At 33.7% G+C, this 72089-nt stretch overlaps 3 protein-coding genes and 1 long non-coding RNA gene across 4 annotated transcripts; 3 read left to right on the top strand and 1 right to left on the bottom strand.

The window, feature by feature from the left end:
- The first annotated feature begins 16122 nt into the window (after window positions 1-16122).
- Window positions 16123-16645, top strand: LOC114756369 (TMV resistance protein N-like). Its single transcript, XM_028945312.1, has 2 exons — window positions 16123-16418; window positions 16561-16645. Exons 1-2 carry the CDS (start codon window positions 16123-16125, stop codon window positions 16643-16645), a joined length of 381 nt encoding a protein of 126 aa, XP_028801145.1.
- A 978-nt stretch (window positions 16646-17623) lies between these two features.
- On the top strand, window positions 17624-18479 carry LOC114756354 (uncharacterized). Its single transcript, XR_003741439.1, has 3 exons — window positions 17624-17648; window positions 17745-18047; window positions 18149-18479. It is a non-coding gene; the product is annotated as an uncharacterized LOC114756354 (long non-coding RNA).
- A 38083-nt stretch (window positions 18480-56562) lies between these two features.
- LOC114756368 (cysteine-rich receptor-like protein kinase 10) lies at window positions 56563-61255 on the bottom strand. Its single transcript, XM_028945311.1, has 9 exons — window positions 61134-61255; window positions 60326-60704; window positions 59560-59953; window positions 59124-59240; window positions 58851-59029; window positions 57866-58076; window positions 57458-57695; window positions 57190-57340; window positions 56563-56871 (listed from the first exon to the last, which is right to left on the bottom strand). Exons 1-9 carry the CDS (start codon window positions 61253-61255, stop codon window positions 56563-56565), a joined length of 2100 nt encoding a protein of 699 aa, XP_028801144.1.
- Window positions 61256-62433: 1178 nt separating this feature from the next.
- Window positions 62434-63192, top strand: LOC114756367 (uncharacterized). Its single transcript, XM_028945310.1, has one exon. The coding sequence runs from the start codon at window positions 62434-62436 to the stop codon at window positions 63190-63192; it is 759 nt and encodes a 252-aa protein (XP_028801143.1).
- Window positions 63193-72089: the final 8897 nt, after the last annotated feature.

The raw sequence follows: 72089 nt of genomic DNA, 5'->3' as shown, positions 1-72089 counted from the left end.
GTTTTTGAGTTGTTTTTGTGTGGTTTTCCTCTGTTCTGACGTTAGTTTAGTGGCAAAGGAAGAAAAAGATGAAGGTTAGTGAGGGTAGAAATCGTTAGCACGAAATGGGATTGTGTTGTCAATCAGGCTACGATTGTTGTCAATGTGTGCCACGACACTTGTTAATGTAACTCCTTAAGCTGTCAATGACAGTTGCGTGCTTCTTGATGTAGGTTTAAGTTACTGATAGCGAGTACGTCTGGAAAACATCTATTTTGCTTTGTTCACATAGAGGGAAAGTTTATAAATGATGGAGAAGATAATATGAGATATGTGGGAGGTAGTGTAAGAACAACCAATGTAAAGGAAGGCACAAGTTATGAAGAATTGAAGGAAATTATATCATCAATTGCTGGAAAAGAAAGCAACTCATTTCTTCTGAAATTCTTAGTTGTGTTTGGTAAAAAAAACTTTTGTGGAGTTGGTAGATGATGATGGGGTGGAACATTTGATAAAGTTCAATGAAGAAAGTGGTCATGTGTATGTCGAAGAAAATGAAAATGAGGACCACATAGAAGTAACAAGGGATAATACAATGGAGGAGCAAGATGTGTAAGTATAGTTTAACAAAACTGTTATTGTGATTTCTTAGTATGTCAGTTGTTACTGTATTACTACCAACTTGTCAATGCATGCACCCTCACTTGTCATTTTCTGTAGGATTGATCAATCATTTGGAGGTGTCAATGAATTGTCTATGTCTCCACCTACTTTATTTGATGTGATTGGAGAGCCACAATCAATTCCTTGTACTGTTAAAATGATCCCAACACCTACACCACAAATGGATTCCACAAAATGGAAGGATTTGATTATTGGAGAAGGACAAATATTTCCAAATGCCACTACTCTCCAAAAAACATTATACAAGTACAGCTTATACTAGAAGTTTTTGTATCTTTTCATTAAGAATAATCAGGAAAAGATCATTGTGAAGTGCAAGTTTGATGGTTGTCCATAGTATATGGGTGCATATTCAATGGGAGCACATCAAGATACTGAGTTTTTAACTATCAAAATGTACAAAAGTGAACACATTCATCATGCACATGATAACTTAATTATTTCTCACTCAGGAAGGTCAAATTTAGCTGCTTCAATTGTGATTGATGACTTGAGGTGCAATATTGACAAGAGTCCTAATGAAATGAGAAAGGACTTGTATAAAAAATATGGAGTGCAATTGAACTATACTCAAGCATATAGGGTTAGGAAGAGAGCACTTATGGAATTACATGGTCGAGTTGAAGATTGTTATAAGGTAATCTCTTGGATGTGTGAGAGACTAATGGAAACTGATCCTGACACAGTTGCAACACCGTCCACTAACAAGGGACAGAACATCTAGTGACAACTAACAAAGCATGTGGTGACAGGGGACAGAGCATCCAGTGACAATTAACAAAGCATCCAGTGACAACTACCAGAGCATGCGGTGACAAGGGACAGAGCATCCAATGACAACTAGCACAGCATCCAGTGACAACTACCAGAGCATATGGTGACAAGGGACAGAACATCCAGTGACAATTAACAAAGCATCCAGTGACAACTAATAGAGCATCTGGTGACAACTAACACAGCATCTAGTGACAACTAACAGGGCATCTAGTGGCAACTAATATATCATCCAGTGACAAGTAATAGATCATCCAGTGGCAACTAGCACAGCATCCAGTGACAACTACCAGAGCATACAATGACAACTATGCAGACTGCTAGTGACAATTATAATAGTCATTGACAAGTATAAAAGCTGTAAATAACTACTCACAGTTTGTGTTGCCATGAATTGTTTGGGGTTGAACTGCCCTTTATTTGTCCTCTTTTTCTTCTTCTTTGCGTCATGTTGTTGCTCACCCCTTTCTTCTTTGCTTCTTCTTCCTCGGCTTGTAATCTCATGAATGTGTTGCTACCAACCAACGAGTCAAGGGCGTGGAAGGTCATGGTCTTTGTCTCGAAAACATAACAAAACCAATGATCTTCAAATAGAGTAGGACCAAAAATAAAATCGCAATCCCCGATATTGTATCCAATATATTCAGGTAATATTTCTCTTTCATGGTCCTCCCATTTCCACCTTAAAGGATTCACCACCATTTTCTATATGAAATCTATAAAAAATATATGGCGGTTGACTCGGCCGTCTTTTTCCTTTTGATCTCTAACGAATGTCTTCACCACCATAGTCATAAACTGAAATTGCAAATACAAAGAAATTACAACTCCTTAGCATGAAATAACTCATTCTGATATTAACTATCTACGTGTGACTCATCCTGTCGTTTATCCATCTTCTACGTTGGAGACATTGCAACTCACCACGGGTTAGGAAGTATCCATACATCGATACAAAGCATCTAACACAAATGAAACAATTATCAAGTTAGTAAATTTAGTAAATTCTGTAACATAATACAAAATTAGTCACCAAAACATAATTCTTACTGCTCTTGCTCCTCTTCATTACACCTTATTGTACACATGTCAAATAAAGCTTGTCTGTCATCAATTGTTCTCTTTTTCCCAGCCTTGCTTTTAATTTCCAGAAATGGAGACCTAAGAGCTTTCCCCTTACTTATCACCCTTGTTGATTTCCTCACATGTTGTTCCCTTCCCCTTGGGTGGCCTCATCCACTTCTTTGTCCTCTTCATAAAGTTCTTCTCTTTTATTGTCTTCTTCATCTTCTTTGTCCTCATTTCCCTTCTCTTTGTCTTCTTCATGTAATTCTTGTCCACCCATCTCTTTTCTGACTGAGTTTCTTGCTCTTCTTCTTCATTTCTATCATCTTGTGATTCAGATTCTTCTTCATTTCTATCATCTTGTGATTCAAATTCTTCTTCTTCATTTCTGTTATCTTCTTCCTCATCCTCTGAATCACTTCCTTTCTCAACTTTTTCCTCTTTTTCCTCATCTTTCTCCTCTTCACTTACATTGCCACTACCCTCCCTTAGTCTTGACTGAAGGGCCATCATTTCCTCCCCCAACATAGACACTAATCGAGTATATGTCTTTTTGATCTCCTATACAAATAAAATTTAGAACAGTAAGCAAAGTAGAAAAAAAAAATCATTAAGCCTACAAGTCTACATACCAAGTGAGTTAAATTTTCAGGATCAAATTTGGTGGATTGCTTTGCTAGATGCAAGAGTCCTTGATTGCTTTCCTTCTCCTCTTTAACTCTTTGCTGTACTTTCTTTTCATCCCAATATGCAACAGCATGCTTTACATGTGCAGCTTTTGTTTCTCCTAGTGAAAAATTTTGTAGACAATATAACTGCATGTGACATGAATGATAAATTAACAGCAGCCATTGACAACATTCAGATCATCAAATGACAACAGAAATATACAAATTATTATAGCACTTACCATTAGGCAGTATAGACAACCTGGCACATTCTTCTTCTTCTTGGTCAACTTGCCTTTTTCCAATTGTTTCTTGTACACTCCAATCCCCTTATATAGTTCATACAACACATAAGATGACTAATCAAACTTACCCAATCTATCCTTTGTTGATAGTATTACCTTCAACAAATAATCACCGACACAAATACTTACATTAGGACATAACAACGTTCCCAATGCATACATGACAAATAACATCTCAAAATTTTCATCTTGGTTCTCCTCAGTCAACAATGATGCTATCTTCTTGTATGGAATATTGCCATACACAATCCTCCACTGCTTGAACACTTCATCTTCATTATTCACAACTACTTTAATCTCTTCTCCGTCAAATGGTAGCCCCAAAAATTCATGCACATCTTTTGCCCTCATTTCCCTTCTCTTCCCTCTTATCGAAATGTTTTTTGTTGCAAGATCAAATGCAGACATAAACTCTCCACACAATTCTCTTTGAATTGTGCGGCAACAGACTTCAACCAACTTGTCAAACCCTATTTTTTTCAGCCTATTCATCAATTCCTTCCTTTCTTTGATGTGCTTGCAAACTGCATGAATTGTTTTGGTGCACATCTTGTATAGAAAGGAACAATATACTTCTTGGACTTGGTGGGAGGTCTTTGTGCCTTAGGCCTTTGACAATATTCCTCTCTTTGTTGTTCTGATAATTTATCCCACGCCTTTCTCACTTGTGCATTCCCTGCTTCAAGTGATTTGTACTTTTTTGAGCTTTTCTTATAGAATTCCTCCGTAAACAAGGCATAACCGGAGAAATTACTGCTTCTTTGTGCATCCTTCCCCATCTTCTTATCTTGCAAACTACGACCAGTGCATTGAACTTCAATTCTTCTTAAATTCTAGTAAACTTTTGCAGAGATGCAGAGCTTCATAGATATAGAAAAGAAAATTGATTCAAAAGCAGTACGATAAATATACAAACTAATCCATTCAGACCACAACATTCATTTACTATGAGATTTATGATAAATATACAAACTTTCTGGCAATTCTGCTCAAATCCTCAACCCCAACTCTTTCAGACCACAGAAACTTCTCACACTAGTTCCATAAAGATATACCAAAAGAGGGGTTTTTCTAGGTTTCTCGGTATGTCAAGAAATGAAAGGCTTAATCAATAATAAAAAGATTCAATTTTTCACCAATAAATGAAAGGCTGCATCATGCATAATTCAAACGCAATCGTCAATATGATAATAGAAATCCCAAAAAGGGAAGTAATAGCTATTACAGACCAAACAATCTTGACAAATACTTCGAACTCCAATCAAGGCACATCAATTATTCAGCCTCATTTTTGTATCTTTAACGATCCCAGCAGACTTACTAATTGCTAAACTAATCTTCTCATGTTTTGCTAATACTAGATATTCCAAAATTTCTAGTTTTACTTTCATTATTATCATTAAATCATTATTAGCTTATGGTTAAGGAAAAAAAAACATTGGCCAAGCATAATCAAAAGCATCCCGCGGTATTTGATGTAAATATTGAGCAATGATCAAACGCAACAACAAACAAGCTCTGCTTTTCTGATTCATACACGTTTACCTTCTTCAATGTCGACAATGCCTCTGTCTACGAAAACAAATTGTGAGAATAAGAGCTCTGCTTCAAACGCCGATCAACGGAGCCACCAAGACGACTCGACTTCGCTTGAAACGCAAGTGAGCGTAGCCACAAGGACGACCTCCACTTCACTTCAGATGCCGATCAATGGAGCCACCAGGACGAGCTCGACTTCGCTTCAAATACAGATGAACGAAGCCACAACGATGACCTCCACTTCGCTTCAAATGCTGATGAACGGAGACACCAGGACGAGCTCCACTTCGCTTCAAACACTAGGACCAGCTCCACTTCGCTTCAAACACCGATGAACGAAGACGCCAGCACTTTGCTCCACTTCGCTTCAAACACCAGGACTTCGCTCCACTTCACTTTAAATGCCGATGAACAGAGCCACCATGACAAGCTTTCAAGGATTCGGTCACGATTTTCGGTGGGTTGTGAGTAGATTTCAAGTAGCACGATGGGTTGTGACTGGATTTTCAGCACGACGGATTTTGGAGAGGACGAAGGCGCCAGACGGTTTCTTGAGTCGAACAAGAAACAGGGTTCCAAATTTTCAATCTCTCAGTATTTTCGAATGGGAAATCATGAGTAAAGGCAAATAAGTCATTTGAAGATTTTAAAAATTGCATCCAAGTCCCTTTGGGACTTCAAAAATATTATGACATTTCAGGGGACCTATTTACTGTATTTTCAGTTCTGTGGGACCTCAATGTCATTTTCCCAAAAAGAAAATGTCTTTTGCAATCTTGAGAAACAAAAAAACAAAAAAACTTAAAATGTTCATTAAAAAGAACATCATGTTATTTGGCTTATATATATTTTTATATTATTATATTTTAAAACCAAATGATTTAATAAAAATATTGTTTTAAGTTAAAAATAAAAGGTGAATATTTTTTTAAATATAATAAAAGAAAATAAATATAGAAAGAGAAAACTCAAAAAGGCACAAGAGGAAGGACAACCACAGAAATCTTATTTTCACCAGCAAATCTCTCCATATATAGGGAGAAAATTTGAAGAGAAAATGAGACAAGAGGCCCACCTTATATTTTTCCTCACTTTTTCATTCTCGCACATTTTTTCTCCTATCCAAATAAAACAAAACTCATTTTTCCTTCTATTTTTCTTTCTAATTTTCTTTCCATTCAAGAGAAGCAATTCTTTTCAGAGACTAGGTCCAACTCTTGAACTAAATTGCCTCAGCCTCAATCCAAGATCAAATACAAATTAGGGGCCATACCTAGTCCATTCTTAGAGGATTGGGACCCTGGCCCCATTCAAATTGCAGTACAAATATGAATAGTAACAAGTATGTGTAAATATTTGTGCTGTACCTATTTTCATTTAAATTAATTACACTACTAGGGAGAAAAAAAAGATCTTTTAGATAAGATAATATGGGTATTTTACACCGGAATCACTTCCCAGTTTAAAATGATCGGTTTTACAAATCTCTTTTTTACACCAGCTCTATAACTGGTGCAGAAAAAGAAACTTTTATGACTGGTCTTATTGTCGATTGGTGTACCTATGAATTTTTATAAAAGAAGGTCCAATTAGACTAGGTGAAAATGGGAACCACCAAAGATAAGTTTATCATTGTATAAATATTCGAAGATATAATATATAATGTTTTAAAACCCTATGATGTAGAACGTACAATGTGCGAAAAGCAAACCAACGTTTTTTGTCCTTTAGATCACGGGTCATGTGAAATCTTCATTTCTAGGTGACTAATTGGTGCCATTTAGATAGAAGACCCCAAAAAAAAAAAAACCAACAAAAATAAAACAACACCGAGACACTAAAACAAACGGCTTATATTATCAACGAAATTAGTAACAAAAGTTATTCTATTGCTAATTTTCAGCAGAAATTTTGTCTCTAAATTTATTAATAAATTATTCTATATTTTAATAATATAATAGTTTGAAAAATTTAATTATAAAATAAATTGTTATATTTATGGAGTTGGTGTTAATAAAAGCATCATTTATTATTATCATTGATCTCATCATTAGATACTTAGTGAGACATATGACTGATTTGTTATCAAATTTATTTTATGTTTCATTAAATCCATTACTCTTAATCATTAATAATAATTAAACAAATAAAATAAGAGAATTTTCTATGGCATCAAGCTTAAAAGAAGCTCGTTGTTGATTAGCGGGAGCTAAGTTGCAGGGAGTAAGCCGGATGGTGGGGAAGGAAAAGTGGCAACCCCCACCTAAGGACAGAAATGTCATATCCCAAGAAATTTTACTTAGACATAGGAAATCAAAAATTGGGATGATGGCCAATGTAAAAATTAGACGGGGAGATGAATCAACTTTTGATGTGAAACCCCGATGAGGTCCGGGCTGGCATTTCTGTAATTATCGGTTTGGGAAGGGTAAAATAGAAAAATTTGGGAAATTTTCAGAAAATCTTTGAAAAATAGGAAAAGTGTACAGTACAGATTTTGAAAATTCGATTAAGGCCCGAAAGATAAAATTTCAGTGAAAATGATTTATTACGGAATTTCCCATAAACGGAGATTTTTCGAGAAAATATTAGAAAATCAGAGAAAAATAATTATTTTAATTAGTTAGAGGCTTCAATACATTTGGGAGATTGATGGAAAATTCATTTAAATATTTATTTGAATTTATAAAATTGGTTTTAGCCTTGGAAGCATAGGAATAAATTTTAGGGAATTTATTTTTCCGCAGTGACACTGATAGAGACCTAATCAGAGAAAATTCAAAATAAATATCCAGAGGTGGCAAAAAATTCTGAAAATTTTCAGATCATGCTCCCATATTAAAATGTGAATTATCATGAAGAGAAATAAATTTTTGGAGGTCTGAAAAAATTATTGAATGTTATTAGTGAATAGTAACCAATAAAGTTTCTAATTGGTTTGAGATAGTGATTTGGTTTGTGGGGCATCTTTTTAGACCAGCCCAAGCCTTTTGTGGGGGCCCACATTGAGCCCAATAAGGGTCCAATTTCATGCACCTTCCAGGTCCCTTCGTTTTTATTAAATAAAATGTGATATTAAGAGATATTTTTGTGGAAAAATCTAGGGAAAAGCCACATGGAGTGATCTGAATATTTTGGACACTTGATGGCTGCCACATACACCTTATTAGGTGTCCAATTTCATCCAATTGAAGAAGGGTGAGGGCAGATGGAATTTTTCTATAAATACCCCCTTAGAAAATACAAAAAAAATGTTGGAAAAATAGAAAAACGATGGGAGGTTCTACCATTTTGCTTCCAGCACCCTTCAACCAAAAATTCTAAGTGTTTTGGATAAGGGATCATTCAACATACACTAAGAAAACATTAAGGTATGCTTACGCCTTCCTAGTCCTAAATTTCAAGCTTGGTTAGTTGAAGTTTTTGGCTTAGAAAATTAGGGAAAATTCTACCAAAATTTTTCTGGACCTTGTGATGTTAGGGAAGGATAGAAACTTTAATAATCAAGTGGAATAAGGAAGATTAAGTGGTGTATAGATTGATTTTTGGATGAAATCAACGTTGGGGTTTAAGGGGAAGCAATTCGGTCTACCACTGTTCATACAGAAGCAATTTGATTTTTCTTGATTTAATGATTCTAATGGTTTTAAAACATGTTTTTGTGCAGGTATATGTTGTTGGAAAGTGTTTAAAATTATTAGAATCAAAAATAGAATTTTTGGAAATGAACAACCCCCTATTCGGCGAAGTGAACTTCATGGGGAAGGAGTATGAATTTCAAAAATCTGATTGCATCATTGGATTCCTTATAAAAAATTGTGAAGAGATGATCCATGAGATGATTGATTCTAAAGAAGGAATCATTTTGTTAAAAAAAAAAAAGAGAAAAAATTGTTAAGTTAATGTTAAAGTGTTGGAATCAAGTTGTTTAGTGATTAATGTAGCCTATGTTTATGCTTGATTTGATAGGCATTGTGAGGAGGAACCAAGGAGAAGCTTTGTCCCTTGAAGTAACCTAGTAGACAAGTGTTAAAAAGGTAGCTTTGAATTATAATTTGATTGTTAATCTTGTTTGTTTAATGTGATTTGTTGTTTGCTTCGATAGAGGAACTTGTGTTGTGGCATGGATTGGTTGAATAACATTAGTTTATGATTTGGTTGAATGCATTGGATTATGTCATTGTAGAAGTGTTGATGTTCCTCTTTTAGCATGGCATTAAGGATGATTTTATGGAGTTGATTATGCCTTGAGGTATCATAACATGTCACATGATAACTTGCTTGATTTGCATGATAATTGTAATTCAAATGCTACTGAGATTTTATGAAAATCTCATTCCTCCTATGTTAAATTATATCTCAAATAGGGAATGATACATCTAATGGCAAGGGCAAGGAAATGGTGTTGGGATAGAAGGGCTTTGTGAATGTCATAACATTTTGAAAAGTTATGTAATGTTTTATTGTGTTTGATGCTAATGTGTAATGGATTATGAGTGTTAATATGATGTAAATGATGTTTGTATGACATGCCCTAATATTGGAAAGCTGAATAGTGCAATGTTGAGAGAGTGTAGGAAAAAAGAAAATGGGAGATAAATTAAAAACAGTAGTATTAGGGGACAGAATCTCCCTAAAAGAGGCCAAACTTGTGGCACATAAAATAATGAGCAATTGTTGGAATTTGGACATGAAATTTTACAAGCTTATAGATTTTATTTTTAACTTTAAATCAAATAGTAAACCATCAAAATCAGAGTTTTGTGCTAAGAGTTATTCCCTTCCAAAGTTGGGAAAAAAATACTAGAAATTCAAAAATTGACCAAATAAATAGTACACTTTGTCGAATTTTCTGATATTTTTCTGGATGGAATTAAGTCCAATGAATATTTTTCTCCTATAGAAATCTTAGCAAGCTTCATGTGGAAATTGGAACCTCCTTGTTTCAATTTTTCTAAATTTAGTTATGAATTTTCAAAGTTAACCCATTTAGGATGAACAGTGTATGGACAAAATTAAAGTAACATTTTGAAGTTGAAATTTTTTGTCCAGAAACGCTGCGAAACATGTTATAATGATTCCAATTAATGTATAATGAGTTATAAAGAGAGGTGTGACGGGAAACAGGCCAGGCTCTGCTCTTAACAGGCTAGGCATTTTTTTGAACCTATTGGCTTGAGCCTGGCCTGTGGCCTGTTACAGACTTATTTTTCAACCTGAGCCTGGCCTGTACAAAGGTCTAGCCTAGCTGAAACCTATTAAAAAGCTTGCATTTTTAAAAAATTCAAATTACAATTATATTTTTTTAAAAAGCTAAGATTAAAAAAAGCTACATAATAATTAAGTTTTAGTCTTGTCTTTTATTTAAATTTTAGTATCATAAGTATTATTTTGAATCTTAATTACAATTTACAAGAATATTATTGAAAACTAGTTGTAATTATATGTTAAAATTTGGAACAAGACTACGTTTAAGTACACAAAAAAATTAAAATTAAGAGAAATAGATAAAGAGAAAAAACTAGGGAAAATTCCAGAAAAGGTCCCTCGAATATATGAAATCCCAGATTGGGTCCTGGAATTTCAAAAATGACAGAAAGGGTCAGTGACCCAATCTGTCATTTGTGAAATTAAGACCAATTGACAATTTTGCCCCTGACTAAGTGAGTAGTTATTCTCTACACAAATCTAGGTAACGCTTATACTGTTCTAGTGATTACAAGATTAGTTGTAGTTAATGATTACAAGATTAGTTGTAGTTAATAATAAGGTGCCTGACTATGAAAAAGTGAGTAGTTATTCTCTACACGAATCTAGGTAATATTTACATTGTTTTAGTGATTACAAAATTAGTTGTAGTTAATAACAAGACACCTGAATATGAAAAAACGAGTAGTTATTCGCTACATGAATCTAGGTAATGCTTAAACCCTTATAGTGATTTCTTAAATCATTGTAGTGAATGAATACAAATGAGGGCAAAATTGTTAATTCCTCTTGATTTGCCAAATGACAGATTGGGTCACTGACCCTTTCTGTCATTTTCGAAATTCCAGGACCCAATTTGGGATTTTATATATTCGAGGGGCTTTTTCTGGAATTTTCCCAAAAAACTACTAATTTTATAATGAATAAAGAGGGTATCATACTTTAATTAACACAATACACAAGTTAGTTAATTTATCATTACTGGAACAAAATTTTTCTTTCCTTTTTTTTATATTTTTAAGATTTAAAGATCACATTATTTATTAATATTATTATTTTAAATTATATTTTATCTTTACTTGTCAACTAAACTTCAAAATTTAAGAAAAGATTAAACTATTAACTATCTATTTAAATTAAAAGAGCATATTAACAATAATACCATTACCTAATTTTTTCATATATTGTAATTATAAACTTTTAACAAGCTTAGGCCAGCCTAACAGGCTTAGTAGGCTTTTTAGAAAGCCTAAGCCTGGCCTGTCTAGTTAAACAAGTCTTTAAATAGGCTTGAGTCTGTCTCTTTTGAAAAACAGGCCTGGTTAGGCTAAATGTGGGCCAGGCCATAGGCCCTTAACAGGCCGCCTGGCTTGTTTCTACCCCTACCCATATCCCAAGGATAGCGCTCACTCCTTTACTCCTCAGATATTCGGACTACTCGCTATAGAGCTTAAATTTTAATAAATTTTTTATACTTTAATCTTAAATATTTATATGTTCTCTCACTATATTAATTATTGATTATTTTTTATATACTCCCTCATTTCCTTTTTATAAGATCCTTTCAACCAAATCACGCAGTTTAAGAAGTTAGCTAAAATTAATTGAAAACAATAAATATGTAAAATATTAAACTTTTTTTCAAGTATGCTCTTATTTAATAAGAAAAAAAAAAATAAGAGAGCGAAATATTAGTCTTGAGATAAATGATGAAAGAAAACGTAGTATAAGGAAAAAAAATGAGAGAATAGATAATTAATTAGAAGTAAAATTAGTCAAAATACATTTAATGTCTAGACAATTCTATATAAAATATTGTAAAAAATTAAACCGGTTAAAATTTTAGGGTTTTATAAAAAAGAGCCTGATAGAGTACCTCTTGTTTTTGAACTTACTTTTTCTCTTATTTAATTCTCACTAGTTTCTTTCACTACATCTTCATGAAAAATCCTTGTTCAAATAGTATACCCTCTATGTCTCTTTAATATTAGCAAGTTGTCTTAAATTTTTGTAACAAAATTTTTATTTTGCCCATATTAAAGATTTATTTTAAAAGTTAATATATTTAGTTTTCCTAAAACATCATTTCCTCGATAATAAATGTTCTGAAAACTATATTTTATTATAATCTCTTTTTAACACACATTCTGGCTCTTTCATAATTCTTTTTATTATGATAATTTTTTATTCTCTTTCTTATACTTGTTAGGATTATAGTTTTGATGATAACAAAGTTAGATTAATTGGGTTAAGTATGTTGATCGATCATCTGATCGATCAATCGTTTATCGCTAAGTTTTCAGATAACTGTTCAGGTATAAATCAGTTTTATAGTAGATTGTTTGATCAAAGAGCTATCCGATAAGTTGTTGATCGATAAAATAATCGATCATCGCTAACATGAAAATCACATAAGGTTATAGTTAATTATCGATCACTTGATCGATAACATCAGTTAAACAAACAAGTAACAGATAAAGAGAACCAAATCTGAAGTGTATTTATCGATCACATGATCGATAAATCAGTTATCAATAACGACTTCGATAAGAGGTAACACACTCTACTTGTTCTGCACATTAATTCTGTTATCATTTATCGATCATATTTTCGATCATTTGTTTATTGATCACATGATCGAACATTATGCTCTAACTCTCTGAATGCAGGTAGTCATCTTAACTGCTGGATCGATAACCTTATCTATCACATGATCGATAATCAATGTTTTTATCTGCTCATATTTAGTTTTTCTGCAGCCAAATTATCGATAACATTATCGATAATTTAAACTTGTTTGCATAATATCTTTTCACATAACATGATCAATAAAGAGTCTAAGGTTTGCTATATTCGCATTAACTTATGTTGAACCATTTTCGATCACCTAATCGATCATTGACTTTTCGATAATATGATCGATCATCCGATTTCTTGAAACTCATGTTTTCACAAAACGTGATCGATAATCAGTTTCTTTACCTTACAGGATTAAATTTCCTTTTTCACTTTATCGATCACTTTTTCGAATATTCATTGATCGATCACCTGTTCGATCATTCCAGATAGTCTGTGTTTTTCACTGAATATATTCTTACTCATGGTTTATCGATAACCTTATCCATCATCCATTTATCGATAAGTTGTTCGATCATCAATAACTGAAGTTTCATTTCAATAACATTTGAATTATCAATAATCTGTTCGATCAACAAGTGTTCGATCACTTGTTCGATCATGGAACGATTTCCGATTACTATGATAACTCTTAAAATCAATGATCCAACACTTGATCAATAATATTGTTGAACTGATTCAAAAAGCTTTCACTCTGTTTATCGATAACCTGATCGATCAACAAGTAATCGATCACCACTTCGATTAAGCATGTCCAGGATCTCTTTCTGATCTTTTTACAGATAAATCATCTCATCTAGAATCCTTGTATAATCGATTTATTCTTCTTTCTTAGTTCATGACTAAAGCATACACCGCAAGACTCTTACTTGTTCAAAGTTTAAAATATGCAGATCATTAAGAAAGACTGCAACGGCTCTTCAACGGGATTACGTAAACTGCAATCTACAGTGTCAGAAGCTCAGACGCATTAATGGCGGAACCGTTGAAACCGGCGAAACACGCAAACGGAGTCACAACGGCTAGAAGCTCTTCCGTCTAACGGGTACTTAACGATCTCAACTATAAAAGGCGCGAAGAAGCATTAATGAAGGGATTGAATAGCGGAACTACCACCTGTGATTATTAAGCCTAGCATTCAATACTCTGTTTTTCTCAATACTACTGAGCGTCAGTGTTCATCATTAAACTCACTCTGTAAGAGAGTCGATAACTACTCTTCATTAATTACTGTTGAGTGATACTCAAGAGTGTGGACTCTTGAGAGGGCTTGTATCCTTACGGGAGTAAGGGGGAGTGATTGAGCGATTCAATTACTGTACCGAGGCACCAAGAGCCCTATCGATCTTGGAAGATAGTGAAATACTCAGAAGTGTTTTGAGGACTGGACGTAGGTCAAGTGGTTAAGACCGAACCAGTATAAATCTTGTGTCTTCCTTCCTCGGTGAAATCTCTCCTGACTCTGACTCTCTGTTTTCAATACTGTCTCGTTTTAATTTTTAAGTTTTTGTAACTCACCCAATTCACCCCCCCTCTTGGGTGAGATTGATTCTAACAATACTCTCTTCCCCATAAATAATAGTATTTTGCAGGAAAAATTCTAATTTTTATGCATTTATTGTCTTTAATTAATTTTAACTAATTTTTTAATCTAGATGATTTAGTCTAAGGTTGCTTATAAAAAAAGATGAAGGGAGTGTTGTTTATTGTATTCCAAAAAAATTAAGGGCCTGTTTAGTAGAAAGAATTGGTTGGAATAGAAAGGAATGAAACGAAAAACTTTTGAGTAATGGCATGTTTCATAAAAACTAAAATGAAAAATGAGTTGATGAAAAATTTTATATTTGATTGGATGAAATTATGAAGTTTCACCATGTTACTCTTAATAAAAGAACATAATATTTTTAAATAAAAATTCTTTTTAACATTACATAATAATGATATTTTATAAATCAATAATTCAAAAAAAATGAATGAGAATATATTAGGATTTAAATAAATATAAAATATTTAATATAAATATAAAAATGGCTATAGATATTGAATGATTAAAAATAATTAAATTATAATTAAATAAAAAATATAAATAAAATATAACAAAGAAGTTTGTACAAAGACTAAAAATAAATTCACAAAAATAAAAGGAAGAAAGTATAACCAAATAATCTATAAATCTAATGGATATAAAGAAACTTAATTAAAATATGAATTTTTAGGTGATATATTTTTTTTAATTTAAATTTAAATGGGTCAAATGATTTATCATTAAAAAAAATTTTGAAGTTTAGTTTTTAATGTAATAAAACCCATTTATAAACTCTTTATATTTTGAAATTTATTTTCAACATGATGAGCAAAAATGACAAATGTTTTCAAAAAATCACAATAATATTGCATAATTAAATTATTTAGATAGATGTCATTGAAAAACTTACTGAGTTGTGTTTATGTCAAACAAATTTTACTTTAAAAGTATTTATAGTTTGTGAGATATTATAGCAATGTTGAAAGGTCAAAGCTAAAACATTTATGACCTTTGTTCATAATTTTTATCATAGCATTATAAGTATAAAAAAAAATTAATGAGTTTTATTTCATTAGAAACTAGATTTAAATAACTATAAGGCATTTACCTAATTTAGATTTAGAGTAATAAAGTCATGTTTGATAAAATTTAAGCTTTAATATGACAAAAAAAAAAAAGCAAATTCAAATTTGAATTTGGTGCAGTAAATTCAACCTTTTTTATATCAAATTTGAATATACTCATTTCTTTCTCACAACTTAAAGTTTAGCCATGGGTTTATTAATGTAAATTAGCATTTGTATTAGCAAATTCCAATTTATGCATGATATATTCCAACTTTTTATACAAAATTTGAATTCATTACATGCCTATTCCACTCTATTTTTGACGCTTTGAATAGAGCAACATTTAATTGTATATAACTTTCTTAGTTTAAATTCAAATTGGGCAAACGACTTATCATTAAAAATGTCTCCGAATCCAGTTTTCAATGAACAAGACACACTTAAAAATACTTTGTAGTTTTCAAGTTATAATCGAAATAGTGAGCAATGGTCAAAAGTGTTTTTTCTTACCAAATTTTGAATCAAATTTGAAAAAACACATCTAGCATTTTTTTATTAAGGGTGCATGTTGTTAAAAAGCTTATTGAAATGAATGTTGATACTTGTTGGCCAATACGTATGTGTTGATTGAGTGACTTAATAGTGACAAAATATATAAACATATAGCAAAGATGAAGATTCAATATGTGTCAGGTGTTCAACCAACTTCACATGATTATGCTTCTTCAAAGTGGTGCTTGGAAGAGCTTGTCAAAATCATAGAACATAAGGAAGCTGGTCAGCAAATTGTAATTCCAATATTCTACCACGTTGATCCATCAGATGTCAGGCACCAAAAATACATTTATAAGGAGGCATTCACTCATCATGAACAAAAGCTCAAGGATAATATGCAAAATTTGCAAATTTGGAGATCTGTCTTGAAAAAAACTGTGAATTTATCTGGTTATCATCCATCAAATTTTCAGTAAGTTTGTTTTTATTATTCTTAGTTTCTTCTACTTTTTCTCGGTTTGCCAAAACAATCTAAATATAGTAAAATTTTGTCTAGCATTAATTATTTCTATAATGAGCAACTCTAATAATTTTATTTGTTTTTTATATGCTAGAGATGAATCTGAACTCATCAATGCAATAGTTGAAAATGTCTTAAGAAAATTGGAAGATAACATTCCAATTGTGCTGGGATCTTGACTCATTGGATTTCATCAAAATTTTACTAGTGTTAAATCATTAATGGAAAATGGTGAGTCACTAGAACTTTGAGGTCTTGGAATTTTGGGGCCCAGAAGAGATAGGCAAAACAACCCTTGCGTGTGCTATATTTGACAAATTCTCATCTAAATTTGAAATCGTTGTTTCTTAGAAAATGTGAGAGAAGAATCAACTGGTCTGAGTTCTTTGCTTCAAAAACTTTTTTCTAAGCTATTAGATAAAAATGATCACATAAAATGCGATCATGCGGTGATAAGACTAAAACAAAACAAAAAAGTGTTAATTGTACTTGATGACGTGGACAATCCAAAGCAACTAAAAGATCTCACTGGACAACAACTTTACTTGGGACGAGGCAGCAGAGTCATTGCAACAAGTAGAGACAAGCATGTTCTTAGGAGTGGAGGGGTCGTGAAAAATATATACATGAAGTCAAAGAATTGAGTTTAGAAGAATCACTTGAACTTTTCAGTATACATGCCTTCAATCAAAATCATCCCATTAAGGGATATGAAGAGCTATCAAATCTGACAATTGCCTTGGCTGGAGGCATTCCTTTAACTTTAGAAGTTCTGGGTTCCCATTTTCGTTCTAGAGATGAAGCATATTGGAAAGTGAGCTTAGCAAAGTCCAAAAGTATCCCCATCAGGATATTCAAAATATATTGAAGGTGAGTTATGATAGGTTAGATCCTATATAGATAGGGAAATATTTTTATACATTGCATTTTTTTTTGGTGAGAAAACCAAAAGATGAAATTGCTTATGTGTTAGAGTCTTGTGGTTTCCAAGCGGTTAGTGGAATACAAAATCTCATAGATAAAGCTCTCATAAAGTCAGACAGGTATCACCGTATTGTAATGCACGACTTGATGCGAGAAATGACTGAGCAAATAGTTTGTGAGGAATGTATCAAACGTCTTGAATTCAGCAGTCGATTAAATGATGCAGATGAAAGATGTGATGTGTTAAAAATTAACAAGGTAAGGGAAACATACTTCAATTTATTTCTTCTATTTTTTATTTTTTGATACTTTTTCTAAAATGTTTAATATTTATTTTATTTTATTTTTTTTTAGGAAAAAGATGAAATTGAAGGCATTTCATTGGATGTGTCTTAAATCAAATATTTACATTTGAGAGCAAATGCCTTCTCGAAGATGAAAAAATTGAGAATCCTCAAAGTTTTTAATAGGCAATGGTCTGAAACCCAGACATGTATAGAGCTTCCTTTTAGTCTTTACTCTTTTCCCAATACATTAAAATATTTTCAGTGGGATCATTACCCATGTGAGTCTTTGCCATTAGGCTTTTGTCCTGAAAACCTTGCTGAACTACGAATGACAGGAAACAATGTTACAAAGCTTTGGGACTGAGTACAGGTAATTGTATATGTACTAATCTGTATTTTATATAGGTTTAGTCAAATTTAATTTATTAAGGTTTTTGGAGTAATCTTTTTTTGTTTTCATTGTTATTACAGGATCTTGTGAATCTAAGGACAATTAATTTGAGTTGGTCATTTGAATTGATGGAATTGCCTGATTTTTCTATGGCACATAAGCTTGAAAATGTATGTCTCTATGATTGTGTAAGTTTGAGGAGGGTCCATCCATCCATTTTATCTCGCCACACTCTTGTTGAATTGGATGTATCTGGTTGCGGTAAATTAGAGAGTCTTGAAAGCGAGACTCTTTTAGAATCTCTCTCTGATCTCATGGTTGACTGTTGTGGCCTCAAGAAATTATGTTTGTCATCAAAGGAATTAAAACATATAGTTCTTACTGAAACTAGAATCGAAATATTGCATTTGCTAATTGGATGTTTCACAGAGCTTATACAACTTACAATTGCTGATAGTGAAAGAATGAGGAGTCTTCCAATAAAGGAGCTGTGTTGCTTGACAAATCTTGAGGTGTTTCATGTTAATAATTTCAAGCAAGAAATCACACAGAGGAGCTGCATTCCCTTTTTGATGCTTGGCGTAATTTAAGGGAGCTACTTTTGATCGGGTGGAGTTACTTGTCGGAAATCCCTGGCAATATCAAGTGCTTAACAAGGTTAGAATATTTATCATTGTCATATAGTGGCGTAGAGACATTGAGGCCAGCTTTCAAGCTTGACAAAAATTTTCCTGAGAGAGTGCAAAAGGCTTAAGTCAATACTTGAACTTCCTCCCATGCTTCAAGAATTAGATGCCACTGATTGCACTTTATTGGTGACTGTGTCCTCTGACTCTCTCATTTTCAGTCCGTGTCAGTTTTTCTTCACAAATTGTGTAAAGTTGAATGAGTGTTCGCTAGGCTTTATCGAGGAATTAACTCATTCCTCATACACTTATCCCCTGTTAGGAGTCGTCGGCGAGCTTGTTATGCAGGAAACACAGTTCCAAAGTGGATGAAATATAAGCAAATGACAGAGACTTCCAATACTATCCAGTTTACTTGCAATCTTGAATGAGCAAATCACCTATTGTTTTGCTGGGTTGCTCCTCATTGTCATCTCAGATCACTGGGACAGGGCTATTTTTATTTCACTTGTGATGGTGACGACATCGAATTCTATCCTTTTTATGCATGTTATCGGGAATTGGATTCGGACCATGTCATTGTGCATTGTGGGATTATCATGGAAAGAAGCATCCAACAACAAAGTCTCTGTTGAAGCATGTGGAGTACACGCAATATGTGACTCGGAGTCGGAGCCTGGGTCAGGTCAAAAAAGAAAGAGGGTTGCAGATATAGGTGTTGAAGATGGAGTTCCTCCCACGAAGCGACTCAACAATTCTTGGATCTCTCAACCTACTCCCCTGGGACTGGCGTTGCAGTTGGGGTTACTTCATCTGTCACCCTTTGCAACTCAAGTTAAATATAAATTCTGACATGGTATAGTTTTTATTAATATGCTCCAATCTCCTACTCTTCATTTTTTTTTTCTTTTCTCAAAAACAGATTCTGATTTTTCTTGGGGAGATGTTGCCATTAATCACTTGTATATTTCTTCTAAATTGTTCTTACCCTTTATTTTTGGTTTGCATCTTCGATTAGCTCCAGGGATGAGTACATTGGGCACAACCAGAGCAGAACTTGGTCTTTTGGTTTTACATTTGAACAAGGTTGAAGCCAGGGATGAAAATACGCAGCGCAAACGGTATGGTTTCAACTTTCTAAGTGTATGGCCAACCTGGTACTGTCCAGCATGTATAGTTATTCTGTTTTATCCTCAAATAATTACTTTACACATTTATTCAGTTATTTTAGTTTATTTAAATGGATTTTTTTAAAAAGTCTTCTTACTTATCTTCATCCTCTTAATTCCTTTTCTTTTGGGTCAAGTCTTGATTTATTTAAATGAAGAAAACCAGATACTTCTACCCGTGTGAATGTTACACTTTCTCTTCTGCTTAGAGAAAGTTTCAAAACAATTATTTCTCAAATTAGTGGTCTCTTCTTACACTTGAAGAGGAATTCTGACAAAGAAAAGAAGTTGCAAAATAATTGATGTTTTATTGTTCTTTAAAGCCACCAGTGCTTGTATCCTTCGTTAGGCAGTTTGCCAATGACTTGCATGCTCTGATAAGTTCAGCTCCACGTGGAGCTCCCTTTCCCTTAACTCAATTCCTCATTGTTGCCTTGTTATGCTTTTTCCAGCCCAAAAATGCATTGCTCTGTCAACTTTTTTTTGTTAATTTGTTTGTTTCTGGATCAATTTGTGCGGGTTGGAAGATCAGGCATCTGTTTTGCAGCAACCTCACTATCAACTTGCACTGACAAATGAGTCAAGCTCTTGAAAATTTTTCTTGTGTATTCACGTTAAGTAAGGCATATATATAACGTTGAAGTCCTTGGAGGATGGATGTTCTGTAAATTCAGTTTTTATAACTTGATTAACGTCATTTAACTCCTGACAACTTTTAATACATCAATTATATAATCTTCCTTTGTTGATGGTAAAATCATATTTATGGGGTTTCAGGGGATGCAAATCGCAGTTTACTCAGAAAATTGAATTCATGTTTTAGACAGATGCTTTCCTTGCACACTCTTGCAGACTTTATGTGATGATTCTGTTATTAATTTGTTGAGATTTAAGTTGGGAGTATTTCTCTTTTTTGCGTTGACATTTTATGCAATGCAGGTGCTTCCTACCTCAAGCTTGCAGGAGAGCTTTTTGCTGATCAATGAGTTGTCTTTGACATGTCCACCATATGTAGTACCAATATTGGGTTATGGCCATTTAAGGTTGACAAAGTAAAAATAATGCCCATTTACTTCTTAAGTTTCTTGGCCTTTAACATTATTGACGTGCATCCAAATGGATTTTTGGTTTGGTGAAGAAAATGACCAAGGACAAAAAAACCGAGATTGCAGGAAACGCGTGAATGGGAAATTGCTGATTAATGTTTTGTTCTGGAATGTAGTTGAAGAATAAAAATTTAACAATTTTAGGACACTGACAAAACATACTCCTTCTGGTTTTAAATACAAGCAATTTATAACTAATTTATATCTATTTTAACAATTTTAGGCAAGCAAAGTTTTCATCTATTCAAGGTCAAATTATTTATTCTTTTTGTTTTGCTTCTTTGAATAGTTTTCTCCATGCAGTGTATTTAAACAACAATTAGTTTTCTCAGGGTGTGGCAAATTGGCTGAGATGGGCCTGCCATTATTATGACTATGCTTCACGTTGGACATTCTGATTTCATCTTTCATTTTATCTTTTAGTTTTAAATGAAAATTTAAGGGTGTTCATAGGATGAGACAGGGTAGTTTTTTTTTTTTAAATTGAAAACTAACTATACATGACGTATAAAAATTTATAATAAAAACTACATAAAGAAAATGGATGAAAATTAAGGGAAAATAGCAATAATTAAAATTGGCAAAAAAATGTTTTTTGTAATCTTGAAAAACAAAAAACAAACAAACTTAAAATGTTCGTTAAAAAGAACATCATGTTATTTGGTTTATATAATTTTTTATATTATTATATTTTAAAATCAAATGACTTATTAAATATAATAAAAGAAAATAAATGTAGAGAGAGAACTCAGGAAGGCACAAGAAGAAGGACAGCAACGGAAATCTCGTTTTCATCACCAAATCTCTCCACATATAGGGAGAAAATTTGAAGGAAAACAATGAGGTATGAGGCCACCTTATATTCCCCTCACTTTTTCTTCCTCCTATATTTTTTCTCCTATCCAAGCAAAGCAAAACTCATTTCTCTTTCTATTTTTCTCCCTAATTTTCTCTCCATCCAAGACAGACAATTCTTTTTAGAGGCTAGGTCCAACTCTTGAACTAAACTGCCTTAGCCTCAATCCAAGATCGATACAAATTGGGGGCTATACCAAGTCCAGTCTTAGAGGATTGGGACGCTGTCCCTATTCAGTTGCGGTGCAAATATGAATAGTAGCAAGAATGGGTAAGTATTTGTGATGTAACTATTTTCATTTAAATTAATTACGCTACTAGAAAAAAAAAAGTCTTTTAAATAGGATAAAATAGGCATTTTACATCGGAATCACGTCCAGTTTAAAAATGATCAGTTTTAAAAATCTCTCTTTTACACGGGCTCTGTAAACGGTGTAGAGAAAGAAATGCTTTGGAGTGGTTTTATTGTCAATTGGTGTACCTATTAGCTTTTTTTTTATAAAAGAAGGTCCACTCAGACGGGGTGAAAATGGGAACCACCAAAGATAAGTTTATCACTGTATAAATATTCAAAGATATAATATAGGGTTAAGGTGCAATTTTAACAAAAAAGTTTACCGTAAGGAGCACTGGGCACCATAAAGTTTATTTGGGTGTAAAAATATACATGAAGTTGTCAAAAGGGAGCATCTGGCACCATGCCGTTAACGTCCGTCAGTTTACCGTTAGAGGGGCCCAGAAAGTCAGTTCTAAGGTGCATTTTTAACAGCAAAGTTTGCATCAAGGGGCATTAGGCACCATGAAATTTACTTGGGTGTAAAAATATAAATGAACTTTGTAAAAGGAAAAAAAAATAACAAAATTCTTCAACTTCCATAAACATCCATTAATTTTATTCTTTTTGGTCTCACCAAATGCTATATTTTCTCTCTATAAATTTCCACTTCCAAGTCGATCCATTCTCTCATCATAGTCAACACACACCCACACGCTCTCTGTCATGTCGTTTTTTGAGCCTCCAAGCCTTTTATATGTATTTAAGCAAAACACATCTTTCCCTTCTAAGATATGAGGTTCATTACTTGCACCCGAGTACTACCTCCAGTCCTTAATATAGGATACAATGGACTAATTTGAGGAGATTAAAATAAATAAATAAATTACTTTAAATATTATATTATTTATTTATTTGACACAATAACATATAGTACATGATCTCTCTAAAATATTTATATGTATCACTAATTATATATTAGTTTACAAGCCAAAAAATTAATTTGGAGAAAAAACAATAAATATAATATTTTAAAGTAATTTATTTATTTATTTTTAATCTCCTCAAATTAGTCCATTGCATCCTTGATAGGGATTTCATTCATATCGGGCTTTACTTGAACCAGTGCTCTATTAGTCCCTTTGTCAGAGCTTTTACCAGATCCTCTGTTCTATTTAAATACTTGCTAGAATCTTTGCTCTGATACCAAAATGAAATATCCTTACTTTCACCCCTCAAAGTATGTACTCGTAAGCATTATGGTTTAAGCGGATCATGACACGAGCCCGTGGATTTAAAATTTCAACATAATTACTTGAGTTACCATTCATTTAGTAAAATCTGGAACTTTTAGATTACATGCTTCAATTTTGAAAATTCGTATCTCCTTGGGTACACATCTAATTGAGGTGTTCTACCTATCATTTTAAAGCTTGTGATGTGTACAACATGCCTGCCAAACTTCATGGGTTAACTCTTTCATTTGATAGGTCAAACTGGAGCTAGAAATTAACTGTTTCCACACCTACGTTTTATTCATTAGACAATTCTTACTTTAATTCTCCCTTCATTTGAACATGCAACAACTAGCCTTATGGATTCCCATTCATTCATATACCTTTCCATTCATGCCATAAACATTCTAAACAAATACATTACATCATTGGCATTCATACACATAATTTACACAATAGGAGAATTATACATTAACCAATAGCTTCAATCATTAACATGAATGATTCTCCACTTTCTTCTCCTTCCTTCTCATGCTCTCCTTCATGCAATCATTGTCCATCATACTTGACCTAAATGGTGGATTAGAGAGGGGTGAGATTCGGGGGAATCTCAATCGCAAACAGTAACCACCCAAACATACATGGCAAGCTTGATATTTATAACATGCTTGCAACTTAACATCTTTATAACATAATGACATGTTTAGAAATCATCATGCATTTATCATAAAACACATAGGCCTACGGCATATTTCAAACACATTCACAATCACAACACATGAATTCATAAAATCATATAACATAGAAACATGTCATACATGCAAGCAAATACCAAGCATAAAAGAATAAGGTCAAGTCTGCCACTTTGTGTCTTTAAGCTTTCTTCTCACTCCCTTTTTGTTTCCAACCATTAAAGTTGCTTGCTCAACCACATCCAACCCTTCTCTTGGATGCCCCAAGGTCCTAATCACAACCACAAGGGTCATATTACTCATTAGGACCAAGAATTACACAATATGGAAGACTCATATCCTTAAACTTAATCTCTTTTTCCTTAATTTATAGTGTAGTGTTCTAACTTTGTAAAATTGTTCCCTTAGGCCAATCCTACACAATTTTGCTCAAAGAATCCAAATATGAGTTTAGATTCATCAAAATCCAACTCCTTCCCTTGGTTCTAGGCCTAAACTGAAATCTGCTACTTAATTTCCAGTTTTGATTCCAATATTTCCAACTTCATTCTTTCATCTTATACCAACACAGTTTTTCATTTTAAACACATTGAAAGCATCAAAATCATCAAAATCACATCCTAGACACAAAAACCAAGTCTGACCGAAATATTTTCTCAAGTTACACAATCATGAAATTCAACCAATTTTAGCATAAAATCACTTGATTCGTATTTCTTTCAAGCCTTTAAACATTATTCTAACATCAATTTCATTTTTCCTCACACTTAACAATTTCGTGCAGAACCTCCCCTAAGGGTTTCAAGCTCCCAAAAATCATTAAAATCCATAACTAGGCTCAACAACAACAAGAGTAGTGAAAACTACATCAAAAACAATGAACATACCTTGTTTTAGAGCCTAATCTTGTATAGGACCACTTGGCCTTTCTTTCTCCCTCTAAAAACTATTTTGCTAGAGCTTCACCAAGATTTCCATGAGCTTGGACGAAATGAGAGGGAGGGGAGGGGTATTTATAGAAAATAAGACTGAATTTGGACCGTTAATCTTAAAAATATGTGGCTTGATTTGGACCGTCGATTTTCTCTTTTAATCTTATGGTGACAAGTGTTCTATGACATCATGCTTACCTCATCATGATGACATCATGCTTACATCATCAATCCACATGCTTTTAATCCAACCATACACGTGTCTTGCATCCGATCGTACATGTGTATTGTATCCAGACGTACACATAATACCTTCTTTTCCCATCTAACTATACACTTGTCTCCTCTATATTCCTTCATCATTAAGGCATTATAATTGGGAGGAAATTAATATAACATTTGTGTAAAATACCACTATTAGGCATTCCTCCACCTATCTTGCCATTCTGCATCGTATAAGATACTTTTTCGGGCCTTGACTTACTCGAAACTACTGGACTTGCTTTGGTACTATTTTCTCACCTCAAATAAATTCACATGGCATTATATAACATGCCCAGAGAGAGACTGATGCTCTTCCCTTGTTCTTCCATTAAAATAATTAAAACAATTAATAATATTTATTTCGAAGTGATCTTGACCGAATTCTTTCTACCGGTCCACAACTCCGAGAATTTATCTCCAGGTACCAATACTATCTATTCATCACAAAGAATTCCTCTAATTTTTCTTAAGTCAAAAGTCAACCTCTAGACATTTGACTTTGACTTTCCACCAATAGTACGTAAATAGGCTTTAAATTCCATTAAAGCCAACCTTTTCGGTTTCTAGGGACGAAATTATTTTTAAAACCTGTGATAATTCCTCAAATATTTTCTACCATTTTCTTCCAATTATCTGAGGCCTCGCTATACTTTAAATAATTCATTTTTAATAATATTTTAATTCAGTCAAAACCTTGAGAAATCCACAAATTCCTTCTAAGGGCATTTTCATCATTTTTAGCCTCATATGGGCCTCTGAATCTTATTCCGAGTTTTTTAGAATTTTTCTGAGGTGTCCAGGCCTTAACCTATCATTTCCCATTTTCGGGAATTTTTTTAGGATTTCTGAGTATAATTTCTATTTTTTCCCTTATCAGCCCAAAACTTTGCAAAATTATGATTTTGCGCTTGATTTGGCTTAACCTTAAAATTCACCTCATTGAGGTCTCCAACAGAACCATTGGCCTAAATTCATCTCTATTTCTCATTCGTAGGCCTTGAGACTTCTTCTGACTCTAACTTTCTCTTTTCTCAGTCCTAGAAAACTTTCCCTTTGTAATTTAGTCCTAGGAATCCCTCTATCCTTCCAGGGAATCTCTGAGACTCCTACCATAAGGGGTTTGGTAGCCTTCCAATTCAAGTTAATTTCAGTACTTCTAGGCCCAAAATCTGGGATGTGATATAGATCTATCAGATGTTAGGCATCAAAAATGCACTTTTAAGGGTGCATTCACTCATCAAGAATAGAAGTCCAAGGATAAAATGGGCAATTTGGAAATTGAGAGATCAGTCTTGAAAAAAACCGTAGACTTATCTGGCTACCATTCATCAAATTTTAAGTAATTTTGTTTTTATTATTCTTCATTTCTTAAGCTTTTTGTTAGTTTGTCCAAAACAATTTAAATATAGTAAAATTATATACAAATTATGTCTAGCATTAGTTACTTCTATAATGCGTGACTAGAATAATTTTATTTGATTTTTATATGCCAGAAATGAATATGGGCTCATCAATGCCGTAGTTGAAAACCTCTTAAAAAAATTGGAAGACAATTTTGCTAGGATCTCAGCTCATTGGATTTGATTAAAATTTCATTAGTGTTGAATTATTAATGGAAATTGAGTTGCCAAAAAGTTGAACCTTGGAATTTGGGGCCCAGGAGCTTGTGCCATATTTGAGAAATTCTTGTTTAAATTTGAAAGTCATTGTTTCTTACAAAATGTGAGAGAAGAATCATTGGTGGTTTGAATTCTTTGCTTCAAAAACTTCTTTCTAAGCTATTAGATCAAAAAGACCACATAAGTATGAATCATGTAATGAGACGGCTGAAACAAAAAAAGGTCTTAATTCTACTTGATGATGTGGACAATCCAAAGCAACTAAAAGATCTGGCATGACCACAATTTTATTTGGGACGAGACAGTAGAGTCATTGCACAAGTAGAGACAAGCATGTTCTTAGGAGTTGAGGGATTCATGAAAAATATATACATGAAGTCAACAAATTGAGTTTAGAAGAATCACTTGAACTTTTTCAGTATCCATGCTTTCAATCAAAATCATCCCATCAAGGGATATGAACAGCTATCAAATTTGATAGTAGCCTTGGCTAAAGGCATTCCTTTAGTTTTAGAAGTTTTGGGTTCCCATTTTCATTCTAGAGATAAAGCATACTGGGAAAGTGAGTTTAACAAACTCCAAAAGTATCCCCATCAGCAAATTCAAGATATATTAAAGGTGAGTTATGATGGATTGGATCTTGTGGACAAGTCCAAGATACAGTGAAGATGAAGAGACAAACTCAATCTTATGACGCTTAAAATAATTATACAAGTTTGTACTAAACCAAATTATATAAGTTTGTAAGTTAATGTTTTTGGATCTGTGCAATGAGCTTTGAGCCGGCTACTGAGATGTCATTATAAATAGCAACAATTATTGTGCTGATTGAGATTTTTTTTAACATGTTCTGTTTGCAAATCAGTCAAGTACAAATATAAATTTGTGGCGTTCAGTAAATTCTTTGCTTATCATTTTTTTGGTTTTGGGTGTGAGATCTAACTTCTGTTGGTTCTTCCTTTTCAATTTCTTAAAAGAGTTTTCAACTTTTTAAAGGTTGTCAAGCCTTTTTCGGGTTTGGAGAATTTAAGGCCCTTTACGTAAGAAGAATCAATTATGATAAAAAAAGAAAAGGAAGGAACAAAAAAGGAGGGAAAATTTTTGCTTGCGCACTTTTGGCATGCCTTGTTAAAAAAAAAGTATAATATGTAAAAACTTATTCAAATGACCATATTACTCTTAATGAAGATTTATTAATTAAATTCATACTCTAACTTAAAAATAAATTTTTTTAAAAATTAGAAGTCAATTTGTTCAAAAAATAAAATGAATAGATTCAAAGGTCGGCTCATTATATCTAGAAAATTTGAGCAAATCCCAAATTACCTAAATAATCAGGCCGGCCCATCACAACAAAGACAGAAATCCATCAACACAAACTGCAACGGAAAAAACTAACAACAAATCACTAAAATGCCAAAGGTCCGCATGCAATGAGGCTCTTTGCAAACGCTTGCCTTCCTTGAGTAAGCTTGATCAATTTGTTGAAGAGACGAACTGGTGTAATCCTCGTTCAAAATATATGAAACGAAAAGCAATTCCCCAAGAAGAGCTTCATGTAGGAGTTAAGAAAAAGTTGCTATGGAAGCAACCAAACCAGTAGCCAAAGCTTTTGATCATACCAAGAAGGAAGTTTCGTCGATCAAAGACCTTCTAAAGATGAAGGATTAGTTGGAACCATCGAGACACGTCACTATGAGATCTTAGAAAAACCAAAGCCTCATGGCTTATATAGCACACGTCACCCATAAAAACCAAAAGGAAGATACTGATAATAAATATAAATATAAACATCACTAACAATAAATGATTAAAAATAATTAAAATAAAATAAAAATAAATGAAATAAAATAAATCTCTAAAGTTTGATTATCAAATCACATTTGAATTTGAGGGACGCATGAGTAGGTAGGTCGAGAGAAGAAAGTACCTAAGGTAAGGGAATTCAAATTTATTATAAAATTCAAATATTGGAAGCACCATTCCGCAAGGTTAACCAAATTAGAATTTGATACGCGAGATGACAAGATTTACGCATTCAAATATGTTTAGAAAATTTCAATTAGCGCCTCTCTTCATCCCTACAATTGAACAAAGAAACTTACAAACTTGAATAAACATACACAGAATTAATTTAAAGACTAATTTTCAGTGAACATACCCTTTTCAATTTACATTTAAATTGGGCGAATGACATATTATTGGAAGGCTCTAAGAGTCTTTATATTTTGAGCGATATGATTGAATTACAAAGATTTTGGCTTTGCTCTCTGTTTTGATAATATCTTTCAAAATGCAAAGAGTTTTTAAATCAAGGAAAAATTACACTTAGGTTCCACAAAGCACAATTAATATAAAAAAGGTCCCTTGAAATCGCGAAATGATTCTGAAGTCCCCAGGTACCTGTGTGTAATTAATTCTAATTGTGAAATTACCTACCTATCCTTGTCAATTTTATTGCAGCAATTCATTTACAATCTCAACAGTGGCTGTTAACAACCCGAGAAGACGTGATTGACAATCTCGGCAATGCTCATAACAACTCACTCTGTGGAATGCCAAGGGCGTTGTTGAGGTTGTTAACTACCTCTTCTCGGGTTGTTAATAGCCACTGTTGAGGTTGTAAATAGGTTCTAATTTTATTGCAGCAGTTCATTTACAATCTCAACAGTGGCTGTTAACAACCCGAGAAGATGTGATTGACAACCTCGGTAGTGCTCATGACAACTCACTCTGTGAAATGCCAGGAGCGTTGTTGAGGGTGTTGACCACCTCTTCTCGGGTTGTTAACAGCCACTGTTGAGGTTGTAAATAGGTTCAAATTAACAGGGGGTAAGTAGGTAATTTCACAATTAAAATTAATTACACACAGGTCCCTGGGGACTTCAGAATCATTTCGCGATTTCGAGGGACCTTTTTGATATTAATTGTGCTCTGTGGGACCTGAGTGTAATTTTTCCTTTTTAAAATATGTGTTGGTACATTAGCAAGGAATAAAAAACCGGACCGGACACTAAACCGGTCAAGATACTGGTTCAAGGGTTAATGGGTTAGATCGGGATCAGACTGGGGTCAGACCGGTAATAATTAAAATAATTTAATTTAATTAAAATTAGTAAAATATTTATATTCTAATTATTAAAATAATATTTATGTATATAAAAACTTTTCTTTTTTATTTTTTTCCTTTTTTTTCTTTTCCTTTTCTCTATCTTCTCTCTCCCACGTGCCATGCCACTTTTCTCCTTCTGCCACACATCACGAAGCAATGTCTATCTCATATGACATTGAACAAGCAGAGTAGACTAGAGTAGACTTGGGTGGTAGCACTGTAGCAGCATATTTTGCCTCCTTCAGCACGCATCACCAGCTCTTCCACATCTTTCTCAAATTACTTCCCGCCGTCCTCAGCGATCAGTTCTATTTCTTCCTCAAATGGAATGGAGAAATGGAGAAATAGCAAAGGGTCAGTACTATTTTTCTTCTCTACATTTTGTTCATCCATCTGATACTCTCTCTTATCTTTCTCCTTCTCGTCTTCTACGGATATACCTCAAAGCGACACAAACAAGGATTTCTTTTCCTCAGCCTCCATTATCTCCTCTGCTTCTACTACCTGTCTTTGCAGTGTCCATGGTTTTCGGCAGACAATAAGACGTCTATTCCTTCTCTGGCGAATGGTGAGAGCAGTTTTGGGAAGGGAAAAAAAAAAAAACCGGCCAACCCAGTCCACCCAGCGGTTTTTTCGGTTTTTACCGGTTTAGTCCGGTCTATTCCGATTCATCCCAGGTTGATTGGGGGCCGGTTTTTGGACTAAACCAGACCGGACCTCAGACCGGTTCACCGGTTTTCCGGTTGAATCGGCCGGTCCGGTCCGGTTTTTTCTTCCTTGTACATTAGAAAGTAGGCTCAAAGTTTTCTAATAATGGGCTATTTCCCCAACTTTTAAATTTAAATTAATTGAGTTATGTCGACTTAAAATTTGGTAATCATATCCCTTCCTCTCATTAGTTTCGAGGCTTCACAAATTTAAATTTAGATTTTACATTCGAATGTACGCATTCTCCTTAAACTTTTACTGGTAAACAAATTCAAATCCAAATATTATATTCAAATTTGGGCAGTCCTCTTAAGCATCTTCATGTTAACAAAGTCATCCACTGGCATTGCCACCACCGAGGATAGTTTTAGTGAGATATATGTGCATAACATATGTGAGAAGCTTGAACAATTGAACCATTATCACCAATAGGGGTAACTTTGTTTCTATTTTTTCTAAATGTTGTTCACACTAAGCACATGCAGTGATGCATCTCTTTGAAGTTTATTACTTTCATTTTTTTTATTGTTTTTAATGTAATAAACTGAGGAACCAGTCTTCTAGTTTTATGGGATTTTCCTGCAACTTCTTGTCTTTATAATGGGGTTCACTTATATTAGTTAACTTTTTGCTATCTTCTAATAAAGTTTATTCTTAAGGTATGTTATCTTGTTAGTCTATATTTTTTGTTCTATTATGATAATTCGAGAATGAGTAATAAATTTCAATACCTGAGTAGTAAATTTTGTTACTTAAGTAGTAAATAGTCTTATTTGGTTTGTGGTGAAATAACAACACCTGGGATGTGAATGACTATATTTGTGTTGATATTTTTCTATAAAGCCAAGAAAGTTGACCTGTTATTGAAATTGAATTCATTTGGTAGTAGAACTTACCGGATTTGTTATGTTAATGACTATATTATTGTGAAGCAAATTAAGATGAGTGGGTTATGGAATTTACTATGCTTCTTAATAGAATTGACCACATTTCTTTCGATAATAACTAGATTGTTGTGAAGGAAATATAGCATAGTGAATGACTATGAGATTGTGTTTTCTGCAGGAAGGAAAAATAGCATTAAAAAGAGAGCCAAGAGAAGAAGTAAAGAATGGATACATGTTGTTTTGAACAGAATTTCTTATGTTGGGAAAGAAGTCTAAGAATAGCTTTGGTATAGCTAAATGCATTATTAAACTAGTATTATGATATTTAACTACATTTATAGATGAAATTTGTTTACAAAAACATATTGAATCAATTGATAACATGTGCTAATTATGTTTACCATTGGGCATCATATAACAAAGGTAGCTTTTGTCAGTATTTACTAAGTGATTCATAACTTTTGAAATGAATATAAGAATTTCCATTATGTGTTTTGCAGCCTCTTTATTTGTAATCATTTCTAAACCATTTGCACAAAATTTTACTAAACATGTAATGAAAATAACAACTTGCAAAATAAAAGCGACTATTTTCATGAAGAGTTTGCAACCTATTTTAAGCCCTTTGCAGACAATTTTATAAAATAAGTAATGTGAATGATAACTTGAGTAATAAAAGTTACCATTTGCATTAGCGGATTTACAACTTGTTTATTTGCAACAATTTTTAATCATTTTGTACACAATTTTACTAAATATGTAATAGGAATAATAATTTGTGAAAAAAAAAGACTATATGTGTGACAAGTTTTGCAATTTATTTTAAACCATTTGCAGACAATTTTACAAAAAAGTAATAAGAATGAATCCTTAGATAATGAAATTTACTGTTTGTGTTAGGACCTTTGCAACTTATTTATTTACAATCATTTTTAATCCTTCTGCACATAATTTTACTAAACATGTACTAAGAATAACAACTTATAAAATGAAAGTGACTATTTGCACAATGAGTTTTGCAACTTACTTTAGTTAATATGTCGGTATGTGAAAACCCTTGCCTACTTGTTTCTTTTCGCTTTAGGGGTATTTTAGTTATTCTTCCAAAACTTCAAATCTCAAATTTATACATCATATCCATCTAGTCATTTTATTTATTTGGATGATATTTTTGTCTTTTTTAATTTCAATAAGTATTTTTTAGTCATTTCTCCATTTTTATTTCCTCGTTTTGCTTCTCAATTTATTTTACTTTTTTTTTTGGTTTAAAGTACGTGGAAATTTCAACATTCTTTCGTTGACACCTGGGATAGATGTCTCAAAAAGTATGTCCCAGCTTTTATCTGGTTTAAATTAATTAAAAATTTCCAGTTCCAAGTGGGGGAAAAACAGTGAGTAGAAATTAATTAAAAATTTCAGGAAGTCTATGTCCAACGAAAAAGAAAGCTTCTTTTTTGTATCTGGTTTAAATTATTTAAAATTTCCTGTACCAAGTAAAAAAAAAACAGTGAGTAGAAAATTTCCCCGGTGTAATGAAGTTCTGTCTTTATTAACTCTTCTTGACCTATTAAAAAAAAAAAACCTTTTTACTTTTCTTTTTTTTCGGTTTAAGGTGTTGCACGAAGCTGCATGGAAGTTGCTTGGTGAAAACACTTTTTTTTCCGCTTCAATAAAGAAAAACACTTTTTGACTTCAAGTCTAAAATATTTTATTTTGGTTTTATTTTAAGAAGTTTTATTTATCTTCAAGAATTCTTTACTGTTATCAAATACCTTAATTATGTTTATTAAAAAACTGTTAAAGACAATAAACACATATAAAAACATATTTTATTTTTAGAAAATATACTTATTCACGGAGATAGTGAGTGAGTGTGAGAGAAAGTGAATAGAAAAAATGTGAAAAGTAATTAATGTAGTAATAGTAACATATAATTAATGAGGAACAAGATATAAAAATTTTGTTAAAATTTCAAACATACTTTAATAATGTATCTTATAAATAGGATCAAGATTCAAGAAACCCTAAAAGTTGTATTTTATACATAAAATGAGACGGAAAAGTTAATAAATGTTGAGAATAATTATTATATCTTACAATTCAATGACTAAGTTTTTTGTTAACCACACAGGATTAATTAAAGTGAGATATGTGATTTATATTTCTTATTTACATTTATTTTTTTCGTTTATTTATGTGGAAATATTTTATGTAGTAACTTTTGTCAATGCAGAAAATCTGATTGAAAGTTGGCCTAAACTTCCACCAAATAATAATGAAAAATTTTCAAGCCTACCAACGCCTTCTTTTAATATTGTTTAAAGAATAAGAATTTTCAGTGAAGCCATGAAAATACTTCTTTTTAAGAATTTTCGCTTGAAGTACGCAGAACTTTTTTGAAATGACTGCACAATCACATGCTTCCTTACCCATTCATTTTCTAAAACGGTTCATGCATATTAATCCAATTCAAATAATTAAAATGATTACTTTGATATAATCAACACATTTTTTTTATAAATAATTAATTTAAATTAATTATTTGTCTCCTATTTGTGAAATCAGAAAAATTAATGAATAAGTACGGAAAATCAGTAATAAAATTACTGACAGGGGAATGAAGTTTCTATCTGATTCACGGGATTGTCTGCGTTCTTCTTTTTTTTTTTTTAACCTTTCATTTACGTGGAAATATTTTGTGTAGTAGCTTTGTTAATATAAAGAATCTCATTGAAATTATAAAAGTATAAAAATAAAAAAAATTGCGCGTGTCGTTATTTTTTTAAAATAATTGAAATATTAAATACTCGTAAGTAGAAGATGGCAGTTCAATCTACTATAAAAAGGTGCATGTGATGACTTATAACATTTTTTATTTGCATTTATATTTTTTCCTTTTCAATTATGTCAAAACTTTATACCCAATAATTTTTAGAGAAAATTAATTTATTAGTCCCTATAATTTCCAACTTGTTATAAATAAAGAAGAAGAAAAGAGAAGAAAAGAATATCAATAAGAGAGAGTATTTCTCATTTTATTCAAGGGTACTCAATACATTATACATGACCTCTATTTATAGGCACGACTTTACATCTTTGATAGAATCTACAGATATAATAATAAAAGATAACTGCAGATAATGGAGATAATGGGGGATATTAAAGATACTGGAAGATAAGGGAGATAATGATAGATACATAGACATCCATAGAGATATTATATTCATAACACTCCCCCTTGGATGTCCATAACTAAATATGTGCCTCATTAAAAAACTTCTACCAAGAAAACCCTATGGGACAAAACTTTGTAGAAAAAAAAGAGTGCAACATTTATTGATATATATTTCATAGTGCTGCCTTGTTAAAAACCTTGCTAAGAAAACCCAATGGAAAAAACCATAGACAAGGAAAAAAGAGTACAACATACATTTACTCCCCATCTTGACAATGTCAATTGATATCTCTGAGTCTACGAAGCCTAATGTCATGAACAAGTCTCTCGAACATGGTGGCTAGAAGTGATTTGGTGAATAAGTCTGCTAAATTTTCACTGGAACGAATTTGTTGGATATTGACTTCACTATCCTTTTGAAGGTCACGAGTAAAGAAGAATTTTGGAGAGATATACTTTGTTCTATCTCCTTTGATGTACCCTTCTTTTAGTTGGGTAATACATGCAGTATTATCTTTGTATAATATTGTTGGGATCATTTTACCAGAAGACAAACTACAAGTAGTTCGTATGTGATGTATTAAGGACTTTAACCATATACATTCCCAACTTGCTTCATGCATTGCTAGAATCTCCGCATGGTTAGATGATGTGGCTAATATGGTTTGTTTCATAGATTGCCATGAAATGGTTGTACCACCACATGTGAATAGATAGCCAGTTTGTGATTTACTGACATGTGGGTCAGACTGAAATCCAGCATCTGCATAGCCAACAAGATCGGTCTTGAATAAAATAATCCCATGTGCATTGTACCCTTAAGATAACGAAGGATGTGTTTAACTCCATTCCAACGCCTTTGTGTTGGTGAAGAACTATATCTTGCTAGTAAGTTGACTGCAAATGATATATCAAGTCGCGTATGATTAGCAAGATACATTAGTGCCCCAGTCGCACTAAGATATGGTACTTCTGGACCAAGTAGCTCTTCATCACCTTTTTTCCTGATTTCTCGAGGTCTAAAAAGGTCCTTATCTACCTCCAAAGATCTTACAACCATTAAAATACATAATGGATGTGATTTATCCATATAAAAATGTTCTATGATCTTTTTTGTATAAGTTTCTTGATATACAAAAATTCCATTTTTCAAATACTCAATTTGCAATCCAAGGCAAAATTTTGTTCTTCCTAGATCCTTCATTTCAAATTCTTTCTTTAGGCAATTCACTGCCTTTTCAAGCTCTTCAGGAGTTCCAATAATATTTATGTCATTAACATACACAGCGATTATATCAAAATCATTTCATGATCTTTTCACAAAATGCATGGGCATATTGCATCATTTTTATATTCTTCCCTCAATAGATACTCACTAAGCCCGTTATACCACATTCGCCCTGATTACTTTAATCCATATAGAGATTTGTTTAATTTAATTGAGTATCATTCTTAAGAGTTTGAATTGTATGCTTCTGGCAATTTCAGCCCTTTAGGGAGTCTCATATAAATGTCATTGTCAAGTGAGCCATACAGATAGGCTATAACAACATCCATTAGATGTAAATTGAACCTTTTACTTACTGCGAGGCTAATCAAGTATCGAAAAGCAGTTGCAGCCATTACTGGTAATAAGTTTCTTTAAAATTGATACCAGGTCTTTGTGTAAATCCTTGGGCAACAAGTCGTGCCTTGTATCTTATGATTTCACCCTTTTCATTTCTCTTTCACACAAAAACCCATTTATATCCAACCAGTTTTACATCTTCAGGTGTAAGGACTACTGGTCCAAAAACTTTTCGGTGTTCTAGCGATTTTAATTCTGCCTTAATTGCATCATTTCATTTTGGCCAATCCTTTCTTTGTTACATTCACTAACTAATTTTGATTCATGATCCTCATTATCATTCATCACATTGAGCGCTACATTATAAGAGAAAATATCATCGATGTCGACTTCACTTCAGTCCCATCGTATCCTATTCATAACATAATTAATTGAGATCTCATCATTTTCATATATTTCATGTACCTGACTTTCATTGAGGATTGGGATGTTAGTGTTGTCGAACGAATCTTCTAGAGTTGCTAACTTTTATAAATTATTCTCAATTAGGCCATCTATACTTTTAGCTCCTTTTTTCTTTCAAGGATTTTTATTTTTGGAGTCGATGGGCCTGCCATGCTTCATGCGTGGTTTAGAATCATTCACAATTGTTGTCCATAGGGACATCAATTTTAATAGGAGCATTAATAGCTGGAATATGTGATTTTGTTACTCTTTTCAGGTCAGTCAATGCATATGGTAATTGATTTGCTAAACTTTGTAAATTGACTATCTTTTGAACTTCCAATTCACATTCTTTTGTGCAAAGGATCAAGATGAGATAGTGATAATTCTTTTTAGCTAATGTCCTTTTCCAACTTCTTATTTTCTCCCCTCATTGTTGGAAAAATTGACTTATCAAAATGACAATCGGCAAATCGAGCCGTGAACAAATCTCCTGTTGACGGTTTTAGATATTTTATTATAGCCAAAGGTTCATATCCAATACATATTCCCATCCTTCTTTGAGGCCCCATCTTGGTACATTGTGGGGGAGCAATTGAAACATATACAACACATCCAAAGGTTTTTAAATGGGAAATATTGGGTTCCTGACCAAAAACTACTTGTAAAGAGGAGGACTTGAAATAACTTGTTGGCTTGATGCGAATTAACATTGCTACATGCAAAATTGCATGTCCCCAGGCAGAAATTGGGAGATTTGATCTTATAAGTAATGGTCTTGCAATTAACTGTAAACGTTTGATCAATGATTCTGCAAGTCCATTTTATGTGTACACATGAGCCATAGGATGTTCAACATCAATCCCAAGAGACATACAATAATAATTGAAAGCTTGTAAAGTAAATTCACCAGCATTATCAAGACGTATTTTCTTAATAGGAAAATCAGGGAAATGTCCTCTTAATCTAATTAATTGAGCCAATAATCTTGTGAATGCCAGGTTACACGAAGATAATAAACAGAAATTCGACCATCTTGTTGATGCATCAATTAGAACCATAAAATATCAAAATGGTCCGCATGGTAGGTGTATCAATCCACAAATATCTCCTTGTATGCGTTCTAGAAAAGTGAGAGGCTCACTTTTTAGTTTTCCTAGTGATGGCCGAACAATTAACTTTCCCTTGGAACATGCATTACATGAGAAAACATTGGACTGTGGTATTTGTTGACTTTTCAATGAATGTCCACATGAATTCTCAATTATTTTTCGCATCATAATTGTCTTGGGATGGCTTAACCGGTCAGGCCAAACATTAAATTTGTTATCATTTATAAATTGCTGGTTTATAATGATGTGTACTTCAATTGTACTTATAATTGTGTAGTACAAGCCAGAAGAAAATGCAGGCAATCTTCTAGTGTGCATTTTTTATCTAAGGTTGACTTTGTAATAGCAAGATATTTTTGATTTTCCTCAATTGTTGTTTCGATATGGTATCTATTTTTGCAGATATCCTTAAAACTCAATAAATTTCTTTTAGACTTAGTTGAGTAAAATGCACTATCAACGTATAATATTGTTCCTCCAGGTAACAATATATTAGCTCCTCCAGAGCCTTCAATCAGTTTTGCACTTCCAGATATAGTCTGAACGTTGGCTTCTTGTATTACCAAAGAAGAGAAATACTTTTTATTTCTAAGTATTGTATGAGTTGTTGCACTGTCAACAAGATATAAATCTTCATGATTGACTTCAATAGGAACCATTCTTTGTTAGAGCCTTCATGCTGATAACATGTTATAAATAAAGAAGAAGAACAGAGAAGAAAAGAATATCAATAAAAGAGAGTATTTCTCATTCTATTCAGGGGTCCTCAATACATTATACATGGTCTCTATTTATAGGCACGGCTTTACTTCTTTGATAGAATCTACAGATATAATAATAAAAGATAATTACAAATAATAGGGATAATGGGAGGTATTAAAGATACTGGGAGATAAGGGAGATAATGATAAATACATGGATATCCATAGAGATATTATATTCATAACACAACCAACCTTTTCCAGCGTCTCATAATCCACCTTTTCTTGGTATCGTAAAATTACTTGAAGAAACCAATCCAACACCCAAAAAAAGTGAGTAAAAACACACAAAAAAAATATAAGAAGTAATTAATAATTAATATAGTGATATAACATAAAAATTATTAAGATTAAAATACCTATCTGAAATTGTGAACTGAAATTTAGGGAACTTATATAAAATTTAGGACAAATTACAATTAGGTCCCACCCAAAAGAATTAAATAGAAAAAGATTCCTTGAAATAATCAAATCATCAAATTTTTAATTTAATAATATATATTAGCAAATTAAAGTGTCAAACTACTGTCTAAATAACCAATAATAAAGCAAATCAAATTACTCTAAAATCATGTTTTTTTTTTCAAAAGCCTAGTGCGTATTCCATGTGCTTTTTGAGATATCTCACGCGCCATTAAAGTATGTGGGCCATTCTAGAAAGTATGAAATGAATGGGTAAGGAAGCATGTGATTGACTAGAGCTGCACATGGGCAGGGCTGGGTAGGGCAAACCCCTTGCCCGATGTCCAGCCTGAAAGATGAGTGGGCTACATTTTGCAGCCCGTTGCCCGATACTGCCTAGTGAAAGCCCTAACCATTTTTGGCTTTACAAGGATAGGTTGGGTAGTGCGGGCTTTTCTATCTAATTTAATGACACCTTGTCCATAGCATATGCAAAAAAAAAATAAAAATCCAATTATCATGTTTTGAGACAAGTGAGCGGAAAAAAATTTATTACGAATGACTCAATCACTCATATATATATATATATATATATATATAAGGCTTATGTAGTCCTATTCTTTAGCTTTTCATTTCTTATAGGAGGTAAAAAGATATTTAATAATTAAAACATTTAATAATTGAGCTAATTCTATAGTTCAATTCTTTAGTTCATTTATATAGTTGGTGGATTCTTATAGTCATGTGAAAGCACGAGATTTGAAAGGTGGTTTTATTTTATTTTTTGTTTTAAAAAATTGGAGGTAAGAGGAAAAGAAGGAAATTTTACTTAGAGTAATTTAGCATATTTAATCTTATATTTTGATATTTGGTTCTTTTATATAATTATAATTTTTATGTTCCTTTCTTTTTGTTTTTCTTAATTTTACCTAATTTTTTTAGCCAAAATAAATGAATAATTGCTTCAAATAATATTATATTATATATAATTATATTTTTTTTTTTGGGCAGGGCCAAATGGACAGGAGCATACCCTGCCTTGCCCGTGAATCAACCCAGGCCGAAAATATTTATTTTTGTTTGGACAGCTTTTTGTTAGATTGGGCTGGGCGTTTTTATTGCGGGCTCTGACGGGTTTACTGGGCATATGGACCTCTATGATTGACACGGGAGCAAGACAACATTAAAGCTGGGACAAGATTTTTGAGATATCTCACGGGCAAACGAAGCAACATCGAAATTTCGTTGTTGAAATATTCTCTATGTACTTTTTAAACCAAGATAAAATTAGAAAAGAAGTTCATAATGGAAGAAATTTCTGGCTTTGTGGAAATTTCTAATTCCTTAAACAATAAAAAGAAACACTCGTTGTGGACTTGAAAATTTTGGGCCTACTTTGGATTAGAGCTAAATTGATAACAAGTTACTACATACTCCTCCAATCTTTAATATAGGACCTAATTATTAAGTTAATTTTGATCCTAACTATAAGATCTATTTCTCATACTTATCAATTTTTTTCTAAATTATCCCCATAGATACTCTCTCAACTATAATCAAGTAGAAGAGAAAGAGATGATAATAAGAAAGATGATTATGGTATTTTAGGAAAAATATGTCACATTTTTTATAATTAACTAACTTATCTTACTTACTTAATCTAATCAAATTAGTTAAATAGGTCTCATATTAAGAATCGGAGAAGTATAATATTTTCGCATAAATGAAAGGTAAAAAATGAAGGTAAATAAGACATTTAAATCACATGTCCCCCCTTTAATTCTGTGTGGTTAACTTTGTTGTTGTAATTTAGACTTGGGTCTTACAAAAAAATTTAGTTATGGAATTGTGAGATATAATAAATATTTTCAACACAGCTATTAACTCCTTGCCCACATTCTCCTTGTTCTTTTTTTGGCGGCAAAACTCACATTCTATTTTATATTTATTATGGTGTCTTGATGCTATTTATAGGACACATTATCAAAGCATGTTTAATATTTTAACCAATTCCTTTTTTGCTAAAACAAAGTTTTTATATTTTATCCCTCATTAATTATATGTTGTATTAATGCATTAACTATTTTTCGCATTTTTTCTATTCATTTTCACTTACATTCACTCACTCTCCCCCTATAAATAGATGCGTTTTATAAAAATAATATATATATATTTATAAATATATTATCTCTAACAATTTTTAAATAACATAATTAAAGTTTTTATAATAGTAAAGAATCCTTGAAGATAAATAAAACTTCTTAAAAGAAAATAAAAAAATATTTATGGCTTGAAGTCAAAAAGTGCTTTCAGGAAACAATTTGCACTGCAGCTTCGTGAAACATTGTAAACTATGGGGGGGGGGGGGAGGGTATTCTTGAATAAGTCAAAAAGAGTTAATAAAGACCCAACCTCATTGTGTCGTGGAAATTTCTACTCACTGTTTTTTTTTTTAAAAAAAACCTGATGCAAGAAATTCTTAATTAATTTACAATAAAGAAGCATTTTTTTTTCCTTTGGACACAAAATTCGTATTATTGACAAGAAAATAGAAAGATTCATATTTTGGGTGCTCCCACTAAAGTATTAATACGATCATTATGATTTTCTGCATTCAATATTGTTTTGATTTTTTTTTTCATTCTGACCATATATAAAATTTTAGTTTAGTCCCTTAATTTTTTAAAGTATTTTTTTGCAGTTCTCTAAAATTAATAACATACATTAAAAGAAATATTGATATTAAAATTTTAAATATTACAAAAATTCTGACATATTGATAAAAAGTTATTACTTTAAACAAGGAAGAAAACAAAATCATACCTGAAGAAATTTCATGGCTTTGTGAAAATTTCTAATTTTTAAACAATAAAAACCCAAAAAAAAAAATGTCGACTTAGAGTGAAAAAGAGCTGTGGACAAAAGTTTTCATTATTTCGTAAAAACGTCCATCGACAGCTTTTAAGAGTTTTAGAATCAATTCACTACAAATTGTTATAATAAGCTTGTTGTTTCATGATTAACGAAGATGTTTTTTCCATTTTAGTCCGGTTGTTCTTCCACAGGTAACCAAATGAAAGGCTTATATTTGAGGGATTTTCAAGACTTCAGAGAAAAATATTTTGATGAAAATGAAAAACCAACACAATATGAAAACGCTTTTAATTACTTTATTGCAAACCGACACAACGTGAATAAAATCACTTAGTGGAAACTTTTAATCACTTTAGACAATAAAAGCTCAAAAAAGAAAGTAAAAAAAAGTTTGATGACCACACTTTTTCATTATCTCGTCAAAATTTTTACCTCATTTAAATAAGAGGTGTCTACTGGCACAATGTGAATACTCAAATAATCCACACAAACAAACTCGCCAAATTAACTTTAAGTGTTTTCAAGCTAATGTTTGATTTTTAGTCGGTACTTGGATTAATTCTTTTAAGTGATTTTACTAATAAATAATCTTTCATCCCAAATACGTAATTAGACACTCTCACAAGGTGTTAATAAAATCCTTACTTCCCATTAACTAAATTACGCGGTTTAAGAAACAGCTAAAATTAGTTAAAAGTAATAAATATGTAAAAATTAAACTTTTTTCCTCAAGTATATTCTTATTTAATGAGGGAGCAAATAAGAGACAGAAATATCAGTTATGAGATAAAGGATAAAAAGAATAAAAAAATTAATTATGGACAAAATTGGCAAAAATAATTTAATGTTTAAACAATCCTTAGTAAGATCTTACAAAATAAATATATGAAAGAAATTTTGTCTCAACCTATGTAAAAGTTCGGAAGTTAGTCAAAACACCTCAAAAAAAAAAACTTAGTAAATATATATTTTCACTATTTTGTTGAAATTTCTGCTTACCTTTCTTCTTTCTCCTTTGTTTGGACAAAATTTTTTTTATTACGTTGAACCAGAAACAACAACGGAGCATTTTTATTTGGACATTGAGTTCATATTATTGATAAGAAGAAAAAGGTTTTTCATTTGAAGGATTTTCAAGACTTTAGACAAAAACAGTTTGATAAAAATAAAAATTCAACACAATAAAAATAAAATCACTTAGAGGAAACTGTTAATTACTTTAGACAATAAAAAAAAAAAAAAGCGTTTCTGACCAAGAAAAACATTCTCTTTTTGCCATATAAATAGAAATAGAGAAATATATTATTGAATTAATCATCTTTCACATTTTTTCTATGCATTATCTCTCTCATTTGCTCACCCTCTCCTATGAATAAGTGTATTTTATAAAAAAAAATAAAATATATATTTTTACATCTTTATTGTCTTTTAAAATTTTTTTAGTATTTGATGACGGTAAAGAATCCTTGAAGATGAATAAAACTTTTTAAAATAAAACCAAAAGAAAATATTCATTACTTGGAGTCAAAGAGTGTTTTCAAAAAGCAACTTTCACTGTAGCTTCGTGAGACACTAAAAACCAAAATGTTCACTCATGGTTTTAAAAAAAAAAAAAACTCAACACATTGCTAAATTATAATTTCAACCTAAGCTAATATTTGATTTTGGATATTCCCACTTAGGTATTAATATGATAATTATAATTTTTTACATACAATATTATTTTGATTTTTTTTTTATATTTCAACTTTATATTAGGTTTAAGTTTAGTCTTTTAATTTTATAAAGTATTTTTCTCAATTCTCCAACATTAATAACATAGATTAAAAGATGATTTAAAAAAATATATTTTCAAATGTTGACATATTAATGAAAAATTATACTTTAAACGCGAAAAAAACTAACTTCCACATAAGTTCCTAAGTACTTTTTTTTTTTTTTGGGTTGGCTTATTTTATTCTATAGGTAATTTTTACGTTCTTTGAACAATTCTACACAGTAATATTTTGGCACAAATTTCGGGGGGAAAAGTTAGAAAAAACCCGTTTAAATTATTATTTTCAAAAACATATCTAAGATAGTGAAATAAAAAGCGAAAGAATAATTTATTTTACTAGCATGGTAAAATATAATATAGTTCATCTTTTCTTTGAAAAAAAGTATTTTTAAAACAGAAAACTAAACACGCTGGATTTTTTATTAGCTCTGTTGAAGCTTTGATTGGGAACCCTAGCGTAAAATGAATTGTTAAAGAAGCATGGGATTGTGCAGTCATTTTCGCAGGGCATGAGATTTATGGCATGATCAAGAAAAAATAAAAGTTTTTACAGGTTTGATATTTCTGTTCAAATTTCTACGTACTTTCAATCAAGGAGAATCCCCAAAAAAAAAAAAATCTTTTGGATTTCAACATCCCAAAGCAAGAATTATTATAAAAATGTGTTGTTATTTACTTTTTAGGTATAGTAAATTGTTATTAAAGTATAACAAATAAGACTGATTTAAAATTTTAAAATTGAAGAAGTATTTTTTTTTTGAAATTTTGCCTATTTACTTTCATTTACATGTTTGGATTGATAAAAAAATTATTACTTTAAATAGGGAAAAAAAGCCTAACTTCCATAAAAGTTTCTAAGTACATTTTTTTCTGGGTTGGTATGGAAAATTTCTACATACCGTAAATCAGAAATAAAATAAGGGGAAAAAATCGTACCGGAAGAACTTTCATGGCTTCCTGAAATTTTCTAATTTTTAAACAATTAAGACCCCAATTTAAAAAAAAAAAAAAGCATTGTTGACTTGGAGTCAAAAAGAGGTACTGACACAAGTTTTCATTATTTAGTGGAAATTTCAGACTACTTTGAGGAAGAAATTTCCACTGGCAGCTTCTTAGTTGATTGTTAACTCTTGAAAGCAAACAATGGCTTAACATGCTTATTATTCCTTGGTGCCGATCGAATTCCCAACACAAGCGAACTCACCAAATCAACTTCCAGTCTTCAACCTCAGATTTGATCTAGCGACCCCCACCAAGAAGGTATTAATATGGTCTTTCTCCCTCATTCTCTAACAACTTAAACGCTATTCTTTTGTTCTTTTTAAGAAGGAATCAACAACTTATAAAACATTATATATATATTTTTTCTTTTTGTCTGCAAGCAATGGTTGCTCCTGCTTCTACTTCTTCTTTCCAAGTTTCCTCTATAAATTATGAACATGAAGTCTTTATTAGCTTTAGAGGATCAGACGTCAGATTTGGTTTCCTCAGCCATTTGAAAAACGAGTTGTTTCGAAAGGAAGTAGATGTCTATGTGGATGACAGGCTTAAAAGAGAAGAAGAAATATCACCAGCACTTGTAGAAGCAATAGAAGGATCCATGATGGCATTAGTGATATTCTCAAAAGATTATGCTTCTTCAAAGTGATGCTTGGAAGAGCTTGTCAAAATCATAGAATGCAAGGAAGCTGGTCAGCAGATTGTGATAGCAATTTTCTACCATGTAGATCCATCAGATGTCAGGCACCAAAAAGGCACTTATGAGGAGGCATTCACTCATCATGAGCGGAAGCTCAAAGATAACGTGCAAAAGTTACAAATTTGGAGATATGTCCTGGAAAAAAACTGCAAACTTATCTGGTTATCATTCATCACATTTTCAGTAAGTTTATTTTTATTATTCTTAATTTCTCCAGCTTCCTTAATTTGCTAAAAACAATTTAAATATTGTAAAAGTATATTAAAATTATGTCTGGCATTAAGTATTTCTTTAATGAGTAACTATAATAATATTAGTTGTTTTTCATATGCTAGAGATGAATATGAACTCGTCAATGCAATAGTTGAAAATGTCTTGAGAAAAGTGGAACATAACTATCCAATTGTGCCAAAATCTGAACTCATTGGATTTCATTAATTTTCATTAGTGTTGAATCATTAATGGAAATTGAGTCGCCAGAAGTTCGAATTCTTGGAATTTGGGGCCCAGGAGGAATAGGTAAAACAATCCTTGCATTGGCTATATTTGGCAAATTCTCGTCTAAATTTCAAAGTGATTGCTTCTTAGAAAATGTGAGAGAAGAATCAACAAAGATTGGTGGTTTGAGTTCTTTGCATAAAAAACTTCTTTCAAAGCTTTTAGATCAAAAAGATGACATAAATATGATCTGAGCAGTGAGAAGGCTGAAACAAAAAAAAAAAGGTGCTAATTGTACTTGATGATGTGGACAATCCAAAGCAACTAAAAGATCTGGTTGGACAACAAGTTTACTTGGGATAGGGCAACAGAGTCATTGCAACAAGTAGAAACGAACATGTTCTTAGGCGTGGAGGGATTCATAAAGAATATATACATGAAGTCAAAGAATTGAGTTTAGAAGAATCACTTGAACTTTTCAGTATGCACGCCTTCAATCAAAATCATCCCATCAAGGGATATGAACAGCTGTCAAATTTGATGGTTGCCTTGGCTAAAGGCATTCCTTTAGCTTTAGAAGTTTTGGATTCCCATTTTCATTCTAGGGATAAACCATATTGGGAAAGTGAACTTAGCAAACTCAAAAAGTATCCCCATCAACAAATTCAAAATATATTGAAGGTGAGCTTTGACGGATTGGATCCTATGGATAAGGAAATATTTTTAGACATTGCATTTTTTTTGTGGGAAAACAAAACGATGAAATTGCTTATGTGCTAGAGGCTTGTGGTTTCAAAGCGATTAGTGGAATACGAAATCTTATAAATAAAGCTCTCATAAAGTCAGACAGGTATCACTCTATTGTAATGCATGACTTGATGTGAGAAGTGGCTGAGCAAATAGTTCATAAGGAATATGTGAAACATCCTAAATTCTGTAGTCGATTAAATGATGCAGATGAAATATGTGATGCGTTAGAAAATAACAAGGTAAGGGAAAGATACTTCAATTTATTTCTTCCATTTTTTATTTCTTTTGATACTTTTCTAAAAAGTCTAATATTTATTTTATTTTATTTTTGTTTAGGAAAAATATGAAATTGAAGGCATTTCACTGGATGTGTCTCAAATCAAATATTTACATTTGGAAGCAAACGCCTTCTTGAAGATGAAAAATTTGAGAATCCTCAAAGTTTTTAATGGGCAATGCTCTGAAACCAAGACATGTATAAAGCTTCCTTTTGGTCTTGACTCTTTTTCTAATAAATTAAGAATTTTTCATTGGGATTATTATCCATTGGAGTCTTTGCCATTAGGCTTTCATCTTGAAAACCTTGTTGAACTTCAAATGGAAAATAGCAATGTTATGAAGCTTTGGGATGGAGTATAGGTAAACTTATATACTAGTAATTTATATTTTATATGTCTTTCATATAACTAAATTTATTAGGGCCTTTTTTCGGTAATTTTTTTTTTCCGTTTTCATTGTCATCACAGGAACTTGCGAATCTAAAGAGAATTAACTTGGGTTGGTCCTGTAAATTGAAGGAATTGCCTGATTTTTCTATGGCATATAATAAGCTTAAAAATGTAAATCTCAGTTATTGTTCAAGTTTGAGGACTGTTCATCTATCCATTTTATCTCTCCACACTCTTGTTGAATTGGATGTATCTAGTTGCTTTAAATTAGAGAGTTTTGAAAGTGAGACTCATTTAGAATCTCTCTCTATTCTCACAGCTCACTATTGTGGCCTCAAGAAATTATGTTTGTCATCAAAGATATTGACATGTATATTTCTTCAACAAACAAAACTTGAAACATTGCATTTGCGAATCATACGTTTCACACAGGTTAGAGAACTTGTAATTTCTCATGGTGAAAGATTGAGGAGTCTTTTAATAAATGAGCTCTGTTGCTTGACAAATCTTGAGGTGTTTCATGTTTGGGATTTCAAGCAAGAAATTCACACAGAGGAGCTGCACTCCCTTTTTATGCTTGGAGTAATTTAAGAAAACCATATTTGATAAGTTGGAGTTACTTGTCAGAAATACTTGGCAATATAAAGTGCTTAACAAGGTTACAAGAATTATTATTGGATGAGAGAGGTATAGAGACATTGCCAGCCTGCGTCAGAAAGCTTTCAATATTGACATCCATATACCTGAGAAGGTGCAAAAGGCTTAAGTCGATACTTGGACTTCCTCCCATGCTTCAACTATTAGATGCCAAAGATTGCACTTCATTGGAGACTGTATTCTCTGACTCTCTATTTTTCAATTGGTGTAACTTTTACTTCAATAATTGTGTAAAGTTGGATGAGTGTTCGCTTCGCTTTATTGAGGAATTAACTCATTTCTCAATGACTTCAGAGGGTGATGCTTTTGGTGGAGCTTGTTACCCAGGAAACAGAGTTCCAAAGTGGATGAAATGTAAACAAATGACAGAGGTTTCCAATACTATCCAGTTTACTTGCAATCTTGAACGAGCAAAGCACCTATTGTTTTGCTGTGTTGCTCCTCATTGTCATCTCAGATCTCTGGGACAGGGCCTTTTTTGTGTTGCTTCTTATTTCACTTGTGATGACGACAACGTCGAATCCTGTCCTTTTTATGAACGTCATTCAGAATTGGATTTCAGTCCACGTCACTGTGGGGCACATGAGAGTTCCATATCATGCTAGAAAAGGTGCTGATGTTAAGATTTCATGTGAATCCTTTCCGGAATGGCGGGATGATGGAACGATATGTTCGGATCATAGAAGTATGTATTCCGGCCACAAAGTCCCTCTTGAAGCATGTGGAGTACACGTAATTTATGACTCGGAGTCGGAGGCTGGGTCGAGTCAAAAAAGAAAGAGGGCTGCACATACAGGTGTTGAAGATGGAGTCCCTCCCACGAAGCAACTCAACAATTCTGGGATCTCTCAACCTACTCCTCTGGGACTGGAGTTGCAGTTGGGGTTAGCTGCTACTAAATCCAAGAAATCTCATGATAACTTCATGTGTCAACCACTGCAACTCAAATTTATGCCCAAGAAGAAACAAGAGGACCCTCTGCAACTCAAGTTAAATATAAATTCTGACATGGTATAGTTTTTATTAATATGCTCTAATTAATCGCCTACTGTTCATTTTTTTCCCTCAAAATTGTTTTTGGAATAAATTTATATTCTGAGGGCAGTTGATTATTTGCTATTTAACCATATATGTGCATATTGATGCAAATTGCAAAGATTATCATGAACTGAGCAGAATATGTTGAGCTCAAACTTCTGCCATCATTTAACACTATAATTGTGCTTTATTTTTGCTCTGCATCTTTCATTAGCATAAAGGATGAGTACATTGGAAGCAACCAGAGCGAAAGTTGGTCTTTTGGTCTTATATTTGAACAAGGCTCAAGCTAGGTATGGTTCCAACTTTCTAAGTGTGACTATAGCTAGCCTGGTACAGTGGTACTGCTCAGAATGTTAAGTTACTCTGTTTCATCCTGAAATAACTATTCTACACATTTATTTATTCCTTTTGCTTAGCTTCTTTGAATAGTTCAATCCTTTTTAGTTTATTTAAATGGATTTTTTTTTAGAAGTCTTCTTACTCACCTTCATCCTTTTAATTCCTTCTTCTTCTGGGTCAAGTCTCGATTTATTTAAATGAAGAAAACCAGATATCTCTACCGGTGTGGATATTACTCTTTTCTTCTGCTTAGAGAAAGTTTCAAAACAATAATTTCTGAAATTACTGGTCTCTTGTTACACTTGAAGAGGAATTCCCGCATAGAAAAGAAGTTGGGAATGAATTGATATTTTGGTGCTCTTTAGAGCCATCACTGCTTGTATCGTTTACAATGCAGTTTGTCAATGACCAGGTGGAGCTCTCTTTCCCTTAATTCAATTCCTCATTTTGGCCTTGTTATGCTTTATTCCAGTCCAAAAATGCATGCTCTGTCAACTTTTTTGTTTCCGGATCAATTTGTGTGGGTTGGACGATCAGGCATCTATCAGTTTGGCATAAAATTGCTTTTTCGTTTGACAGGTTCCTCAGTATGTTGCAACTTGGTAGAGGTTTGTGGCTAATTCCCTTATTCTCTCCCTATAATTTTACTGTGTATAAATCAACAATGGCCTCCTTCCTCTCTGCTATTAACATCTTCATGGTTTGCTCTATCAGTTTGGGGAGCTTGGAAGACTCTTTGCATCAATGAAGAAGCATGAGAACGAATTGAAGAACAGTTATAAGTATGCATCAATGAAGAACAGTTTGGGGAGCAGCGACAGGGTTTCGTTGTTAATTATGCCTTTAATTAACCCCATTTTCCATGATTGCAGAATGAATAATGCTAATGTCATGGACGGATGTAGTTGATGAAGCAGTTGGACTGCTCATTTGGTCATTGGAACCTTTGGATTTGTCATCACTTCCCTAATATGTTGCTATCAGGTGCCTGCCATTGTGAATATACTTCACTCATTTTATGCTTTTCTATTGCTTGGACATTCTGATTTCATTGAAACTTTGCAACCTCTCTAGTAACTTGCACTAACAAATAAGTCAAGCTGGATAATTTTTCTTGTGTATTAACATTGAAGTAGGCTGTAAATGTAACATTGAAGTCCTTGGCAGATGCATGTGCTGTCAATTTAGTCTTTAAATTAACTAACATCCTACAAGCACTTAGGTCTAATTTTTGGGATGTTACAACTTGCACTAATAAATAAGTTAAGCTCTTGATAATTTTTCGTGTGCATTAACATTGAAGTGTTCGGAATATGCGTTTTCTGTCAAGTTAGTCTTTAGAAACTGATCAACATCCTAACTTCAAACAACTTTAAATCCAATAGTATGTAATCTTCCTGCAAGTTTCATTGACCTTCAACTTTGTTGATGGTAAAATCAAGTTCATGGGGTTTCAGGGGATGCATATATGGCAATTTACTCAGAAAATTGAATTCAAGTTTTAAACAGATATAAATAAAAAGGGTTTGTGTGATGATTCTGCTATTAATTTGTTGAGATTTAAGAATGGAGTATTTTCCTCTTTTGCATTGACAAGGATATTATTTAGTCTGTGCAATGCAGTTGCTTCCTGCCTCAAGCTTGGGCAAAGTATAGCAAAGATGAAAAAAGCATTCTTACCGAAGTAATAACGAATCTGTATGTTGATGTTGTTGGATGTGAGCGGAGAGCTTTTTGCTGATCAATGAGGCGTCTTAGAATTGTTAATCATATGTAGTACAATTACTGTGTTATGTTATGTTCCCTGATAGCAAAAACACAATTGTCCCTTGCCAAATGGAGTCATAGCTAAATTAGATTTCACATTTTGCTTCAAGTTACTAGTCACGTCATCATCCCTTTTGGGCTTGTCAATTTACTCTGCCTTGATCTAGATAAATCAGTGAATATAGAATTTATCTAACGAACATGTTTTTGGAGTAAATTTATATTCTGAAGGTGGTTGATTATTTGCATTCAACAATATATGTGCATGTTGATGCAAATTGCCAAGATTATCATGCTTACGTGACTTAAGGTTTTGTCGTCCTTGCATTAAGTGAATTAGGATCTCTTGAGCTAAAACTTCTGTCACCATCTAACACTAATTGTGGCTTATTTTCGCTCTGCATCTTTGATTAGCGGAAAGGATGAGTACATTGGAGGCAACCAGAGCAGAATTGGTCCTTTGGTTTTATATTTGAACAAGGCTGAAGCTAGGTATGGTTCCAGCTTTCTAGGTGTATATATGGCCAACCTACTACTGCTTAGAATGTTAAGTTACTCTGTTTTATCCTAAAATAATTACTCTACACATTTATTTATTCCTTTTGTTTTGCTTCTTTAAATAGATTAATCCTTTTAGTTTATTCATATGGATTTTTTCTAAAAATCTTCGTACTGATCTTCATCCTCTTAATTCCTTTTTCTTCTGGGCCAAGTCCTGATTTATTTAAATGAAGAAAACCAGGTATTTCTACCGATGTGGATATTACTCTTTTCTTCAGCTTAGAAAAAGTTTCAAGACAATTAACTATTTCTCAAATTATTGGTCTGTTCTTCCACCTGAAGAGGGATTCTGACATAGAAAGGAAGTTGCAAATTAATTGATATTTTGATGTTCTCTAGAGCCATCACTGCTTGTATCTTTTACAATGCAGTTTATCAATGACCACGTGGAACTCCTTTTCCTTAATTCCCGTTCCTCATTGTGGCCCTGTAATGCTTTATTCCAGTCCCAAAATGCATTGCTCTGTTAACTTTTTGGTTTCCTGATTAATTTGCGCGGGTTGGGAGATCAGGCATCTATGAGGTAGAAATCAAAATTTTTCCCTTATCTTTTAATTTTTTTCCTTGGATTATTCTTGTATGTATGAATATATTGAGTTGATTGGCCGAATATTGCTTTTTCGTTGGACAGATTCCTCAGCATGTAGCAACTCGGCAGAGGTTTGTGGCTAACTCCCTTGTTCTTTCCCTATGGTTTTACTGTGTATAATTCAACAATGGCCTCCTTCCTCTCTGCCATTAACATCTTTGTGGTTTGCCCTCTCAGCTTGGGGAGCTTGGAAGACTCGTTGCATCAATGAAGAAGTGTGAGAAGGAACTCAAGAAACAGTAACAAGTATGATGTGTATGTTGTCCATAGTTTCTTTTTCTTTTCGATGTTAATTATACATTTAATTAACCCCATTTTCCATGATTGCGGAACGAACAATACTAATACCATGGATGGATGTAGTTGATGAAGCAGTTGGACTGCTCAGTTGGTGATTGGAGCCTTTGGATTTGTCGTCACGTTCCTAACATGTTGCTATTTACGTTCATTTTTCCCTTACAATCGTGCGGAAAGATTATATGTAGCAACTTTTGTCAATGTGAAAAATCTTGTTTTCTTTGCCAATATAAATAATCTCATCGAAACATTCTAAAGTCACAAGATGAAAGATAAAATACAATAAATCTCAAAAGATGTTATTTCAAAAAGAGAAAATTAATTAATATGCAATGGCATGCCAAATTTCAGAATTTAATTGGTCCAATAACATAGTCAAAACATAGCTCCCAGTCAATATCTTAGTAGGGTTACAGCATCTATGCATACATTGTTATATATTGTCAAAAGACAAGTGGTTTCATAATTTATACATGATTCATTTTTGAATTTTCTTTTTCTTCTTGGATGGTTCAGCCCCTAGAATATTGAATTACATTCAAAAGAAATGAGATTTCATTGAAATCCCAATAGCAGGATAAATCAACCATAACATCAAACATGCATCATCATTAAGCATTTCAACATTAGCTATCATTAGAGAAATAATTCTCTCATAATTAGGCAATCTCTAACATACAATACCCAAGGCAATATAATGGAAGGAGTAGCCACATCACAATCATCATAGTTCAACAACATAATAGCAATAATCCATGCATTGATAATTAATGCAATGTCAATATTAAAAGTTAATTAAATCTTGCTACGTTGATCCAATTGCTTCTTTGATCTTTCTTCTTGCTCCTTCCCTCCACAAATATCAAAGCCTAAATATCACATTGCAAAAAAGGGCAACCACATTACAACTTTAAACCACACAAGACTCAAAAGCAACACTTAAGTAACCCCTTAACCCTTAATTCTTTGAATTTTAGAGCTTTGTTTTCTTTAATCTAAGAATTACCCTCTTAGGACAATCCTACATAATTTCTCATGTAGAATCCAAATATAAACTTGGATTCATGAAAGGAAAACTTCTTTCCCAAGAAATAGTGTTGGCTGAACAGGGGTTCTTGAAATCCAAAAATTCCAACTTTAATTCTAATACTTCCAATACTTGTTCTTTAGGTTTACCCTATACCATTTTCCATTTTAAACATAATAGAAGCATCAAAACTATGAAAATCACATCCTAGGGCACTAATTTCAGATTGGCCAAACAGCACCATCAACAACCAAAACATGAAATCTTTCACATATCAACACAAAAACCACTTGAAACAAGCTCTATTTAATGTGCTTTAGCTAGGTATAACATCAAAACCTCCTTCCCCTAACCCTATAACATTTTGGCCAGCACCTCTCTCTTAGGGAAACAACATTTTCCAACCATTCAAAGCAAGAAACATAATAAAACAACCTACTAACCTTAGATCCAAGTTTGGTTGATCAAAGGTAGTAGCTTTCCTTCTGGTTGCACTTCAATAATCAAATTGGCAAGAACTTTCCCAAGGTTGGACAAAATGGTGGTTTTGTGAGGGGGGGAGTATCTATTTATAGGCCAAGTCCATACAATTGCCATCCAAGATCAAGCAAATTATTATAATGAGGTGTTAAGTTCCTATACCTTCTTGAACCCTTTTCCAGTGTTAAATTAATTCCAAATGAAAATCAATTTCCAAAGTCAAAATCCTCTCCACCCTTGGCTTGACAAATGGCCTTTAAATCCCCTCCATTGGTAACTTGACAAGTGGCAACTTGTGGGCCAAGTAAAAGATAAGAGAGAGCTTTTCACTTTATCAGTACACTTTCCTCTGAGATTAATTCTTATTTTATAATTACAATATGCTGGCTACTATAGTTATTTTTTGTCAGATCCACATTCTTCTCATTTTCCTCTTCACAAAATGCCCTCCTTTATCACCGTCTCAATTTTCTACTAATTACAAAGAAAAACTATTTTTCTTTTTATAGTGTTTTCTTTATTCGGCAAAGCTGTTAAGAAATTTATGAGCATTTAAGGGCCTCTCTTCTACTTTATAATCTCTTATAATTCCTTAGAATACCTTGTGAATTTTCTTGAGATTTAATTTTCCTTACAAGTATTTATTTGGAATTTTCCAAATAAAAGACCTTAATTTGGCCTAATTCAAACTTAAATTCCTTTATAATTTTTCTAGGGATAATTTGGGCATAAAATTTCGTATACACTATCATATAATTCTCAATGTATATTATCCCTATTTTTTCTCAATTTTCTGAGCCTTGAAAATAATTTTTTCCTAATTACTTTTTGGTCAATTTCCTTTAATTAGTCAAGCTTTTAAAACTGACTGGAAAATCAGAATAAATACTTTCCATCAAAATTCTTCCTTTTAACAATTAATATAGTGTCCAGGGGACTTTTTCCTAGGTTCCATAATTTTTGGGAATTTCTAACATATTTCAAAAATTACATAAGCTGCTCATAACTTTTGAAAAAATGTATTTTGCCCCAATACCGACATAAATTTTAGGAATTGTATCCTTCTATTTGTTCCTATTATTCTAGCCCTTAAATGCCTAGGAATATCCTTACTCCTATTTACTAAATTACTAGATGTGATACTGGTTAAACTATGCTGCTGTTTTATATATGTGTACAAAGGTTATAAATAAAAATTAAAGGTTATGTCATGATGTTGTTCTTTTTGTGGTTGAAAAGAAATAACAAGTATAGTGAGGACGAGACGTAACATACAAATAGGGAAAGAACTGAATAGGCCCCCTATTAACCCGATTCAAATAATAATGAACCGATTAGAGGAACAACAAAAAATGATACAAGAGTTATGAGCAACCTAAGCTCGCTAGGAACAAGAAAAGGATGCTGTAATAGCAGTAGCAGTAATAGTAGCCATAGCACAGTTACAACGACCTGAGCAAGGAGCAACTAGGATAGTCTAACAAGTCCAACCTTAAACCCAGGAATCGATAGTAGAGCAAGCAAGGCCTGTAAAGGAACCAAATAATTTACAACAGTGGATTACGCACTTTTGCAAGCATAATCCACCAGCATTTGAGGGCACACTAGATATGCAAATAGCCAAAGACAGGATTACCCAGTTAGAGAAAATCTTTAGAGTGATGGATTGCTCATTTGAGACTAAAGCATAGATGACAATCTACAAGTTAGAGGAAAAAGCTAATAGGTGATGGAAGAACTCAGAGATAGACCTTCAAGCTGTTGAGACCCCGATCACTTGGGAATCTTTTAAGGACCAGTTCTTCTAGAAGTATTTTCTTAAATCAGTGCGGGATAAGAAAGAAGCTGAATTTCTCACTATAAAGCAAGCGGAAAATGAACCTTTCGATGAGTATTTGGCAAGATACATTAAGTTATCTTGGTAATCTACCTATCTGCAACTTATGAATGATGAACAATGGTTCACTAAGAAAACGATTAGGGGCCTAAGGCTAGAGCTAAGAGAAAATGTAGCCTCAAGGCAAATTAAACATTTCAGTAAAGCAGTGGAAGCCTACCGAATCACTGAAAGTAGTTAGAATTATTATGGTCGTGCTAGGATAATGTAACATCTCGGAAATCTTAACCCTGAGATGAAAGGAATTAAATAGATCAAGGGCTAGTTGAGGTAGAGGAAATTATAGCTAGCACCAGTATGAATTTTGAAATCCGGACAAAGGCCAGACTGATATTTTAAATATCGTTTAAAGAAATATTTAATTGGGAATTTAAGTTAGAAATTCTCAAAAATTCTCAAAAAATTATGAAAAATATAAATAAAGGTTAAGAGACTATATTTGAGGTCCAAAGGAATTATTAGAAGGGAAATAAATAAATATAGAATTTTCTATTTACAGGAATTTTTGGTTATACTAAGTAAGAGTAACCAAAAGTTAATTATGAAAAATATTTAGAGGCCTCAATGATTTTGGAAAAAAATATAGGAAATTATCTTGGAGGATTATAATAATTTAAATAGCCACTCTTATGTACAAAATTCATCCATGCCATCACAATCTTACAGAAAGAAAGTCTTGTCTAGTCCTTAGGATCATCTAGCTAAAACTTCAGAAATAGTTACTCCATTGATGGAGTCATGGGTAGTATTTTTTGATGAAGGCTCTTTCTCCGTGAAACCTCTTCCAACAGACAATGCAGGTTGTGTTGGCCTTGGAAGGTTCACTGAGTCACTTGCAAGCATAAGTACTACACTTGACATTGTTGGTCTGTCTGCTACATCTTCTTGCACACATAAGAGGCCGATTTGGATGCGCTTGAGAACTTCAGAAGGTTCAAATGACCTTTCTAATATTGGATCCATTAGGTCCAAGCCCTTCCCTTCACACCCGAGCCTCCATGCCTACATGGTAAATGCGTTTTTAGGTTAGATTAAAAAGCAAATTTTATAAGAAAAATGCTTTAAGTTTTAGTTAGTTTTTCAAGTAGTTGGTTCAGGATTTTTTCAATAAAATTATGGCCCATGGAGCAATGTTTCTGAAGTCATCAAGGATATTTCAATTGCTTGAAAGGAAAAGGCATATTTTGTTTTTTCAAAGTTGGAATCAGATCTTGGCCTAAGAAGATGAATTGTGTTGTTACTGTTCAAAAGCTTGAAAATTCCAATTGATTTGTTCCCTGTGGTATATTGTCGAGGAAGAGAGGCAGTCAGAAAGCATACATATATGAGAAGGCTTTGACCGTGCTCTGAAAGGTAGAATCTACCATTCTTTTTTCCACTAATGATTTCTAGTAGGAGAACACCAAAGCTAAATACATATGATTTTATTGAAAACAAGCCTTCCATAGCATATTCTGGAGCCATGTAACCACTGCTCAGAATAAAAATAAATAAATCAATATAGTTAATTTTATATTGTGTATTCATATGAAAATATTGGCTTTCAAATGCTATAACAATAACAGAAGGCGTTATAAATTGAACTTACTAGGTACCCACAACTCTGATAGTATTTGCTTGCCTTTGGTTGCCTCCAAAAACTCTTGGTAATCCAAAATCTGAAATTTTTGGATTCATTTCATGGTCTAACAGTATATTACTAGCTTTTAGATCCCTATGAATAACCCTTAGTCTAGAGTCTTCATGGAGATACAAAAGTCCTTTTGCAGTTCCATTAATGATGCTCAATCGCAACTTCCATTCCAACTGGGAATGCTTCTCCATATCTGAAAGCAATAAAATTATAAGAATTGCAGAGTCTGCTGATACCCAGATGAAATGGGATTAATGAGAAAAAGTTGAACGGCAGATTTTTATAAATATAAAATGCTACCCATACCCAATAGGGATGTTTGTAAAAATTTAGTGAAACTCAAAAGAAGTATGTGTAACTTACCGAAGAGGTGAAAATCGAGGCTAGAATTAGGCATGTACTCATAAACAAGTAGCTTTTCATTTTGCTCAATGCAGCAAGCTAACAATCTCATAAGGTTCCGATGCTGCAATTTTGCAATCAATATTACTTCATTCTTTAACTCTTTTAATCCTTGCCCTGAAGTTTTTAACAGCCTCTTTACTGCTATTTCCTTCCTATCAGGTAAAACACCCTGTAACCATCATTTTTTTTGCTTTCAAACGTAAGAAAGTTGAAAGAGAAACAATTAAACTTGAATAAATCTGATTTATCTTTGAAGTTTTCAAATTTATAGTCACATCCTCCTTGCTTTGAATTTTGCAAAGCTACTATCTTTCAAAGGAGAGATTTTACCTTGAGCAATTTTTTTACCTTAGAAACTTCAAGTGGCCTGATCCAATAATGCAAAATTACCTAAAGATTAATGACCTTTTCAAAGCTTAATATAAGAGATGTTAGTGCAAATTTTTTCTTTTTACGGGGATCCAAGTAGTGTGAAGAAACCTCTCCTACGAGCCAAGTTGGAAGAACTAACATATAAAGTATTTCATACAATTTCAATTGGAACTAAGTATCCCATACATTATCACCATCAATTTCCTCCTGTGGAGAGTTGATGTCTTGGAAGGCACTTACTGCGCCACTTCATTCACCTTCTATGTTGACTAAAGTTGTCAACTTACAAACTCCGATGCTAATGGATGGGCATCTTAAAGTTGAGAACTCTTCAACATAAGTTAGATATTGAGATAGAGGACTAACTTGCTTAAATACTCTAGTACAATACCTCATTAACCTGGTCTCCGAAATCCCATAACCTGGTCTGGTCTCCCTTGATTTCAAAATTTTAAGTGTAGGATTAGGTTAAAGAAAGTTCTAACATAAACTAAATCTAATAATGTTGGGAAGGTGGAGAAGGTGAAAATAACTTCAATAAGCAAGTGTATGTAGTATGTAAATTCAGTACCTTGTATACAGAGCCAAATCCACCTTTTCCCAATTTACATTCTTCAGAAAAGTTACAAGTAGTTTGAAGAATAGTTTTCAGGGACATTATCGAAAGGTCAATACTCATAGAATTCTCTTCGTCAGTTTGATCCTGAGAAAATACTGGATTTAGCCCATCTTCCTGCACTGCTTGTTTGTCTGCAATCATTGTTATCAAGCATAATAAGACAATAAAAATTTATGCCCCATTTGTTGAATGAAATTCTTGAAGACTTTTCACTTAGAACTTAACCTTTTTTCTTTCTCAAGAACCTGAAGTAGATTGTGCAGAAAACCAGTAGAGCTAGTACTACTACTACACTTATAACAACGATAACTCTAAGCATTGACCTGTTACTACTTTCCTCACCTGCAAAATTGCAAAATAAATAAATAAAATAAAATTGCAGCCTATTTTTTTCAAGGTTTTCTGACCTGGAAAGTAATTTACAAGAGGTTCATCTTTAGTTTTCACATGCTCACTGACAATGAAAGATGCAAACGGATTTGCATATACAATCAAACTTTTGATGACTATTTTTAGAATATCTTCAAGAAAAGAGGTTATTTTCACGTTTATGTCAACATATCATATTATTTACAAGTTGTGAATAGCATAATTTATTTTCTGAGTTCCATGAAATGCACAAAACTGTACCTACTATATCATGAAAGAAACAAAATGGTACCTAGCTGGGGCGTTGGAGCAATCAACCCAGTATCATTTACAAAGAAAGGCTGAGTCTCATACATAACAATACAGCTAGGAGAAAAGATTCTCCAAACCCTCTTGCCTTCACAGCAATTTTCAACTTCTTCAAGCATATTGCTCAGACATGTTCTGCACTCTTCACTAGTTATGTCTTTGCTGCACTGAACCCAACCATACCTTTTCTGGGTGCCATTTATGTTGAACACGTGTGTCCCAAACATCAGGTTTGTCTCTGAACCTGTCTGTATCAAACCGTTCATCAGAATCCTAGCGTCACTGTCGAACTCTCCTGCACTCGTTAAGTTTTGTGTTGCATCAAACATGGGAATCCGAGGCCTCAGAGTTAGATTGCCAAAGAAATCCTCGTTGGAGTACCTATTTAATACTAGCAGAATTTCTTTCATGAATCAAGTCGGTGACATAAATTCATGTAATCAATACAAATGGTATAATTATAGTCTGATCATGATGATAAATTCTTATCTTATACATTCAAGAAGATTAATACCATCTTTAGTCCCTAAAATTGGACTTCGTTTTGGTTTTCATTCTTGAAACTTGAAACCAATAGTCTTGGTCCTTAAAATTTGACCTTATTTTGGTCCATCTAAAAACACTAGTTTCAAACTTTAGAGACTACAAATGGTATCAACCAGTATTCCAGATATAAATTTTGATTGACAACTTCTTGCTTAAGTAGACCCATATACAAGTTACTTACAGAAATATAAATTTAACAGGATATATCTGAGAAGGCAAAATGGGTGCCATAAAACTGCAGTAGCATTATTGGGACAATGCTGTTGGATCAATCTGCTAGAATCTTGAACACAAGAATGACATAAACTTGAATTCACATCCCCTCTACAAAGATAAAGCCCATACACCTTATCTTTATCACTACCTGCAGTTCTGTTACCAAATCCATTGCCGGTTGAAGAATCAGAAAAAAGTGAAGATATGAGATTCTTGAGATTGCTTTGGTATTTGCTTGATGGAGCCACACCACTTCGGTCCAAACATGAATATCTATAATCAAGCGGCTCTGCTTCTTGTTCTGCGCTTGTAGTGTTGGTCTTGCAGATGGATTTAGTATTATTGAGTTGAAGCTGGTTGCATGGGCTGCAATAAGTAATAAGGAGAGAAAGTGGAAGAAGAAGAATGAGAGCAGAAACGAGGATTTGTGTGCCATGATTGTTATTACCATGATAGTTTGTGTGATATTTGTGGGAGTTTAAGGAGGGATTTATTTAGTTTTGTAAAGATGATAGAATTTTCAAAGGTTTGGAGTTTATGAGCCGTCAAGGAACGTAGTGGGTGGGTGATGGCTTGATTCTTTTGACCATGTTGAGAATAGATTTTTTTTTGGAAAAATGACAACAAAATACCACCTGAATTTCAAAAAGACAAATAAGGCACTTGAATAAGCAAAATGACAAATAGGGCACTGGGTACCAATCTGAAATTCAGATTTTTGGCCAAAAGACTGAAATGCCCTTATTAGTGAGGTAAAAGGAAGTGAAACTGAAACAAAAATAAACATAGGAGCACCGGTTGAGCTGCACATAAAGAAGGAAAGAGGAATGCTGGAGCAACACATTAAAGTTGAAAAGAGGTAAGTTTAAGTCGGTAGTCTTTGGAAATGGTATAATCTTATGCCTCCGCATCACCATTTTGTTGGGATTGCTGATTTAATAGATTTTGGTTGTGGGCAAGAGGGTTTGTAGCAAGAGAGAGAGTGAACATGTCGCATTACGGGATGGTAGGGTTTGGGTAGTTCTTTTTTGTGTCTGCTTTATGGCGCAATGGTGGGAACGGGTGTGTTGGAAATGAGATTTTATACTTTATATTGACTATTTCAAATGACGTAGCGGAAATAAAAAAAAGGTGGCAAGCAATTACGTAGACGTGAAGTTTGCGTTCAGGTGGTGAACGTTGTTAAAATCAATAATAGAGTTGTGAAACCCTATAATAAAGTTGCGAATAGAAGAAAAGTTTCTCTTTGTGTGTGTTTTGGGTGTCACATACGTTGATGGAAACTAATTGGCGGAGAAGTTAATTTTTTATTATTTAATGTTGTTTGCTGCAGGTTAGTAAGTGGTGATGTCTTGTAACATTGTATCAACATCTTCAAAAAGACTTGCTTGTTATTTTCACTTAGATGGGAAGTTTGTAGAAAATGACGATGTGGAAGTTAAATACTGTGGTGGGACTGTCAGAGTAAGAGTAATAAATGAGGGTACAAAACTTGAAGATTTGAGGACAATGATAGGAGAATGGTTCAGCATGGATTGTCATGGCTGTGATATTAAATACACTTCGAGTTTTGATGAGAGGGTATTGGTAGATCTTATAGATGATGGTGAAGTTGATAATCTATTTTAATATAATGATCGTAATACACATATTTATATAGCACATAAAGGTAGTGACAATGTGGAGGAAGGAATGGGTTATCCAGAAACGTAAGTGAGAAATTTTTTTTTTGTGGTTATGAAAGTTGATAATTGTTGTAATATTATAGTAAAATCTCTTAACAACAGTGGTAATTATAAATGCAGGATCTCAAGAATGGTAGGACTATCAGAACAGAGTGATGAGCCTACGTTAGAGGGAAATGCTTTGGAAAGTACAAGTTCTGGAGGCAGTGAAAGACCTAATGTAAGCCTGCCATACGGAGTAGTGAGTGCACCTACACCTTTGCCGGAGATGAATTCTTTGAAATGGAAGAAATTGTTGTTAGGACGGAACCAGACTTTTGCAAATGTAGAAGATTTCAAGAAAAAAGTACGTAAGTTCAATATTGCAAACAAGTTTGAGTACAAGTATGTGAAAAATTGTAGGGAAAAAAATGTATGTGAAATGTAGTGTTAAAGGTTGTCCGTGGAGGATAAGTGCAAGAGTGGGTAGAAAGAGTACTCCCTTTTTACGTGTGGCAACATTCATAAATGAGCATGTTCATAATGCACAAGACAATCTTCGTATGGAACATTATGGTTCAACTAGCTTGACAGCATCAATCATCACTGATGAGTTAAATGATCACATAAACAGGCGTCCAAATGATATAAGGAAGACTTTGGAAAGAGATTATGGTGTGAAGTTGACATATAAACAAGCATATAGGGCGAAGCAAAAGGCTTTAGAGGACAGACATGGCAGGCCTGACCAGTCTTATATGCTTATTCCATGTATATGTGAACGGTTGAAGGAAACAGATAACAAAACTATGGCCATATGGGTAGGTAATACTAATAACACATTTGAGCATGCATTCATAGCATATGGGTGTTGTATAGAAGGCTTTATAGCTAGTGCTAGACATATACTGTACATTGATGGATGTCATTTAAGTGGACCGTATAAGGGGATGTTACTGTCGACCTCTGCTTATGAAGCTGACAATGATTTTGCGATTGCTATTATAAAGGGAGAGACACTTGAGGATTGGACATGGTTTTTATACATGATTAAGGAGATAGTTAGGTCGACGGAATTGACAATTGTGTCAGATCGACACAATGCAATAATAGGTGCTGTGCAAGCAATATTTGGTGGTGAGAGGCATGCATACTGTTACAGACATGTTAAGGAAAACTTCAGTACATAAATGATTAAATTAAATAGAGGAAAGAGGAAGACTAGTGGGAAAGCAAGGGAGGAGGGACTGTAATACCTGGATGCCATTGCATATGTAAGGCTTGACACCGAGTTTGATGGTGCAATGGATAACATGAGAAAGTTCAATCCACAATTATTTAAGTAGCTTTTTAATCATAGTGATGTTGAAAGGTGGGCCTTAAGTAAATTCCCATTTAAACGGTGGGATAACATCACAACAAACCTTGCTAAGTCATTCAATGCTTGGATGTTGAAAGAGAGACGATATAAGGTTGCCCAACTTATACATGAGCATCATGAGAAAGTGGCAAAGAAGATGTATGCAGCAAGCATAGCAATGAGTAATTGGAAAAATGGTGTAGGCCCAAACATAGATGTAAAATTGGTGGACAATGTTGCGAGATCAGCACATATGTTGAGTGTACCTTATGGAGGAGGTAGGGTGTGTGTCCATACAGTAAAAGGAGCTGTACATGTTGATCTTGGTCTAGGTGAATGTACTTGTGCAGCTTGGCAAATGTCAGGCATTCCATGTCCCCATGCCTGTGCAGCTATTAAGGCTGTGAATTGCAATGTGTATGATTTTGTTGATGAATGCTACAAGATTACATCACAACAAAAGATTTATGGCAGGACTATGATTCCAGTGGTGACAATAGACATGCCAAATCCTAACAATTACTGGGTGGAAAATATAGCAAGTCAAGTGTTCTTGGCACTACCTTTAACTAATCGACCACCAAGAAGGCCTAAAATAAAAAGGCGAGAGTCACAGTTCCAAAATAGGAAGATCTACCATTGTAGCACATGCCAACAAGTTGGGCACACAAGAAGAACATGCAAGAATCCAAACCCAAGTTGAAGTTAGATGTCAATAGATATGGTGATTTTTTTGGTGTAAATACTATTGCGTGAATGGTAAATTCCATTGCACATATAGTTAGTATGAAAGTTAATGGTTCAATGTTTACCGTGATGTACTTGAGGTGCAGTCATTTGAATATATGTAATGTATCTGCTCTTATATTGTTGCTGGTTTTTGGTAAATACTGTTGCGTGAATGGTAAATTCCATTGCACGTGTAGTTAGTATGAAAATTAATGGTTCAATGTTTACCGTGATGTACTTGAGGTGCAGTCATTTGAATATATGTAATGTATCTGTTGTCATATTGCTGCTGGTTTTTGGTAAATACTGTTGCGTGAATGGTAAATTCCATTGCACGTGTAGTTAGTATGAAAGTTAATGGTTCAATGTTTACCGTGATGTACTTGAGGTGCAGTCATTTGAATATATGTAATGTATCTGCTGTCATATTGTTGCTGGTTTTTGGTAAAATTCAGCATCGAATTGTATTGTTCATGACAAAAAATCTGCCCAGCCTGCCAAAAGGTTGTTAGACCCAGTATACAAGCAGTAAATCGCACTGATAAAGTTGTAAATACCACTATGTGTTTTGCAAAATTCATCATCGAGTTGTATGGTTTTAAAACCAAAGTTGCCCAGCCCAATAAACATAAGGCTGCAAAACCCAATATACAAGTAGTAAATAGCATTGTGAAAGTTGTAAATCCCACTATGTGTTTTGCAAAATTCACAGCCGAGTTCTATTGTTTTAAAACCAAAGTTGCCCAGCTCAATAAACATAAGGCTGCAAAACCCACTATAGAAGTAGTAAATCTCACTGTAAAAGTTGTGAATCTCACTATGTGTTTTGCAAAATTCACCGCCGAGTTATATGGTTTTAAAACCAAAGTTGCCAAGCCTAATAAACATAAGGCTGCAAAACCCATATACAAGTAGTAAATAGCATTGTGAAAGTTGTAAATCCCACTATGTGTTTTGCAAAATTCACCGCCGAGTTCTATTATTTTAAAACCAAAGTTGCCCAGCCCAATAAACATAAGGCTGCAAAACCCAATATACAAGTAGTAAATAGCATTGTGAAAGTTGTAAATCCCACCATGTGTTTTGCAAAATTCACCGCCGAGTTCTACTGTTTTAAAACCAAAGTTGTCCAGCTCAATAAACATAAGGCTGCAAAACCCACTATAGAAGTAGTAAATCTCACTATAAAAGTTGTGAATCCCTCTATGTGTTTTGCAAAGTTCACCGCCGAGTTATATGGTTTTAAAACCAAAGTTGCCCAGCCTAATAAACATAAGGTTGCAAACCCACTATAGAAGTAGTAAATCTCACTGTAAAAGTTGTGAATCCCACTATGTGTTTTGCAAAATTCAACACCGAGTTATATGGTTTTAAAACCAAAGTTGCCCAGCCTAATAAACATAAGGCTGCAAAACCCAATATACAAGTAGTAAATAGCATTGTGAAAGTTGTAAACTCACTATGTGTTTTGCAAAATTCACCGCCGAGTTCTATTGTTTTAAAACCAAAGTTGCCCAGCCCAATAAACATAAGGCTGCAAAACCCAATATACAAGTAGTAAATAGCACTGTGAAAGTTGTAAATCCCACTATGTGTTTTGCAAAATTCACCGCCGAGTTCTATTGTTTTAAAACCAAAGTTGCCCAGCCCAATAAACATAAGGCTGCAAAACCCAATATACAAGTAGTAAATAGCACTGTGAAAGTTGTAAATCCCACTATGTGTTTGGCAAAATTCACCGTCGAGTTCTATTGTTTTAAAACCAAAGTTGCCCAGCTCAATAAACATAAGGCTGCAAAACCCACTATAGAAGTAGTAAATCTTACTGTAAAAGTAGTGAATCCCACTATGTGTTTTGCAAAATTCACCGCCGAGTTATATGGTTTTAAAACCAAAGTTGCCCAGGCTAATAAACATAAGGCTGCAAAACCCAATATACAAGTAGTAAATAGCATTGTGAAAGTTGTAAATCCCACTATGTGTTTTGCAAAATTCACTGCCGAGTTCTATTGTTTTAAAACCAAAGTTGCCTAGCTCAATAAACATAAGGCTGCAAAACCCACTATAGAAGTAGTAAATCTCACTGTAAAAGTTATGAATCCCACTATGTGTTTTGCAAAATTCACCGTTGATTTATATGGTTTTAAAACCAAAGTTGCCCAGCCTAATAAACATAAGGCTGCAAAACCCAATATACAAGTAGTAAATAGCATTGTGAAAGTTGTAAATCCCACCATGTGTTTTGCAAAATTCACCGCCGAGTTCTTTTGTTTTAAAACCAAAGTTGCCCAGCCCAATAAACAAAAGGCTGCAAAACCCAATATACAAGTAGTAAATGGCATTGTGAAAATTGTAAATCGCACTATGTGTTTTGCAAAATTCACCGTCGAGTTGTATGGTTTTAAAACCAAAGTTGCCCAGCCCAATAAACATAAGGCTACAAAACCCACTATAGAAGTAGTAAATCTCACTATAAAAGTTGTAAATCCCACTATGTGTTTTGTAAAATTCAACCAAAGTTACCGAGCCCAATAAACATAAGGCTGCAAAACCCAATATACAAGTTGTAAATCCCACTATGTGTTTTGCAAAATTCATCGTAGATTTCTATTTTTTAAAACCAAAGTTTCCTAGCGCAATAAACATAAGGATGCAAAACCCACTATAGAAGTAGTAATCTCACTGTAAAAGTTGTAAATCCCACTGTGTTTTTGCAAAATTAACCGTCGAGCTGTATGGTTTTAAAACCAAAGTTGCCCAGCCCAATAAACATAAGGCTGTAAAACCCACTATAGAAGTAGTAAATCTCACTATAAAAGTTGTAAATCCCACTATGTGTTTTGCAAAAATTCACCACCGAGTTCTATCGTTTTAAAACGAAAGTTGCCCAGCCCAATGAACATAGGGATGCAAAACCCACTATACAAGTAGTAACACTCACTGTGAAAGTTGTTATTCCCACTATGTGTTTTGTCAAACTCAGCGTGGAATTGTATGGTTTCTGAAAGGAAGGTTGCCCAGAGAAAAACAGAAGGTTGCAAAACCCATTACAGAAGTTGTATAACTCACTGTGAAAGTTGTAAATCCCACTATGTGTTTTGCAAAATTCACTGTCGAGTTGTATCGTTTTAGAACTAAAGTTGCCCAGCCCAATAAACATACAGTTGGAAAACCTACTGAACAACTAGTAACATTCACTGTAAAAGTTGTTATTCCCACTATGTGTTTTATCAAACTCAGTGTGGTATTTGTGTTTTTGTTGAGAAAAGTTGCCCTGCCTCTCAAAACAGGTTGTCAAACCCCTTGAAGAAGTGGTCAAATTCACTTCGACAGTTGTAAATCTCATCACATGTGTAGTAACACTATGGGAAAATGGTTTAACATTACTTGAAAATGAGGCACCTTTACATTCCATGAAAACAGTTTGCAAATCCCCTTACATACATAACTTTAACTAAGACATCATTTAACTTAGACAGCGCAATTTAGTGCCGTGACGCACGCTGCTTTTTTCCTTGATGTGGGTTCTGCGGATGACAGCAATTTCAATGCTTCTTCACTCCTTGAATTGAGCTCATGATTAACAAGCCACCACATTAGGTTTCGTCAGAAATCAGCAACATGTTCCTCACTGTAGTCAAGCGTCACACCGGGCTCCCATTTGCTCAACCATATTAAAACATGAACGCCACAGTCTCACCTGCACATGGCAACAATGTCCATGAGTGAAACACGAAGTAGCATTCATACATTATTACATCAACAAGTAATACCACTCACAGATTGTTTTGTTGAGGAATAGGGGCCCAAATAATGTCACTCTTCTGCTTCTTTCCAATGGTATTGGGCTTTACTATCTCAATCATATCATAAAATCGATCCCTCTGCACAACACATACTTGCATTTGTAAATAATTTAGTAAACAAACAGCATCTTACACAAGAACAGTAACAATATTCTTACACATCGGGTGATCACAGTCATCATATCATCATCAGCTGCACCTTTCTTCTTACTCTTCTTAGCAGGAAAACTTGGCTTCATTTAGTCCAACACATAAAAATTCATTGTCTTAGGCTCAAGCACAAGACAAAACCAGTGAGCACCAACAAGTGTAGGTCCAAATATCAAGTCAAAGTCTCCTATGTTGTAACCGACATATTCAGGCAGAAACTGCTTTTCTCGTTTTCTAGCATCCCACCGAGATTGGTTCGCAGCTAGTATTGCCTATAGTATTGAATGATTAGTCATGTAGTAGTAATTATTTTATAAACATCTTAGTAACCTTACTATAAAGTCAACATCAAATATGTGTCGCTTCACTTCTCCTTCGCTCTTCATATCAACCAGTAAAGTCTTGCACACAACTAACATGAGCTGTTTGCAAGTAAATTTTAGTTTTTCTCACAGGTATACATGAGCATCAAATGTAGCCCAAGATCACAATACTAACTTACTCGGTTACCTATTCTCTCAATTCCTCCAAGTGTCCTTAGCTGATCTCGAGTGATATCCTCATCAGATATTTTAACTAAATGCCTAAAAATGTGTTCCCAGTATCATTATGTGTGTAGTTAATCAGTAAACAACCAATAAGTAATATCATTCACAGTCATGCGAGTAGTAACTTACATGTCACCCTCCTAACTTGAACACATGCGGGATATCATGTTAAAAAACTTGTTCTTTTCCTCCATATTCCTCTTTTTCCTCTTAACAGGCATTGTCAAAATCCATAGAGAATTTATGGCCGACTTTACCTCCCTCTGTGATCTCCTAGGCTGTGTGTAACATCCTGAGTTTTATCGGGTTTTAATAGCCTCTTTTGGGTTGATTTTGAGGATAGATTAGTAATTTAATCTTGATCTTGGTGTTTGGGTTGGATTTGAGGTTTGTTGGAGGAATGGGTGAACGTACCCCTCTCAGGGTATGTTCGCCGCGGCGCACCGGGAGTTTTAGAGGGGAGTGTCTTCTCGGGAAGGTTTGGCCGCGGCGAAGTCTTGCAGACGCCGCGGCGAAGTTGTTCAGGTGAGCGAGGCTTCCCTTTCAGGAAGGTTTCGCTGCGGCGAAGGTAGGGGTATGCCGCGGTGAATGTTTTCTGGGCGAGCGAGAGTTTCCTCTCTGGAAGCTTTCGCCGCGGCGAAGATTGGGGTTCGCCGTGGCGAAGTCGGGTTTTCAGGCGAGTAATCCCTCTCAGGATTGGTTCGCCGCGGCGAAAGGTCCTGAATCTATATAGTCGCGGGAGGGTCCAGCGTGCGAAAATAAGAAAACCTGAAGGAGTAGAGAGGAGCTCTGCTAGGGTTTCAAACTTTTGGCTTGGAGGGAGCATTTCTAAGTATCCATTACCTCAAGTAAGTGATTTTAACCTCTAATCTATCTTCTTGATTGGAATTTATAAGGATTTATGGTGAAACCCTAGGATTTTCTAGGTTGTGTTGAAACTGAGGTTTTTGACCGATTGTTTTGAGTTTAATTGATTGCATTGGGTTAGTTTAAGTATTTAATCGGTGTAGTTTTCTTGGATTTAAAGAATCTTGAATTTTTGGAGCTAGGGTTTATGGAATTGGATGATTTGGGATTGAGGGTGACAATGTAGAGGTTGATTTTGAGTTTTGTGAATTGGGTTATGTTAAGGAGGGTTAAATTGGATGTTTAATCGGTTTAGATTTGTTGTTGGAACCTTAATTGTTCAAATGGGATGTTTGGGTGTTGAGTTCTTATAGTGGGTCCTTGAGGTTGTGAATTTTAATTGATGTTTGGAAAGGAATTAAGGTTTTGATGGATTGGTATGACTTTGGAGTGTTGCCTTGATAGTTATACCCTTTAAGTTGGGTAGAGTTTTGATGGGAGATAGGAATTTTGTGTCCCCAAGTGTTGTTTTGGCCACATTATTAGTTTGAGAGCTAATATATGTTGGTTGTGTGTTTGTGTGCTTGTGTAGACCGGTTGTGAGTCTTGGTGGTACACGGGGCCACATCGTTGGTTTGTTGTTCCTTGCTCAGGCGAGAGGTAATCACTTTCCAATCCTTAGTACTTGCTTCTGTGGTATTGTGAGTAGATTTATGTTTTGTGCTCTAAGTAGTAATTATGTTCAAACTGTATGTTGTGTATAAAAAGGAAAACCGTCTTGTGGGGTTTTTAATTGATGATGAATGAAATTTTGGAATTATGAAAGATATGCCACTGAATGAGGTTAATTGTGAAATGATTATTACTCTTTGATTATGATTTGAGCATGATGCATTGATTGGGAATTGGTGAGAGTTTTGTCTGTTACTACCACGTGGTAAGGCCTCCATTAATGCATGATGGTTGGCTTAGTACGTCCCCCATAGTGAGGGATAGGCCTTTTGGCTCCCTACGTTCCCCATAGTGAGGGATAGGCCGGCTTCGGCTCCTGAAAATCTCCTAAAGTGAGGGATATGGTTGATGGGATTGCATCATTGCACTTGCATGAATTGTTGTGGCTATCAATATATATGATTTGTGAACTGCTCCACTTGACACCTCACGAGCACCTATTTAGTAGTACCTAGTATTGGAAAGGTTGGTTACTGGGACTCCATCTCACCCGGTGGTTTACAATGTTTTCAGGTGAAGGTTTCGAGCGTGGGCCATCTGGAAGAGACGCAGAGGCTTGAGCTTGGTTAGCTTTAGGCCTCTAGCATTTGTATATGTATGACTAGTATATATTGCCACAGTTAGGACTACTTTTTGATATATTTGATTACCCGGCTTTGTTGTAAACTGGAGAGAACGTATCTCCTTATCTTGGTTGGCCGGAGGCCATTGCTAGTGTTTTATGAACTCTGGATTATTTGGCTGGGAATCATTTAGATGGGCTGATGTGATGTTTGTTGTTACCCGGGCCGGAGGCTCGGAGGCCCAGTAGATGTAAATGAATGATTTTTAGTTGCATGCAACGGATTACGGGTTGACCCGAGTTTGAAAGTCAATTTCTAAAAATATGAAATTTTCCTTCTACTATGGTAGCTCGTTTTAACAGCTTTCCTTTTCTACCATAGTAGTGGACTTTATGACGAGTTATGATGTTTTGGAGGTTAAGGGTCTTACACTGTGCATTCTTGTCCCTAGGGGAACATCAAGGGAATCCATATTTCCAACTTGTATTCCTTCTTCCTCAACATCAATCATGTCTGCCTCGTCCGAGTCATCTCCATGATGAGGTACGTGTCCTGAGTGGAGTCCATCATCATCATCTGCCTCATTTTCATCATCACCTCCCTCGTTATCATCATCACCATCATCAGCTTCATCTTCTCCCTTATATTCATCTCCAACTTCACTAGGGCCTTCATCTCCCACAGTACGATTTTCCTCCATCATTATGTGTACCTTATGTAGCTCGTCCTCTACTGCACTAACAAGTCTCTTGTAACTTAAATCAATTACAGCTATCAACTTTTGATGTAAGCTCTGCAACTCCTGCATCACATTATTAAAAAAGGTCAAACACTTTATCTTGTTAATGCATATTGAAATTACCAAGCAAAGCACACACCGGGTGTAAGTCAGCGACACTTCTCCTTGTTCTTTCCTTATCTCCAACCCTAACTTTCGAGCCCTTCTCCTTATACAATAGGCCTCTGTTGCTCCGCCTTTCTTTCTTTGTCATCTCCTTTATCCTCTCATCAGTCCAGAATTGAATAGCACTTATTAGCCCATCTCTAACAGATTTAGATAATGGGAAGCGCTCAGCAAGATATAACTGCAACATCAAATTATTAACTTTATCATCACTCGATTTAAACATACAACAAAAAAACAATGGTAATAAATACATACCAATAAGAGGTAGATGCATCCTCCGACGTTGCAACTCCCTTCATCATTGTCTTCCCCTACGTTTCTATACACTTCAACATAATCTTCCATCTCTTTCCACAAGTTGTTCACAATGTATGTGGCCCAATCAAATCGGTGAAATCCATTCATAGTACAACACATCACCCTTACTAGCTTATCACTCACTATTG

This window comes from Neltuma alba, unplaced genomic scaffold (genome assembly GCF_004799145.2).
Source record: "Neltuma alba isolate B1F8T4 unplaced genomic scaffold, ASM479914v2 tig00010389_pilon, whole genome shotgun sequence".
In the NCBI taxonomy this organism is placed as follows: domain Eukaryota; kingdom Viridiplantae; phylum Streptophyta; class Magnoliopsida; order Fabales; family Fabaceae; genus Neltuma; species Neltuma alba.
The sequence above is the reverse complement of the archived record's forward strand: the minus strand, read 5'-3'. Positions and strand labels throughout refer to the sequence as shown.

Bases quoted from the DNA above. Each gene is read 5' to 3' on its own strand.
- LOC114756367 (XM_028945310.1), top strand. From the start codon at position 62,434: ATGTATGTGAAATGTAGTGTTAAAGGTTGTCCGTGGAGGATAAGTGCA.
- LOC114756368 (XM_028945311.1), bottom strand. From the start codon at position 61,255: ATGGTGATGCGGAGGCATAAGATTATACCATTTCCAAAGACTACCGAC. The intron at 59,954-60,325 runs ATCCTGTTAAAT...TTAAATAGGTAC, and splicing joins CATTTTGCCTTCTCAGATAT to TCCAACGAGGATTTCTTTGG. The intron at 59,241-59,559 runs GTACCATTTTGT...GCAATTTTGCAG, and splicing joins TGCTCCAACGCCCCAGCTAG to GTGAGGAAAGTAGTAACAGG.
- LOC114756369 (XM_028945312.1), top strand. From the start codon at position 16,123: ATGAAGATTCAATATGTGTCAGGTGTTCAACCAACTTCACATGATTAT. The intron at 16,419-16,560 runs GTAAGTTTGTTT...TTTATATGCTAG, and splicing joins TATCATCCATCAAATTTTCA to AGATGAATCTGAACTCATCA.